At 41.7% G+C, this 72,089-nt stretch overlaps 1 protein-coding gene across 1 annotated transcript; it reads right to left on the minus strand.

Annotated features, from left to right (window-relative positions):
* Window positions 1–28,143: 28,143 nt before the first annotated feature.
* PRL (prolactin) lies at window positions 28,144–35,973 on the minus strand. The gene is made up of 5 exons (XM_063129780.1): window positions 35,925–35,973; window positions 34,672–34,853; window positions 33,509–33,616; window positions 28,925–29,104; window positions 28,144–28,448 (listed from the first exon to the last, which is right to left on the minus strand). The coding sequence occupies exons 1-5, from the start codon at window positions 35,950–35,952 to the stop codon at window positions 28,257–28,259; spliced, it is 690 nt and encodes a 229-aa protein (XP_062985850.1). The 5' UTR covers window positions 35,953–35,973; the 3' UTR covers window positions 28,144–28,256.
* Window positions 35,974–72,089: the final 36,116 nt, after the last annotated feature.

Consider the following 72,089-nt stretch of genomic DNA (forward strand, 5'->3'; position numbering starts at 1 on the left):
CCCTTCTGTTTCATGATAGCAGCAGGACGAGCCTTACCTACATAATGAATCCAGCATGTGGTGGGAACATGGGGAAGGAGCAGCCTAGGTGAACGTCTTATTTGTCAGAAATAAATTATTCAGAATGCAGTTTCAAAATAGAGATTGCAGGGAGAGATAACGGCGTTGGGGATTCCCCACCCCCACCCCTTCGCAGCCGGTTCAGACTACAGAGACATGGAGCAATGCTTTTCAGGAATTCACTTAAGTGGAATCAGCTTTGAATAATGCAGCCAAGAAGTAATATTGCTGCCATCCAGCTCGTGTCTGTGGAACAGCATCCTTGGTATCTTTTTACATTAGCAGTAGCATGCACACACATAGGCGCAAATATGATACTGTGTGCAGAAGCGTATGTGTGTAGAATGCTGTTTTACAGGAAATTTCTTCAGAGCTAACAGAGAGGAGCATTTGTTGGCTCAAGATTAATATTTGTTGATCCTGCTGTTGTTTCCATGAAATAGTTGACCGCATCAGCATCCGGCTACCACTGGATCATGTGATTCCTCATGCGATGCTGGGTTTGTTGCAGTTCGGAAAAGAGAGCTTTTGTGACTCTGCAGTCCTGGACAGTTACAGTCAACAATGCAGAAATCATAATCTAAAATGACAGAAATAAAGTTGTATTGTTAGTGGCTTGATTTATGATGATTTCATTTTAACTCTCCATTTTTGGGGGTGGGGAGGGGGGCACTCCTGCTCTTTACTTCCTGCAGGATTCGAGCCATGCTATTTGGAAGGAGCGATTTTGTCTTCTCTCAGAGCGATGACGCTGCACCACTTTCGGCATATCCTGCTTCCCCCATTTACCTGGATGGCTGCTGTTGCTGCTGCTGCTGCTGGGGTTGCTACTGCCTGCCTGCATTTCAACCTGGCTTGTACTATGGGAGAATCACTCGCCGGCACGCTAATGAAAAGGCACGATGAAATCTGGGCAGTGCATTCTGTTGTTGCTGCTGGAAAAGAAGACATGTGTGACGCGAGGTTTATTTTTCTTTTCCCCCTCCCCCCTCCCCACAGAAGGTGAAAATGTGAGTTAAGAGTTTGGGGAGCAAACGTTTAAAGAAATACTACGCCAGGTAATCCGGTGTATATTGGAAGGGCGTCGACAGCAATCCAGTACATATGGAAAGGGTATCAACAGGAAGAATCCAACCACTGCTGCTCGAAGGGATTATTCTGAGGAAAGCCAAGGTGATGCAGTGCTTCACCTCAGAGGAGAGCTGTGCTGGAGACGGAGGAATAAAGCGTCTGATATGTGTGCCTGTCAGAGCATAGCCATGGGAGGAAAAGAGTGGAAGGGAGCAAATGACAAGGAAGAAGAAAGGCTGCATGCCGTTTGATGGTCTGATTCTGTGTCTGCTCATTTCAGCAATGATGATGGCATAATTTTCGGAACCGTGACTGGATGGAAGGACTCTAAATTGTAGTCTGAACACTCCCTAATGTGGTTACAGAGGAAACGAAAGGTGTACGTGGCTGAAAAGACACAAACACCTTGTGGGGGAAAAGAGAAGTGTACAGTATGAATGTATGTCTGTGTTTCACATATGTGCATTGAGATAGAAAGCTTTCTGACTCAGGAATGCATAGGAAATCTGTCAGGCTGCTGGATCAAGCTTGGTTATGCTGTATATTTTCAGTTACCTCCTATATACATGTTTTTCTGGAATAAGCAGCTGCCTTGTTTGAAATAGACACATTTGCCGGCAAGATTCTGGAAAGTGTCTTCCTCCCCCCTCCCACCGCCCCCTTAACACCTTGAAGCATTGACTCTTCTATATGGTCTGGGGAGGAACTGTGGGGTTTTTGTTTTCTTCATTTTAAATGCCTTATAAACACAGCTGTACTTAGTCTGGGGCGGGGTGAGGGGTGGAATCTATTCTGTAAATAGAAGTGTGGTCAGTCTAATCAAAATAAATTATCCCAGATGACTTTTGCAGCCCAGCTGACAACTCCTCATTTTCAGATGCCTCGATCCAAGATGAAATTAGCCATGCATTTACATTTTTAATGCATTTCAAAGTCATCCAGTAATTTTTTTAAAAGGGGAATGTTCTGACATGCTCATTGGTGACTTTTATTTCTGATATTGCATGTGGGCAGGGGCGGGGTGGTGGGAATAGAGTTCTCCCTCTCTCTCCTTTTTTTAAGAACAGCTGGATGTTATACAGACAGGCATATTTAATATGGTGAACACTGCTGGGTGGTCAGATCTGAGTAATGGGCCAAATTAATTGAAAGAAAACACACATTGCAGATAAATACAGGAAGCCTGACAGATTTTTTTAGCAGCTGCCTATTTGGCATGTACATACATGCACACGTGTGTGTTTAAATCCAGAGACCATACATTCTTCGTAATGTGTAACCAGGGGGATTTCTCAGTAGTCGTAGTGAGCTATCCTGAAATGATTTGTTACCAAAGACAGTTGTTGATGAAATGCCATTTCCTGTTTGTTTTAAAGCGGGGAAAGTGGAATTAGAGAAAATGCATTTTGTTCTGCGGGAAAGCTGCACCTCTTTGACAGATATTATGGTTCCAGCTCAGTCTCAGACATTTTAAAAGGAGAGAGATGGGGGTGGGGAAAGGAAGAGAGAGGGAGAGACTCTTCTTACTCATTACAAAGCTGCAGAGACCAGCAAAATGTCAGCAGCTTGTAATTAGCAGTTCATGGTTACGTCAGTGACCATCTCTTTCCAAGAATAACTGTGATGCATGCCACAAAGTGAAGAAGATAGTCATAACCTAGTTATCAAGCCAGGTTCAAACAAGGGCAAATGGATTAATGAATATGCTGTGATCATAAATCAGAAATGGACAGATTACATGTTATGGCGCTTGCTGAGTTTTGCATAGTTGAGGGCTGAATTGACAAGTTGTCTGTGGAAGCGGTGGTGGAGGGAGAGATTTACAGAGCAAAGTCGATGAATCTTTTTTTTAAAAAAAAAGACAGACCGGTTGCTTCTAGCAAATGCCTTTACGTTTTTCAGGCTCCATTTAGCATACACAGCTGGCTGACATGAACACATCATAACTGCAAATAAAATGGCGAGTATAGATGTGATGTTTTCATGAAAGGAAAATGCAAAGGCTGCAGTTTCTTACTGCTTTAGAGTTTTGTATTGTGCTTTTCTTTTGCCATACTCCTTGGGAGTAGTATGATATGGCACATAACTAGCCTTTTCTGTTTCAGAGTGGGCATGGGGTCAGATTTATTGGATCTTGTACAACGTCTTAAATCCAGAGCAAATCCTGCAAAGCTTTCTTGGGAACGTTTCAGGAGCTGAGACATACTCTGTTTTTGATCTGCATTTGTAGTCCTGCCGCACGCCAGCAGGCATGAGGACGTGGGAGGTGCCTAATCTGCAATTGGCCTTCTCCGGACGCCTTTTATGCAGTGCTTGCCTGGCTTTTATCTGCAAGCCTCTGCAACGTGCGGTTTGTGTTTCTCCCCTTCTGTTCTGTGCTGCCCAGATTGCTCAGAGCCTCTTCTGGTTTCCCAGATTCCCTGCAGAAGTCAGCCTCAGTTCAGCTCTTGTTTATTTAGTTCCTTAATAATATGCTTAAAATAGACTGCATTGTGCAAACATGTATATTTTGGGGCTGGGAAAATACGCATTTGTTTGGAGGAGAGGTCTCTGTGTTACATGAAAGCAATAGCTCTTTTGTGCCTCATGTGATGCAGTTTAAACATCCTTTAATTACTGGAAGGTCACAAAAGCTGACGTTCTGCCACCCCTGCATTTTGGATCTGGGCAACGTGTATCACACGCCTAGGTCCGGAATAGTGTCATTCTGTGCACCCAACGGGGTGGAAGGATTTCATTTGGTTTGTGTGTCGCAGCCCAAGCAGCTGGTCATTAATGCAGGACCCATCTCCAGAGTGAAACGTTGGTGGACGTGAATGGCTGCCTGATTAATGCAGCCCCTGGCAGGGTCCTCCATCCAGCAGCCAGGCTTGCAGCAGAATAATGCAGCCCGATTTGATTGCGCTCTAACAGGGTAGTATGTCATTGTGTTGCCAAGCAATTGAGGTTATTATGGGGCAGGGCTGACAGACAGGACAGTGGGGTTACTAGACCGTGGCATTTTTAGAAATACAGGCCTGACCTACTTAGAGTTATTCTGGCTGGCTGGCTGGCAGCTGCATGGTGCATGGAGCATCCTGATAGGCTGTTGCTGTTGCTAGGGGGAATTAGCATGAATTTTTCCACATGCAGTCTCTGTGATTGAATGATAAAAGCTGACTGGAATTAAAGAGATTCAGTTCAGCATTATGTAGATTTATCTCCCTCATTTCTCTTTCTGGAAACATAGAAAAGGAGCAAAAGACTACTTATTCTTTGACCCATTTTTCTCTCTCTATCCAGAGGAAGGCAGAATCTTGTACCATTTTAGTCCCTGAAATGATATTACAAAAAGGAAAGAGCTATTTAAGATCACAAAATGTTTAGTGCAGGACAACTGCTTTCTCCTCTCCTTTGCACAGCACTATTTTAAGACAGGCATTTCCTCAATCGCTCTTGCTTTAAAGGAGAATAGAAGTGCCATTTGTGGTGTGGGTGTGGGTGTCTTTCCCTCTATGCAGACACAGTTTTTTGGCTTTTAAGAAACAAAACGAATAGGTGGAATGCTGAGTTTTGAAGGAAGCTATACATACCAGCTTTCCTTACATGATACAATCCTGGGTATTTTTGGTGGTGCTCTCTTTATTCATACATTGAATTCCCTCTAATGCACAAAGACACATACAGGGATTTCTGCAACATTGCAAATAGAGCTGAGCTTATATGGGAGATTGCTTGACTACAAGCATACCTCTATTTTAGATACTTACTCTATAGCCTCTAATCCATTTGAAAAGATTTCCATTGTCCCTGGATTGTTCACTTTGGAAGAAACATGTTTTCAGGAGAGGGAACACATGTATGTATATGTGGAAATGCAAATGGTTCATATGTGGAAGGTTCATTTTTTAACAGCTCACCCCCTTACAGCTAATCTATGTCTGATGTTGGGATATGTTAAAGATTTATTATTGTTAATGACAAGAGTTATAAAAGGGTTGTGGCACAAAATTGGTAAATGAAGAGGAGACAATAATTGCTTTATGCACTCAAATTATACATTTTGAAAATTAAAAGGGCTGCCTTTTGGTCTGTTTTCAATGCCCCTTGTCTTTCTGTTTAGATAACTCCTATTTCTCTCTAAATGACTTCAGTGGTGTTGCAATGAAAAATAAAAATTGCATTAAAAAAGCAATATTGTATCCTCCCTTTAAGAAGCATTAGAGAAATTTGAATTTAATATATCTTTTGTAACAAGTAGCAGCTGGAAACAAAGGTAAGATTCATAATTACTTCCAATCAATCTTGGTTAAGTAGTGTTTAATTTGGCCTTGCAGAGGGCTTAGAAATGTCACCAAAAACTCAGAAGTGACAAAAAGTCAGGAGGAAGGAAAACACATACACACACCAAAAACCTGAGCTCATTTTTGCAGCCTCAAGCTCCTATGTGGCTGGGGAACATGAGAGACTTTGGGAGAGCCATCTTTGGAAACTAAGGTTGAAGGAAGAGTCAAGTTCTTGACTGGAGAGTACATGAAGGTGTGTCAAGGGTTTTCCCTGGAGTGGAGTGACCAGTGTCTTGTTGGGCTCAGAGTCCTCTTCGGGGTGATTCTGAGCCCAGAACCATGACTTGAGCCATGGAAAATGTGGCTTCCTCTGAGCATAACTATCATTAACTTGCTGTTTAAGCCAAGGTACTTTAAATGCGGAAATGTGTACTTCTGATCTTTGTCAAATTCTTGGAAGATACCAGAAAGCTTCTGACTGAGCAATCTGCTACAAGGTATTTGTTGCAAGTTTCCCTCAAGTTATTAATATTTATTAATTAAAATTTGTAGTTACTGCCTTTAAGCTCTAAGACTTTTAAAATGGAGTTGAGAACAAATATTTTAAAAAGTAACAAAAATGTATAATAGAGCATTAAAAACCTCCGAAAGAATAAAACCTTTTATTCTTTATTCTCCGAAAGAATAAAAGAATAAAAACCCTTAAAAGCCAACAAATGCTGAGCAGAAGAAAAATGTCTTTAATTTGGAGAGTCTTTTCTAACATTCTAGTTCTGTAATAGGGGCCACAGAAAAGGCCCTGTCCCATGTTCTTAACAACCTAGCCTCTTTCAGCGCTGGGACATGCAGGTGAAGATTGAAACTATGGGCAAATGTATGGTAGAGGTGGTCTTTCGGATAGCCTAGCCATCAGTTGTTTAGGGTTTTATAGATAAAAACCAGTAATATGAGTTGGGCCTGGAAACAGTTTGGAAGCCAGTGCAACTGACGTAGGACCAGTCTAATCTTGTTACAAATGCCAGAAAGCAACCTGGCTGCATCATTTTTGCACCAGCTGCAATTTCTGAACACTCTTGAAGGGGCAGACTCATGTAGAACATGCGACAATAGTCCCACATAACTCAGCCTGCAGTGTGCCAGAATTAAAAAAAGACAGCAAATAGTATAATGGTGTTAACAGTACTGTTACAGTTAACAGTAAAAGTTGCTTCAAATGATTTTGCCAGGTAAGCCACTGAAATGATATAAGCCAGATGCTCCCTCTACATCTCCCAAACCTAATGGAACAAAAATCTTAGCCAATTTGGGGAAACATTCCTTTCCAATCCCCATTAGATGATGAGTCACAACCAGTAAAAGGGAAGGATGCTTTCTTGTGATTAATTAGATCTCAGTTTTCTTTGTCCAGACTGAACCTTAGTGATATTTGCAGACATATGAATAAGATGTAGCAAACTGTAATGAAATTTAACTATGGGCCATGGCCAGGATACACTGAGACAAGAGAAGACTGACACTTCTTTCTTCTGCTAGGACTGCTTGTATCTGTCATCCATATCATTTCAACTAGGTTTGCCCGGGCCTCTTTTATTGAGAATTTGCTACTTATTCTTCCTGGAATTCTCCTTGGGTGGAAGAACACAATGCTAGTGGGCAGTGATTCATCTCCTAGGCCTAAATGTGACTGGATGTGGGGGGAAACAGAAGCAAATCATGACACTGTTCAGGCCACGGAGGTTTGTCAGACAGGGAAGGAGAAATGGTGTCCAGGATTAATCATTATATTCGGAGCAAAAACGTATATGCTTATGTACCTTAATGGCCTTTTTACGTCCCTGAGGTAGCTAATTGTGAAACAAACTGGAGGAACTGAAGGCTTGGAAGCCACAATAAAACTTATACTGTACTCCAGTGTATGTAATAATAACAACCAATAAACTTAGTTACACCATAGTGTTGGAGCAGTAACTTACTTTCAGTGCTGCAAATCACAGCAGATAGAAAAGGGAGGAAAAAGTGATGAATACTAGGGGATTTCTTTCTGCCTCCCATATTTTAAGCAAAAGAGCACACACTCATAGAAATGTAGTTTTTATGGAATTTATTTGGCCCTTGCTGATTCAGTTGCAGCATACAGCTCTCGTGTATTTTTATGATGGATGCAAGGAGAACTGGAAGTGTGTTTTTCTTCCTGTCTTTATTTGAATGGTTTCAAATAAGAATAAATTTATTGGGGAACCTGAATTTTGCATTGGAATTGTAGCTGCTGTTCTGTAGACTGGAAAGTTGATTTAAGAAGTTGTGATATTGATCATTTTGCAATTTTGCTCACTGAAAGGCACTTGCTGAAAACATGTAAACTGAAAAAAAAACTTGAAGGCTTTCAACATCCACTATTCTTTCAACATCCAGTATACATATATACTTATAAGCTCCTCATTCTTTCAACATCCAGTATACATGTGCACCTTATAAGCTCCTTTTTCTCTTTATAGAGCTTTTCATAACTACAGTAATATTTTTCATGCCATGGAAATATTGAAAGGCTTCACTTATATTTGCATGACAAGAAAAATATTACTGTAGTTATGAAAAGCTCTGTAAAGAGAATGAGGAGCTTATAAGGACCAGGGACCATACAGGGAAAACACCTTTCACATTGAAACATGCTATTATTTATTTTGATTAATATCTTCTGGCAGCCTTTTTTAAATCTTAGTAGGAAAGTGAGAGGACAGGGCCAGTGCAAAAGAGTATTGATATATGAAATTGTTGGTGATTATAGTACTCCTAGTCAATAATTTAGTCAGTAAGTCCTTATACTGTAATCAGATGCTCAGAATTTCATAGGAGTGACTTTAAAAAAGCAAATACTCGTAAAGCAAAACCCAAACATGTGTAAAGTGAAATAGATCTGCCCAACCCCACACATCCCATCACCAAAGCAATAGTGTAGTACAAATCAGTGACTCCACTCAGCATGGGGATCAAATGATACCAGGTTTTCCTGGGACATATCTCCAAAAGTACTTGGAGTCTAAAGGTGTTTAAAATGTTTTCTCCACCTCTTAAAAGTGCTGAAAAATATGACGAATGGCAGCAGCTCCATTAAGAAGTTACATACCATGTGAATTGGCCTGTGCCATTGCTGTCAATTCCTGAGCATGCTGAAAGTATTTCAGTACCCTTCATAATAATGGAACATAATATCTAGATTAGACCTATCCCATAGGATTGGCCTCTTCAGCATTATCATCTTTGCATCTATGATTTAATGATCCTATGAAATCCAGGATGGCTTTTCTAGTCCTACTCTCCCCAGAATGTGCCTCATCGAGAACCAGAATAGTCACTGGAATAGCTTAGGCCCACTATCACAGGAAAACCTATGGCCTATTGACTCTTGTAGAGGCTTTCTTCTAACCTAGGAGATGTGAAATAATTAAAGCAATTTACTCGTGCTCTGCAGAAGTGTTTTTTAAACATGTTGCTAGTCTGATTGGATGCCATTTTTAAAGAGTGCTGCATGTACAGTTTTCAGTCACAGAATTAAAATTCTGTGATTTTTCTAATGCTTAAAAAAGGGAAATAACTTCTCAGGATTCAAAGACCTATATGCTTTAAAGTTTCTAGAATTGACTTTCTTAGAACCACAAGGATACTAAGTAATGCCCTGGATGACTGCTTAGAAGATGCCACTGGTGCAGAATGAGAAGTCTTGCCTCTTTGGACATTTTACAGCAATTTTTAGGATCTATTATTATTGTTATCCATTAACTAAAAAAATTGTATTGATATAAATAAGAATATGCTGTCACTACATCACAGGAAAGTCACCCCATACACTGGACTGTCTAGCACAGTATTGTCTACACCAGCCACCCCCAAGCTGGTGCCCTCCAGATGTGTTGGACTACAGCTCCCACCATCTTCAGCCAGCATGGCCATTGACATTTCTGGTCAGGGATAATAGGAATTATAGTCCAACAGATTTGGAGCCTGCTAAGAAGCCTTTGCTAAAGTACAATAAATATTCTAGCAAAGCTGATGATGCAGGAGTGACCAAAAGGACTGCCAGACAAGCAGGAGATTGGGATTAACAACCATAAAATCATATATATATATATATATATATATATATATATATATATATATACACTCCTAAAGTCCTTCCATGAATAACAAAAGACCATTGATACTGAAGGTCACTGAGAAGAGATGGTGCTTTGAAAAGACCGGTTATGTTAAAGTTGACAGACGTATAAAAGCAATTGAATTATAATAAAATTCTGCAAACTAGGGCCTCACATAAAAGGAATTCCATTCAAGGGGGTTTCCATTTAGGCACTTGTCTGTGCACATGTACAGATGAAGTGCTTTATGTAGATGAGAGCTGAGGCACAGCTTGAAGCAAATGTTGCCATAACACACCCCACCCCACCTCATACACACATTGAGATATGTACTATGTCCCCCCCCCCCAGTTTCTATCACCATGTGTTGCCACAAGAACTGACAACTTTCCCCTCAGCTAGACAAGAGTATTCCCAGAATGCTTGCTTTGTTTCCTCTGGAGTAGCACATGCTAGAGGGATCCAACCATGTGTTCAGGCATCCAGAACCATCTCCAATATTCTTGTGCCCACTCAAGGGGGGCGGGAATAGGTGAGAACACTAGTATTATGTGATGTAGTTTGGTAGCAAGGGGAGGGGGAGAATGGAACCCAATGGAAGGCAGGTGGGGGCTGGAAAGGGATGGGAGTAAAAAGGGAATGGGACAGTGACCTGGATCTTCCTTGCACCCTCTTTCAAAACCCATCTCAACTGAAAATCCACAGGCCTTTTGCTAATCAATATACAACCCCCTTGCTAACAAAATGGAGGGGAAGATTGGTCTTGAATGACAGGTGCCCTATACCATCTCTTTCTCCCCCCCTCCCAACACCAGTTCTTTACACTGTATCCTTCAAGCTATTCCCTTTTTTTAAAAAGTTATTTCTTCCAAACAGGTTTAGATATGAATTTCTCCAAAAGGGACCGGGGGACAGGGACACAGATCCACTTTTCATTTGGCACAGTTCCAACAAGAGAAAGCCCATTCTGTATTTAAATGTTTCCAATTTTAATGTTTAGAAAATCATGCTTATATTCATCTTGAGTTGTTAGGGCCATCAAAGCAGTCTCTTTCTGCTCCCTCCCCCTCTGCTCTCTGTAAAGTCTTGAACAATGCAGGATGTGTTGAGGCAAAACTGTTTCAAATTAAGCTGAATGTCAGTCTTTAAGAGTTTCCAAGGCTAATTCAAAGGACTGTCCTGGAGCTTGGTTTCAAAGTGATGAAAAATTGGAATCCCTTGCTTGAATAAATTATTCTGTCCTGAATTTCAGCTTGTTGAAAGCTGAAATATGTTCAACTCTGAGTAGACTTGGGTTGTATCTTGTAAAATGGACAAGGGTTGTGCCTTTTGCTGCTTCCTTGTGGGATAATGGAGATGGTTAGAATTAACACCATCAGGGGTTTTGCATTCCACTGACATGTTTAGAGTTCTTAAACTTGCTTGGATTTTTCCCAGTATTTCTTCAAGTCAAATAATCTCCAGTCATTGGGACCTAGACTTACTCATGTTTAGAACTGACCCACTGCAATCAATGGGACTTATGTTAGTCAAGTTAAGTCCCATTGATTTCAATAAGTCTATTCTAAGTATGACTAAGTCTTGATCCAACCTTGAGAGCCAGTTTGCATATTTTCCTTCCTGCATCTCTACATAATAGGGGTGGGTAACTTCTGGACATCCAGATGTTTAGGCCTATAGCTCCAGTCATTCTTCACCAATGGCTGTACTGGCTAAGCCAAAATACCTGGAGGCCCACAACGTACCCATCCCTGCTATATAGTGTTCAGTGTCATGCCTCTAGCCCAGCCTTACCCAGCCTGTTGCCTTTTAGATATTTTGGACTACAGCTCCCATCATTCCTGACAATTGGCCAACCTGGCTGGGGCTGATGGGAGTTGAAGACAAAAAATATTTGGAGGACACCAGGCTGGGGAAGGCTGCTCTAGCATTTCTTTCTGTGGTATTGTTGACTAGAAACATGATGAAGAAAAAGTACAGTATCACCCTTTATGAAATCACCAATCTGTATGGTGGAGGGCAGCATTCAGATTGGTGACCTAGCTCTTTTTATAATTCCCAAATCAGCTCAGAGTCTGCTCTCACCTTTCTTTCTGTCAGACCCAGCTACAGAGCTGACAGCCAAAACATATAGCAAGATCTATTTTTGTTCTCTTCTGTTTCAAGCTAATAATCTACTGTGTGTGTCGAGGTATTTCTAGATTTGGAGAAGCAAATTCTTAAAGACGTCCTGCTTAATTTTGTCTCAGGTACAATGTTATTGCAACAATTATGCTGATTTATATTTTTTCTTTGACTAAAGAATAATTGTCCATATATATATATATAGGTGTTGGCCTGAAAATATGCCATTGTTATGATAAAGATTAAAAAAGGATTAAGGATGAGTGATGGATTCTTCTGGAGACTTTAAGTAAATTTATGTACGCACACAGAACATTAATTGTTCAGGGTCAGCTCTCCTGCTCAAGACAAATACCTGCACATTTTCATCTGGCACACTTATTTATCAAATCCTGAAGCTTCTGCTGCTTTTAAACCCATAGCAAAGCTTCTGTTGCACTCAAGTTTACCTTTCTTTTTACATATATCTCCCTGTGGCCATGTCTTGATACTTTCACTCATAAACAGGCATATGGCCTTACATAAAAATGTAATGGCCATTGTACCCAAAATGAAGGAAGGTATATATTTTCTTTGGCCTGGTAAAGAATGCATAAGCTTTCCAATAGTTCTGGGGAAAATATTTAAAATTTCTAGATACCTTTTAAGCCAGTGAGGAGACAAATGGGCTGTTCACACAACACAACAGCTCACAGGCTGTGATGTGTACAGAGCATGTGTGGTCTCCACTTTAAATATACCCACACCCTAAGGTATTGTCATGTGCAAACCTGGCAAGCATGGGTTATGCGAGGGTTAAACAACCCTCACATAACCCATGGTCTGTTTTAGAATCTGGTCATTGCATAAGGAAGGGGTGTGTAGACAGTGGTATCTAAATCTAGATAGAGCGAGTCTCCAGCTATGGCTGCCAAAGGATAAGCTATGCTAACACTATAATTGTCCAGTTATAATTGTCCAGTTATCTCCGTGTGTTTTTTTAAAAATGTTCTTAAGATTACAAAGAAAATGGCCTCAGTTGACATTGATGGGTCTAAGTAAGGAAGATGGGCCTTTTCTGCGGTATATCTGAAAAGAAAATGGTTTACAGTTTGATCTGTTGTCTTTGGCTTTTCAAAAAGGTTTTGAGCTTTGAAAAATTTAGTCTTTAAAATATAGGATATGATCCATCCTACTGCAGCACAGACAGTACCTGCTTGTGGGAGGGATAGGCACAGAGCTCAATCGACCCCTATTGACCCCTTTCCCACCCCCTCTCTCAGTGTGTACTTGGGCCATTAGCAAGTATGGAAGTTTCATTCATATCTTCCTATTCTCATCTAGCTCTCCCTCTTGGAAGTTACATCTGAATGAGATACGGCAGGGGCAGGATTGGGATAGGGAGCTGTTGGGAGATCTCCCCTGATCTAGGACAAGGGAGAGACAGCAGATGTCTATGAAGACCTCTGCAGATTCTTACATGTACAGACGCTTGGCCTCCACTAAAGGCCTCATGCATCTTTCCATCCTTCAATGGAGTTAGTTATAGAAAGAAAAGAATACCATCATCCAAACATGGGAAGTTAGAAATGGGCTACCCATCATTAACTAGCCATGAGACAGTTATCTTCCTAAATACCAAAGCAAATTCACTGTAGAAAAATTGTTGTTATTAGTGTTGCCTAGAGAGGGATTTTCTGTGAAATAGCTCTGTTGCAATTAATGTTGCTTATTTCACAACAGTAAACATGCATTTATGTAGCTGAGCAAGAGAGACTCAGCAAAAGTCTACTAGTATCTGAAAATTAAATCTTTAGTCAGACACAAAACCTTTTCCCGATCAGCTATTAAAGAAAAGCTATCCGATTCTTAATTATAGGCACAATTAAGGAATGAGATGATTCTTAGTTTTCCACTGCTAAATGTAAAATAACTGAAGTGGTTCTAAATAGACTTTGGAAACAGCCAGTGAAAGGCTGTAGATATATATGTTTATCATGGTAAGAGATGCACTTATGGGTCCAATAGTCATTATGTGCTGTCTGGTTCCCCCTTTTCTCACCCTTGGGATTTTGAGATGTTCAGACATGTATGTTATAGCATACCGTTTTCATTTTCATCATGCTTTTACATCTGCTACACATACCAAACGTGGTATTTTCCTTTCTGCATTTATAATTGGGAAATGCTGTTTTTTTCACAGGCATCTATAGTTTCCCCTAATACAAGAAAAGGAACATAAAATGAAAAAATGTGTGGTTTCTAACTGAAGGATTTCATTTAGCTTTGGGGAAGTGGCCTTTGGTGATTCTTTAGATAAAATTCTGGTTGTTCAAGGTGATATTTCTCCCTGTAGTGGAAAGTGTACAGTTCATAGACTATGCCTAATTAGATTCTGGTACTACCTTTTAAATTAATTGTTGACTGGCTGGACTACTCTCTTATTTTCCGTGTTTACCTATAAAAGAAAAGTATTTCACAATGAACTCATTGTCAAGTACTGATAAATGGCATTGGCATCTTTCCATGAAATACAGCAAATTTTTCATTGTGACTGAGAAAGTTATTTCAAAAACACTTTTGAACATACTCAGAAATTAAAAAACTGTCAAATGACCAGGACCTAGTGTCTGCCAATTAATCAATTAATTCAGTGATTCAAATTATAGTTAATGATAATCATGCATTCTGATAGGTTGACACTAACCATAAATGGCAAAGAATGTTGTGCAGTCTCTTCTTATATGTTACATTAGCTACTGCCTGGCAAGAAGAGTCTTTGGCTCTAAAAGTTAATAAAGCATCTCAGGTAAGTGGGGCATGGTCTGCCTTGCCTGCCATTTATAAAAGCCCTACATTTCCTCCCCCCCCCCTTACTACAGTATTACTACATTTCACTGACACTAGTGGGCTAGGACTTCCATGGAAGACCTTACTGTGACATTAGGGGTCATGAAGAACTTCACATGTACATCCCTCCCTGCTCTGTAGCTACTAGTGGTAAATACTCCACATGTTGTCCATTAGTTATCCAACTGCTGCCTGACAACATTGAACTTGAACTCTATGTAGGTTGTCTGTTTACTATGCTGTCCAAAATGCCCATTTCCTCCAGCTTTGCTGAAAGGCAGAAGCCAATATGCTCTGGCAGCAGTCACATTGACCATCTCACACTGCTAGATGGGGATGGAATTCAGTATGTGCGGAGTGTTTTTTGATGGTAGTCACACATTCAAGGGATAATGGGATTTGACCTTACATTTATTTACAGGGTTGTTTTTTTATCCCAGTCCCCAGGGAAAATGTCTTCTGGAGTGCCTTACATATACATGTATGCCGCCTTAATATCTTAATGATATAGGGCAGGATATAAATGTTTCAAATAAATAAATAAAATAAAATAATCAGTAAAACAAGACTTCTGATCCTGGTTTAGTATCAAACCAGTTTTCCTCGCCTCACTGTGGTTTGTGCTTGCCGGCAAACCAGGTTCAATTCCTTTCTTTCTGGTCTTGGTTTGCAGGCAAGCCAAAGTATGGCTGTTTGGACATTGGTGCTAAAGAAGGATTGGAAGACTGGTAGGCTAGGGGAGGATGGAGGGGGAGAATGTGGCACATGAATCCGATGCCCATGGGGTTCCTTTCCATATGAATACAGCCAGTATCTCTTCCTTTCCTTATTGCTTGCAACTTGGAGTAGTAAATGAAGTCATATGTTTGGGCAAAGGTCACACACTCTTCTATTTAGGTTCTTGCATTCCTTTAAATGTGCGTTTGAATGGCACATTTATATTAATTACTTCAAATCCAGCTAATCTCTAAATGCAATTATAATTTTGCCAAGTTTTTAGGATGTTTAAGGATGCATCTGAAACTCCTGTCAGCGCCTGCCTTCTTAGAAAAATATGGCTTGTACATCTAAAAGAGATTTGCATAACCAAGTCTGCTAATTAACTATTCTGTCATATTTTTCAGTCTGTGTTTTTTTTTAAAAAAAATGAAAATTTTGGATGACTTTTTTGTCTAACATATGAAAACTGCAGGAACGGAGCAAGTTATCATTTGAGCTAATCTCATGGTGTTCTTTTATCCCCTTAAGGAAAGAATAAGGCTAGAGGAACACATAAGTATTCTGCCCTTTTGTGATGTATAAAGCTAATTTTTGGTAGAAATCTGATAAAGGGGTAAATATGTGTGATCATGAGCTTCAATAAAGCATAGCTGGTGTTATTGCTGAAAAGCCTAATTCTAATAATGGAAGCCACAGTATGAATAAAAAGGAGGCATGTGTATTTTCATATTATTGTGAACATGCCACATCAGATGGTTTGAATAGCTTTAACTGGATGACTGTGCCTGCAAAATAATTCTAGTGTTAATCCTTAAAATAGTAAAGTTCTAGTTCATTCCTTTCTCTTCACACAGCATGTGTTTAATCTGCGTCTTGGAATACATTACATTTCCTGGTTCTTGATGTCAAATGTTTCCAATACTTCTTTACAGTCCTGTCAGATGCATCCGTTCTATCACCTTGAGTTCAGTTGCATCAATGGACTCATCTTCCAGGTCATCTCTAGGGTAAACAGATGCAAAGGAAGTCGGGACTCCCGTAGCTTTAATAGTTGTGTAGAAGAGGAAATTTCAGCTGGTATAGCTTTTACCACCTTTATAACAAGCTGCATCTGCTGAAATTCCTTGTTCTACTGTTATTAAAAGTTCAGGAGCATTGCATCCCCTCCATGTGCCCCAAACATATGCTTCTGTTTGAGGTGATTCTGCAAGTCTAAATGAGAAAAGAGAGTTACATCTGAGAATTCCAGATACTCTCGAAGGAGGTGGGGGTAGGTGGCAAATTCTGCGACGGGTCCCACCAAGCTGAATGCAGTCTACCAGTTATGTAAACTGGCCTGCCAAATTTATTTATTTTATTTATTTATTAAATTTATATACCGTCCCATAGCCAAAGCTCTCTAGGCGGTTTACAACGTTAAAAAGAGCAGACATTAAAAAAGTATACAAAATGTAGAACCATCAAAAAATATAAAAACAACAGTATAAAACAGTATCCGTTTTAAACACAAATGGTTGATACACACATCTTTTTGTAGTCTAAGAAAAGCAGCAAACAAAACAGTTTAATGTTGTGTACATAGTTGATGAGGTATATTTAGCTTGGTGACTTATTTATTTATTTATTTAATTTATATACCGCCCCATAGCCGAAGCTCTCTGGGAGGTTTACTTGTGCTAACCTGTTCTAAAGAGAGATGTCAGAAATTGCAACCTTTCCCCTAATCCCAGAATGTGCTGCCTCAGTTATGAGTTTTAAGTAGGCAACCTATGATTCAGGGCAGGAATTCCAACTTTTGGTGGCCTATGGGTAGATCTGAGAAGTTTCAGAAACTGTTGTGGTGGCATCACCACAAAATGGTTGTAATGGGGATGGGTTAGTTATAAAATGGCTGCCACAGGACATGGCTTGTCATAAAGGACAGGCAAGTTGCCCACAAAACTAAGTAGAAGACTGAGGTTGGGACTGAGCCCCAAATGACAAAGCACACATTTGACCCCTCAAATGTGTTGTTTGTGTTATTGCACAACGAATAACCAATTCCACAGAAGCAAAACCGGATTATTAGTAACACACACATGCGCTTACACCCTTTCTTATCCAGAATTATTAGCCAAATACACAGTCACACTGTCCCAGGATAACCTACTCCAACATAAGGCTTTCAGGATCACTCCCTATTCTCTCGCTCTCTCATACGCACACACACACACCATTCATCCATAATCTAAACATGCCCACATATACACACATCTTTTCCTTTTCATCTATTCCCCAGCTCTCCCTAACCTCACTGTCTTCCCCAGCCCCTTGGCTCTTCTTCCAATATCCCAAAGCCTGCTAGGCAGCAGTGACAGTGGGGTCCCTCTCCCCCCACTCCACTTTTCTCACGACAGCTGGGCACATGGAAGAATAAAGTGTTACCTAAGAATGCCTCTGAACTGATGTGGGAACCAGAACCATTTGGAGGAATGAAGATGGCAGTGGCTGGAGAGCAGCACTTCGCTTTGATGTGATCCTAGCCAGCCAGATTTTTTTTTTTAAAGGAATGATATAATTAGGGACACACACAGGGCTTTGCAATTGCTGGGGGGTGGGGCAGTTTGTAAATGCCTTGGTGTCCAGAGGTACCACATTGGGAAAGGCAAGTTTTCTCCTAGCTTGTGCTGTATTGTTTCTAGTTCCAATAGTCCAGTAGTCACATCAGCGCACACAAATGTTCAGAGATAATTAATATTTTTCCCCATCATTCTGGAAAACATTAGGACTGCTCATAACAGTTCCTTCCATGTGTATACCCAGCACACTGCATAGAGAGTGTGTGCGTAGACTAGAAGCCCTGTATGCACATAGGCTCTCCAGTGAGCATGGTTGCATTTACCCCTCCGCATGTACAGGGCACGCATGGAGGATGTGCAAGGCAACAGCCTTATAGTTGCAGGGTATAAGGTTACAGCATTTCTCCTCACCCCAATAATTCTCTATATATTGTACATTGGGGGGGGAAGCAACAACACTGTTCTGTGTCTTAGATGCAATCCAGTGCCATCATGATTATCCTGACTGAATTCAGCAGGTGTCTGGCTTTGTCAGTCAACATGCAATATCATAGCTGTAGTTGTAGACATTGTGGCATTGTCCAGAAGGTGAAGTGGCATTCCGGAACTTTCACTTCTGTGCGACTGTACTAGAGTTGCTTCAGAAATACTATGCAAAGTTTAATAGTTTTGTTTATCAATAATTTGAATAGGAAAGTATTCAGATATGTGGTTCCCCTAATGGGCTCTCTTAAAATGCTCTTTCCCAGATGCTTCAGCCAAGCCATTCCTTTCTTCCCAGTGTAGAAAGAATATATCTACAACCAGATTCCAGAAATGGCGATTAATTTTTATTTCAAACATATCTGATTTTTTGTGAGAGAAAACACATAATATGTTGGATCTTCCAGTTTAAGTGAATTCGTTTACCCACTGTTAAGGCTCTCCACACACTTCATTTCCATGTTTGTTGACAATGTGCTTGGTTGAACTGGCACTTTCATATTTCAGTGCACCAAAGGCCCCTTAAAGAAGATAGTTGCAAGTGCGAGAAAAGATATGTTGCTTGCTCCCTAATGGCTTATTACCATCACATTTGCAATTCAGATCAGCTTTAAATTGACTGAAAATTTTGAACACATAGCAGGCAGTTTAAACTAATGATTGTCTGGAGGTTCATATCTGACATGAACTAAGGTTCTGTTCAAAACAAATAGCAAATAATTCCTCCCATAGAGTCAAAATGTCACAATTTAAAAGTGTACATTGTTTCCAGATTGTGTCAGTTCTAAAAGAAAATCCCATACACAGCAAATGTTTGCCATTACAACATCCTGGCTAATACTATTTTTTCTTGATTTAAAAAAGAAATGTATATTCACATCTCAGTAGTCTGAGTGAAAATCCTTTAACACCCCCCCCTCAAATATCCTAATTGTAAAATAAAAGGCCCTTGGGGCAGTGGTAGGCCTGAGTTGCCTAGCAACCCTCAGCAGGTAGCAGAGATACAGCTGCAGCTGTCCTGATTCTTTCCTAAGAATCTCCTTATAGCTGTTTGTGTTAATCTTTAACCAGGCTTCTAAATGCAGGATTTTCATCTTTAGTTGGTAGCTTTCAGGAGGAGACTGCTCACATTTTGTTCCTATGGTGTCTAGAATTCGGGGCAATTGTTCAATGTTAGAAGAATTATGAATTCAAGATGGATTAGAATTGAATGCAGCGTTTAATCTTAGTCTGCATAGTATACTATGATGGTTTCTTGAAAATGTTTCCCTGTTAAAAACAATGGTTGCTGCTGACACAGAGCTATGAAAGCTGCTTTCCCTTCCAGCTTCAGAACTGCAGCATTTTTATTTTTATTTTTACATTATCCAGTAATGATTGCTTAAAGAAGCCATTTAGGATTTGGTTTTATTTAACACAAGAATTTCAGTATTTCGGTTTAATTATACTAAACATCACTTTTTAAAAGCTAGTCGATTTCCCCCCCAGGGGATATATTTTACATATGACTGAGAAAGGATTTACCATGTAAATATGCTTATCTAACTGCCTGATAATTGTGGATTGTAGGAATTTGTGAAAATATCCCTAGAACAATTGCTATTACTATGATTCTGGACTTAGTAGCTTACATTTTAATGATGCTGTCAACTCAGCATCCATCTTGTGCACTCTGTACTTACAGTGAGCTACTGAAATAAGAGAATGTTCTATGAAGCCAGATAGGGCTTTTCATTCAACTGCTGTATTCTACCACCATGTCCCTATAATGAGGGACACACTGAACTCTGAAGAAGGTTGTCATCATTAATGTAAGCCTCTCAAAATGTAGGATACCAATTGCATAGTGTCTAGAAAAGACAAATGCATATTGGGCAACAGACATATAAATCTACATATAAATAGGAAGACATTTGCAGGGTGTGTAACCACATTGTTGACTTTTCCCTCATCTTACTAGAGTGCCATGGGGGATCAGAAACCACATTATTCCTGGTTCTCCTATATCAAACTAAAAAACAAACAAAAAACAGATAGGCTGATGGTATGGATTCTGAGCATTTATTATTATTATTATAATTTATTTATATAGCACCATCAATGCACACCTGCCAGTGCTTGAAGAAGTGTAACGGCTGATAATTTCTTTCTGGGTATCATTTAAAAGGCTAATCTTGACTTTTAAAGCTGTAAATGGCCTGGGCTGAGGGTAATTCAAGGACTTCCTGGTATCATAAGAATATGCCCCACCAATGAGAACTTTTCTGCAGGTCTTGCTTATCATGCCCCTATCTTCTGAGAGGAGGTGAATAGTAATATGGAGCAATTGGTTCAGCTGCGGGACCTTGCCCTTGGAAATTGTTACCTATTTCAATCCATCTAGTGCCTTTCTTCACTGATTTTAGGCAACACTTGAACTTTGTACTCTTTTGCATTTAACAGAATCTGATTTTATTGCTGTTGTTGCTCTTTTATTTATGGCTTTTATTCTGTTTTTAAAATTCTGTTTTAATTTTGTTATCAGGCTATTGTGTTTATTATTTTTAAAAGTTACCTGCCTCGAAAGCCCTTTACTAAGTGGCATGGTAAAAATATTTTAATTAATGAAATAGATAACACTGCTGTTAGTAGCCTTTGAATACCTGGGAATAAGCTCTATTGAACTCAGTAGGACTTCTGAGTAAACGTGTATAGAATCTAGCTATACATTAAATAAATTGGGAATTCTTTCTTATGAGAGAACAGCAACAGGCAGGGGCAGTTCTACCATTAGGCAGAATGAGGCAGATGCTGAGAGGCAAGGAGTAGCAATGAAGTGTCAGAGGACAGAGCTCTGTATACTATGCAGCCTGCTCCGCACCTCCTAACCTAGCCTGCTGAACTCAGATGCAGCGGAAGATGAACATAAAAAGAGCCATGCTGGATCAGACCAAGGGTTTATCTAGACCAGCGCTCTGTTCACACAGTGGCCAAGCAGCTGTTGACTAGGGAACCACAAGCAGGATATGATGAGCACCCTGCCACCCATGTTCCCCAACAAGTAGTGTAATGCTGTCCTGTCATCAGTATTGAGGTAAGATTAGATTGCTAGTCTGGTTGGCTTTTGTACATGGAATGGGTGGGGGCACCATCTTGTCCTGGCACCATCCCTGTCAACAGGACTGCAGGATGTTTGAGTATTCTTGGCTCATTTTGGATCCTCCAGCATGGTTAAACATCACAGAATATCTAAGCAAGGCACACTATATTATGTTATATAAGCTAATTGTTCATCAGGGAGCCAATGCACAATGTTGGGGATTTTCAACTATTGTGGCTTTTTCTTTATTCTCTTAAGTGTTTGCATTTCAGGATGTCTACGTCTTGTCCCAGGGGTATTCTCATAGCAGTTGCTCTTTCATTTGAAGATTAACGTACCTGTATATTTTGCTTGCATTTGCAGTTAAACTCAAGTAAGCAGAAAAGTGTTTCAAGCTTCTTATAGCTGTGATATATTTAAAAAAGAATTATAGATTAGTATTGCATCACATAATAGTCACCATAGTGTTAAGTGTTCTCACTACCCTTACAACTGAGAAAATGCATGGACAGCATTACAGGATTTGCAATGCAATCCTGTATATGTCTACTCAGATGTAAGTTCCACTAAGTTCAGTAGGGTTACTTCCAAGTCAGTGGGTTATAGGATTTCAGCTTTAGTTTTCATTGGATGGGAGAACAATTGTGACTTACGTTCTTTTAGTAATATTTGTTTTATTTAAAATATGCATAATAGATGCTCTTAATTTAAAGAGAGCATAATGGAAGCAAATAGGCTCTAGCCATTAGATCATCTTTAACTGCCTGTGCTCTAAATTGGCATGAACAGGAACCAGCTGGTTTTCTGTCAACCTCCCTGCCCCAGTAAAATACAGTTTTGACAGTTAAAACTTATAAGCATTTATTGCTCAAAGCAGCTTACAAAGGTAAAACTAACAAAATCAACATCAATCTAAAACATATCAAATTGCATATTATCATTCAAGTAAAAAAATAATATAGCAACTTTCAAAAACAACATTAATGTCAGAGTTATTTATTTATTGCATTTTTATACCATCCAATAGCTGAAGCTCCCTGCGTGGTTCACAAAAGTTAAAACCATTCAAAGTATAAAACTAACAGTATTAAAAACATGATATAAAATACAATATAAAAGCACAACCAGAATAAAATCAGCAGCAGTGCAGAAATACAAATTTAAAACAGCAAAGTTAAAATTGAATTTATAGACTGTTAAAATGCTGAGAGAACAAAAAGGTCTTCACCTGGCGTCTGAAAGAATATAGTGTAGATGCCAGGTAAACCTCCTTAGGGAGCTCATTCCACAGCCGGGGTGCCACAGCAGAGAAGGCCTTCTCCTGGTAGCCATCTACCTCACTTCTTTTGGCAGGGGCTCACGGAGAATGACCCCTGAAGATGACCTTAGGGTCTGGGCAGGTACATATGGGAGGAGGCATTCCTTCAGATAGCCTGGCCCCAAACCATTTAGGACTTTAAATGTTAATACCAGCACATTGAATCGGGTCTGAACCTGGACTGGGAGCCAGTGAAGTTGGAAAAGGACTGGCGTGATGTGGTCTCGTTGGCCAGTCTCATTGGCCAGATGACTAATTACTAGAAGTCTTTCTAAAAAAGTAGATTTTTAGCACCTGCCTAAATGCTGAAAAAGAAGGCTGTCGTCATATCTTTTCAAGGGGTGTATTCCAAAGCTTCAGGGTCCGGTCTCCTAAACCTGCCTCTACTGGTGATGAAACGGAGAACAAGGCTGAAGCCAAAGTCAGGGCTTTGACAGGTTCATGTGGAAGAAGGCAGTTCTTGACGTGTTCTGGGATAGACAAATCACATGACACCAGTATTATACAGCTCAAACTAGTCTGTGGATTATTCAGTAGTACAAAAAAAGTAGTGCAAAAGAACTGTAATGCACTTATATCTTTTTTGTGATAAATACCACAAGAAAATTGCCAATAATATAGTAACAAAAACTAGTATTTCTTTAAATGTGCAGTCTTTCATGTACCTTAAAACCAAATAAAACATTTGAACACATCTAAATATCAACAGTACTAAATCCCAACACATTGCCTTCTCAATCCTCTCCCAAGGCTCAGTTAATGGCAGTAAGAGCTTTAGAGAGCAATCCTAAGGTCCATATACAGTGTCAGGAATGGGGGAGGACACTATAGGATATTTCAGATTCCTGGATCTGAGGTTGGAGTCAGTACTCAGACCCAGTGGTCTGAGCTCCCCTCCCCCATCATCATGCATTCGGCATGGAGAGAACCATGCCAGTTGCCTCTATGAGGTTACAAGTTCAATCTTGGAGGGAAGGGAAATGGGATGTGCTGATGGGTGAGGATGGGAGAAGACTGGGGAGGCCACCTTATGACATATCCAGCAGCTGCCCCAGCCCCCTTCCTTCCCTGTCCCTGACACCTCAGCTAGACAGGAAGAAATGCAAAACGGCAGAGTGTGGGGAGCACAGAGGTGAAGGTCACTTCTGTGCTGCTCATGCTCTGCGTAGGATTCCCATCAGCTTCTGAGTTTGGAGGCTGACGGGAATCGCGATATGATTGTGCCCCTGATCTACAATATGTGGGTAATTTTCTATTTTTGGCCTTCATTCCTGCCCACCACTGGAGTATGGTCCCCAGGGATGAGAAATTTGCTGCCAAATCTCACCTGTGGCAAAATTCAACAGCATCTCTAATAGAAATCTAGGAACCAGCTATTCCACAAGTATTCCATAGATGCTGGTGGTGCTATTTGTATTTATGGTTTGATTGTAGTGCTATTTATCATTATTACAAATAATGCTATTTTACTCTATCCCTAGGAGAGGGGTGCCCATATTATTGGGAAGGAATATTTGCAGTAGGTAGAGATAAAAATGGGTGGATCTTTGTCAGAATGAAGGCATCCTGGAAGCAATTCTCCGCAAGACAGAAGTTCTTCCCACTGGCTGTTTTTTCCAGAGCCCTCTTTTTTTGTGGCAAAATCAGCATAAACATGCACACAAGTGTGAATATGTATGGGAGGTGTCAGGGTGAGCATTAATTTCAAATGGCTTTTCCTTAACTAGAATTCATGCTGTACAATATCAGCAAGACAATGTTTAGAAGACTCCCATGTCGTAGTAATGTTGCTCATACATTGGTTCGCTAACAACTGGAAGTGCATTTCCTTAGCATTTGTTTTGAATGATCAGGTCTGCTTGCCTAAAAGAGTGCTTGAGAATTCAGAGCTGCAGAACTTTGGAATGTTGTAATTTATCTTCATGGACAGAGATGAACTCGGGAGACAATAATGAGACTGTAATTATTTTATATGTCAAGTCAATACCAAAGAGCAAGTTACTGCTTGTTATTGGCAAAGTTACAGCCAACATCAATAGTTGTGTTGTGGCATGTCTTTAGGGAAGTGTGCATGGTATTGGCTATCTCATTGAGTGGAGTGTACTAGCTTTTTCTTTAATACCTTGACCACACTGAGAATTCAGTGTGATGCTTTGAACTCATTGCTTGCTATAGCAAAATTTGTGACTGGTTTTTAGATAAGAGGTTTTAAGATGACATGTGGCCCACCCAGCCAGCTGCCTGTTGACACAAGTTGCATAGTCCTCAGAGACGAAAGGCATGACTTGTTATCTAACACTGGCTAAAAATAAGTACTTCTGAACTTTTTTTTTTCCCCACATCAGTTTGTTTCAGTACATTGACTTTGGAGGATTTTCTGATAAAAAGAAAAGGAGACTTACTCCTCACAATTTCACAAAAATTGTTTGAAGCATTTGCTGAATGCTTTCTCTAGAACCATTCATCAGAAAAAGTTTCTCAGCAAACTCAGAATTCACCCTGTATTCTCTCTGTGCTCATGCAGTACTCCAGAAACAAGTCTTTTTGATAGTCCTCCATTTCAATATTACAAAGAATAAATTCTCACATTAAAAATGCCTTATTTTATCCTTTTGATACAGCAGGGAACAACATCACCAGACTCACAGAAACTAAATGTTACCAACTCTGTTTTTAAAGAAGGCTTCCTGCATTGCTTGGTTGCCAATAAGTATAGCATAAGTGATGAGGAAGGATCTCTGTTACTCACTGGTTCAGTTACAGGTACCATAGGCAGGCAAATTAATTAAGCAGCCATCACAGTGCGTAATGGCATATGCCACTTTAAAATGATGATGCATGTACACTTCAAAACCATTCAACGGATAGAACTGAGATGATTAAGCACCTAGACTTTTAGTCTAAGCTACCTTAAGTCCTTTTGTCTGCACAAATAGGTCAGAGATTTCCCAAGAACAGAACTGCTCCCTCTTAAGATTATCAGGACTTCCAGCTTCTAGTCAGGATAGAAACACCATACGAATACACTCATAGTATTTATTGATCATTTGGCACTTCTGAAAGCAGAAGGATGTGCAAAGGTTGCATAAATGGAAAGCCTGACAAACTGTTTGGAATTTAAGAGAGGGTGCAGATTAAGGGTTGGCCAAACATTTGGACTAGGTTTTAAGTTTATCAGAGGTTGGTAATCTAGGTTTAGGCAAAAAGACTTTACAGTGGTCTCATTAAGAATAATTGAAAGCGCTTGCATATTTTAAGCTTCTTCAGTGCAGGCACTAAATTTAGCTGTTTGCACAGCTCGTAGTAAAATGGTTTCTGGCATATGACTGAGGTTGCTTTGTATGCAGTTCTGCAATAAAATGGCACATACTTGCCTTAGTTGCTGGAGTAGGGTGGGGTGGCAGAGGTACAAGAGCAACCTTATTGGAGTCCAGGCTTAGAGGCATGGGCTCCATTCAATGCATCTTCTGCCCACCCCATATCCATTCATTGTGGCATCCAGAGGGATTGCTGAAGTGAAATCTGCATGGCTAGTGTTAGCCAGCTTTTCTAGGAGTCTTTCTGGAGACTTTGCGAAGAAAAATGTTCCAGCCACCAACTAGTAAAAGTAACTGGACAGTCCATGTGTTCTCAACATCCAGATTCAGGCAAAGGATCACTGTCAGCCTTAGATATCTTTTACCTGATGTAAAAGGTCAATATGGTGTTCCCTAGGTCATACACACCTGTTCAGGTAAGAGGTGGATACTAGCAGGAGGAAACTCTGCAATATGCTGCCTGATGAGGTTTAGCTGCCTCCTGGTATTGACTAGTCCTGTTGTCACAAAATATGAATGTAACACTTGTTGGTAAGAATTCATTGTATTTCATAGGAATCTTATTCATTATAATCTGTGTATGGTAACTGTAAGTATAGAGTGATTAGTTATGTGCACTATTAGCAAGATTTAAGTGCAAAAATGTGTTCCTGGAACTGGGAGAAAGAAGCTTGCAACAAGTGGGTTGGACCTTCACAAAGGTGCTTCTGAAGTAAGCTGTAAGCCTGGCTGTGTTATGGAAAGGCCCTTCTGATATCGTGAGTAGGAGCAATGACTGAATCCAAAATATCAAAAGTAAAGGAACTAGAGATATTGCTAGGTAGAATGTAGTGAGATTTTGACATGGTTGACCAGAGAGATCCTGAGAGAATGAGAAGCCTATTGAACATGATTACCTAAGCTCTGCCAACCATGCCTGCCAGATAGGTAACTCTAAAATCTTAATGATGACTGCTTTGTTGGTTGAGAAGAATAGAACTTTAATTTTACTCAGAAATATGCTAGCTGCTATTTCTATACTTATAAGCATCCTAATTCCATTGTATATTGTACTGTGTTTTGCTTGTTTCATTGTTGCAAAGTTATGCTATTCTCTAATACCATTTGAGCAATAAATAGATATTTTGTGGTACCATTTTTTAAATTATTTGCCTTGAGGGGTATTTCAGGGACCTCAACCCATATAAATTAATTATTAAAGCTCAGAACACTCTGCTGAGATTTGCTCATCTGTTGCTGCATCCATACATCTGTCCATACAGCTGCTGTTTTCTCCCTAGGTCAGAGACACCTGTTCAGGTAAGAGAAGCAACCTAGTTGGATGGAGCGGGAATAGTATACTTGTCTCACTGTGTCAGATGCCAATTCCATTTGGAATATTTTGACCACTTCTTTGGAGAGTGAGTTTGTGTCAGCTAATTCTTTGCTAGATTGTTGATTAATGTCTTTTCCCAACAAAAGAATAATCTAGATTTTATACTTGGCTCTATGTCTAATAAACTGGTTTAAGACAAACAATTTTGTGTATTGCCACTATAATTAGGGTTCACCATCAATTAAAATTAATAATCTACCTTTCAACTGATTTAGGCTAAAATCCTATACCCACTTATCCAGGAGTAAACTCAATTGAACTCAGTGGGGCTTACTTCTGAGTAGACATGAGAATTATACTGTTAATTGCATTTAAATACATTTGCATTTAGTTGTAGATTTAATTGTATGACGTGTGTAATGAAGTTAGATACTGCCTATTATTTTCAAGGAAGTAAAAACAGGACTGTCAGGAGCAGCCAGATACAGGGGTTGCACAAAGCCCAGGATCTGTAGCTTTAACTGATGATCCCATCAGCTGAATAAATGTCTCATGGGGTTTCCTTGGCTGAGTGGAGCATGACTTACATACAAGCCCCATGATCTCTATCTGTAAGCATTAAGGATTGGTACCAAAAAGAGTAGGCACTCCAAAAGCGTTAAACCAATCTCAATTTTGCACAAACACATTTTAATATATTAGTATATTTTATTGCTTTATTTGAACATCACTTTGATGCCAGTAAAGGAGACAGTAAAGCACTCAAAATAGAAAAGATTGGTTTATCATAGAGTTTCAGATACTGGAACAACTGTTCGCATCCAAAAACATAGGAAAATGTGCATAATAGGTCTATAAATCTTGGATCACTGGATGTGATTTTCAATAAAATGTACCCTGTGCAGTGAAAAGCAAGGAAGCTAAAAGCAGGTCATCTTGAAGAAGTTTAGTGCTACCATTTTTATGAAGTAAGGCCAAAGTTGCTCAACAGTTACTATCATGGATGAGGCGGCATTTCAAGAGTTTCAGGTAGTTGTCAATTTTGTGGGAGTCCCTACGCAAACAGTGCAACAGATTGTAGAAAGCAAAGAGACGAGAATCTTCATCAGCAAGTTGAAGCGATGGGAGCCCCGACCATCTAGAATAGACTTCATTGCCTAAGTCACCCGGGTGAACCTAATGAAGAGAGAAAGAAATATACTTAACCAACTTCACAAACATGAGAGAATGTCTATATCATACCAGTGTTTAGAGAATTGTAACATTAACACTGATGATTCATCAAGTATCAGTTTAAAATCCTGGCTTGGATCTACCAATCAAACCCCATTCAATCTTTCCTTCTTTAATGGATTCTCTGTGGTAAGAAAAATGATGGAAGATGCGGGGAAACACAGGATGGTTACAAATGGAAGTTAGCTGTAACATTCTGTGAATGAGGCAGGGTGATTTCACAATGAAAGCCTTGTCTGGAAGCATCCAGAATTACTCTTTGTAGGCATCATTTGCCAAATCTTGATCAGGGAGGGTTTGCTGGCCCTTTTGCTTCATTTTTACCTTCTTAAAAGATGCCCTGGAGCCTTTTATTCCGTAACATCTGTCTCATTGTGTGATTCTGAAGAATACTATGTAGCTGGGACTTTTCTACTTACCCGTCCAACTATTTTCTCCATCCCCTCCAGAAGCCGCTTGTTTTGCTCCTCAATCTCCACAGCTTTCCAGAGAATGGTATCAGGAGCTTCCTTGATTCTTTGCACCTCAGAGACCAGATGGAGCAGAGGGTCATTCCAGGAACGGAGTATGCTGAGGACTAGATTTAGCAGGTCCTCATGCTGCTCATTAGCAACAAAACAACGTAGTTAAATAGTGCCATACATTATTTACACAGGATGCAGTTAAACATACATAAGTGATGGCTTAAGTTTCTTTTTTATAGTCATGTGTCCGTCCATCTTCCAGATAGAGCTGGAGACTGTTGTGAAATTAATTAACCAAAGTTTGGAAGGCATTTCTTTTTAAAACAACAACAACTAAGTAACATAATCCCTTAAATAGACACTATCAATAAATTCTCTTTGCAATCCTATGTGCTGGTAGAGAGAGATCACTCTGTTTAGCCTTGTTGAATGGAATGCCATTTAATCTGATGATTAGCTTGAGCATTAATGAGACATTTTTAGAAATATGGGATCTAGAAAATATTTGAACACACAATGGAAGATGCAATCTGTGGTAGGCCACTTAATACCTTATCCAAAGCATTTCTAATGTCTACATATAGCACGGCAAACATGCCCAGGCATAGATCTGATTCCCCTTTGAAGTGTTTTGCTTCTGGGGAGATTTCTTTTCTTTTGAAACTTTGCCACTGCTTGGGGTGAGCTGGAAGATCAAAGGGCTTTTTGCTTTCCTGGGATCCTCCTAGCCATTCTGCTGCCCTTGAGACCTCTCTAATGTTGACACCAACACTTTTCACTTTGCTTACTGTGGCAAAATACACTTACCCTACGGCACAATCCTTCCCTGCTTTTTATATGAGAAGAACGGCAGTGCTACTAAGTCCACATGCTCAGACATCACCCATCCAGCCAATACAAACAGGGAGATGTCTGTGTCGCATATTTTGTTTCCTGAGGAGGCAGATTATTCAGTGGATGAATGGCATTCAGGATTAAAACAATTGCCTGTGTATCAATAGAAATTCATTGCCAAGTGCTACTTCAGCAATTAAAAATACTTTCAGAGTTTTCCCAACAATTCTTTTTTCCTCTACAAGTGTATGGACTAGAAACTTAGGTTCTTTTAATAACTTGTTAGTAATTTTAGAAGCTGGCAATTTGATGAAAACTGTATGACATAATATATGCCTGGGATAGAATTCTAGACTTGTGCCTTTCAGTACCATCTTCCCCCTTATTGTGCGATATGCCATCGTCTCCTAGCACAACGTTCACTTTTTTCCTTGGAAAAGACGGTGATGTTGTCACCAATCTTGCACCAGAACTTCCTGTTTTTGTGGAAGGAAATACTGTTTTCAAATGTATATGAGTTACGATTGCATAATACAAGCAGACCTTTAAAAACACACACCAATAGCCTTTGTTAAAAGAATTTCTATGGATTCCTGATTTATTTATGAGGGCTTGATTCTGAAATAACTCCCCCTGAGCCATCTAAGCAGGAGAGAATCTCCATTTATTTATTTATTTATTTATCTATCTATTTATTTTTTAATTTATTTATTACATTTTTATACCACCCAATAGCCAAAGCGCTCTGGGCGGTTCACAAAAATTAAAACCATAATAAAACAACCAACAGGTTAAAAACACAAATACAAAATACAGTATCAAAAGCACAACCAGAATAAAATCATGCAGTAAAATTTATATAAGATTAAAATACAGAGTTAGAACAGTAAAATTTAAATTTAAGTTAAAATTAAGTGTTAAAATACTGAGAGAATAAAAAGGTCTTCAGTTGGCGATGAAAAGAGTACAGTGTAGGCGCCAGACAGATCTCCCTGGGGAGTTCATTCCACAGCTGGGGTGCCACAGCGGAGAAAGCCCTCCTCCTTACATTTATATACCACCCCATAGCTCAAGCTCTCTGGGCGGTTTTAGGGAAACCTGCCATCTAGCCCTGGCTATATGATTGCTTTGTCACAATTATGGATGCTCTGATGTGCTGAGTCAAGCAGGCAAGTTATTGTTATTGCTCTAGAAAGATGGCGATTGACTGACTTTCCAAAGTCAGAGAGAACTGAAATGTGTTACAACTATCAGAGGGAGAGAGGATCATCATCATATAGTCTTAATTCCAATTCAGTGCTCAGAATGCAATCGTTTATGTAGCCAAAACAACACAACCTATGCACAAGACAGTTGCATCAGCAAATTTGGAGGAACCCTTGTACAGAAGATCATTAGGAGGGAGGAAATGGGGAAGGAACCATTCAGTGGTCACAAAATGCTGACTTTTGACTATTAGGGGGAAACCGAAAAATCTAAGAAAGGGGGAATGAAATGGAGTGACTCATACAAACACATATATTCAAGAGTTAGGCACGAATATGTTCATTCTACCCCAAAGGTAACAGCAAAGAGATAAAAGAATTCCTGCTTTTTCTAAGCTAGTTCCTATTTAGTTTGAAATGCTTTACAAATAAGTCTGCTAATGCAAATTCCAAAGCAAAGGCAGTTCATTGTCCCCATCAGGCAGGTTGGAAACGGCAGTGGCTGGGCCAGAGTCACTTATGGCAGCCCGGCAGTGTAGTTCACAATGAATACTGCAGGTTTCTGTTTGTCTGATAGCATTCTCTCTTACAGCCTGTAAGGGTTAGTCTAAATCAGGTGCGCACAACCTATGGGCCACATGCAGCCCCCAGACACCGACTGCACTCAACACACCTCCGAATCTGCCACCCCACCCTGGCAGGTTGGCATCACTGCTTTTGTGATGCTAATGGAAGTGTAAAAGCTTGGGGGTAGGAGAGGTGGAGAAGGAAGCAGCTAAAACCTCCATCTACACACACACACATAGTTAGTTCTTTTATTCTTTATTAACATTATTGATCTAAAGTATATTTTACTGATAGACATTTATGCTCAGTAAACATGTATTCTTGACAGTTTGGGTTTTGTTCTATAGAGTCCTGTGTTTCTGATGCTATGGCAGGCATTTAACGTAGTTCTAGTCTATTCAGACAATAATTACACATTTACTGAGTTTACTTTTAAAAGTTTTAAGGTATAATGATAATATTATGAGCGGGATTAGTGGCAGTTGGAGAAAAGGAGAACAAAGACAGTTAATGAGAGGTCAGGGAAGTGGGAGCTGAGTTAGGATTGAGAGATAGTGACCTGATTTGCTAAAATCAGCCATTCTAACATGCCAATACTACATCTCCCAGCATGTCTTTGGCAGCCTGCAGGTGCCCACGTGTTCTGAGACATTCTCTTGTTGCCAATGCTGCTCCTCAATAAAGCGTTGAGGAGTAGCATTTAGTATATTTAGAGGGCACTGGGTTGGAAAAGGCTGTTGGGAGGCAATCAGGATCAAGACCATATGAAGGGGCAGGAGTATTTAACTACACACACACACTCACCATAGTCCCAACAAATACTACCCCTCATTTGGGGACTGTCCCCCTGACTACAAAGTATGGAGGGAGAGTTGATATTGCACTTGCAGCAGAAAAGTTTTGGTTAAAAATTGCTAAAAGTAATGATTAGATACTTCCATGCCTAGAAGCACCCTTGCTGTTCCGGATGCACACTGAAATTTGTTCCATTCAATCCCAGCAGTGCAACTGAGGCAAGGAAGATGGAGGACATCAGCAGTGATATAGGGCAGGGATAGGCAGGAGGTAGATTGGGAACTACTGATAGATCTCTGGATGATTTCCAACTCCCCCCCCCCTTTTTTTAGCTATAACCATCTTAAGGCCTATGTTAGGCTGTTAGAATGTCTAAGTTGTATTAACTTGGGTATAGACATGAGGTGCAGCAGGTAAGTGGGTCTGCTCCCTGAGTAACTGCCTGACTTCAATTGGTGGACCTCTGAGATCTGAGTAAAAAAACAAAGCAGATACTGTGAGCCAGACGTCTGCCTTCCCTTTTTATGGGAAACTAGGGGTTGAAAAGGGCCCTTTCTGGGGGGGGGGGGAGAAGACCCCCATTTTTTTGCACTAAGCCAAACTTCCCCAGCCCAGCATCCTCCAGATGTGTTGGCCTGCATCTCCCATCATCCCTAGACAGTCTGAGACTGTATGGGGGTGATGGGAATTGTAGGCCAACACATCTAGAGGGCACCAGGTTGGGGAAGGCTGCATTAAGCCATGCATCATTATGGCCTTAGTAGGCAGGCATGGTTGGGCTTTTTGCAGCTACTAAGCAAGAAAATATGTGTGTGGGGGGGGCATTGTTTCCACTAACAGCTCATTCATGTAAGTCAGAGCTTATTTCCTCTGGGTCTTTTTTATGTTTTTGTTCATATCTCCCTCATTATGTCTTCTTTCTGCCATTGGAAGGGGAGTAACAGTACCAAAACACCTAAACCATTTGTGTTCTATAACTGAATTCCTTCTAAAGGTTTCCACCATGTTGCCTGTCACCATTTTGGGTCTTTCTCTTTGTGTCTGTCTCTGTTTGGACTGACACCTATAGGCGGTCTTCTCTATGCCAGGTCAGGTGCTACTTCCTTGCCCTCCCCACATATTCATGGGCACAACTCACGTGAATCTGCTGCGCTTGCTCTTTGTCTTCCGGAGTGGTTAGGGAAGAGGTATGGCAGCTGTTAACGGCTTTTGCAATAAATCCGCGGCCCTGAGCATAACGTTCATCCTGAAGAGAAGTAAAGATTACTGTTAATACAGTAGGTAACCAGAACGGTCTGAGAAGGAGGAGGAGGAGGGAAAATCACAAGTTGCTTCTTCTTTCCATTTGTTGCTTGTGTGACATGAGTTATTCAGGGAATTAATTTTGTATCAGAGGCTTATTACATGTACCTCTATGACTGATTCACATGTCATTTGCTTTAAACTGTACTTTGGAAAGAATCATGTTTCACCCTAATTTGCTTATAAATATGAAGTGCTCAGTTTTATAAAGCGGTTTATTGTCCATGATCCCAGCAAATAGTGTGGGATGAAACTTTTCTCTTTGCCAAACTCCAAAACAACTCAATTGCTGGTGTCTTTCTGTTACTTTTTTCCTACAAAGCATTCCATTCAGAAAACTCTTTTTTATTTTGTTTTGCTCTCTTTTTTACTTTGTTACTTTAAATGTCTTCTATGTATAGACGGCAGTGTTTGCCTTCACGCGCTCCATCTGTCATTGTTATGATTCTTAAAGGGATGGAGGGCTTTTGTCAGATAAGGGACTACTTCAGTACACTGAGACCTGAAAATCTCCCTCTCTCCCACTGCCTAAATCTATGACTTAAGTGTAGAAAAGTCTTTTTAGTATTGTTAGAGGTGTGTGCACGTGTTTGTCTCTGGATCTGATTCATGCTGAGATGTATGTTCAATTGTTATTCTGGAGATGCTTCTTCTTGTCCCGTCCCCCCTTTTCAACTTGAAGATTCAAATAAAATGTCTTGCTGAACATTCCTTCTAGAAATCTGCCTAGGAATGTGTGTAGCTTTCTCCTCAATATTACATTCAATGCAGTCTTAGGCAATTGGGCTTTCCAGATGAATAACAATAAATTACTTAGTACTTGTGCTATTCCGTATCCTGAAACTGAAGCAGAAGAAAATGGCCACCACTGTGTCTCTATTTTGCCCAAATATTTACTCTACTTTGCATTCCTGTAGGGCTTGTTATTTCTTTACATCCTCTTTCAGTTGGAGCACATTCTACAGAAAGGTACATTCTGTGAAGGGCTTGAGTACTTACAAATTCGTTGAACATTTCAGCAGAAAGGGAGTGGATGTAGTGTGAAAGTTTGACAGCACGGTCAAAAAGATCCCCGAGGGAGACCTGGCAACCGTCAGTTCCACCGGGACAGATTGGCGAAGAGGTAACACACTTTCTTGACAAGAACATATTAGTCATTAGCAGGATGGCCAGCAGTACACCTGTTCAGGTAGAAAAAGCAGGTGTCCAAAAAGCAAAGCAATACCAAAGAAGGGGAAAACAGTATTCTGCATTCTTTTATTTTAAAGTTTGACTTCATTAAATAATCATATGTGAGGAAATCAACTTTTTCACCATGTAAATATAGATATATAATTATATTTGCATAAACGTAAGAGTGTGGAAAAATAGGTTGAGCCCTTTTCCTTTCTTGCTTTTCCCAAGGGTGGTTTCCTTCTCTGTGAACATATGGTGTTTAAATTAAATTTGAGGGAGGGTGGCTAGTCCACTCTCAAGATTTTGATTGTCTTGGGATTCCATCTGCAAATTTTCAGCAGCTGTGCTGTTTAAACTCTTCTACATGTGTAACTCTTAAGTGCCTACAAAAATGTAATGTGCCTTAATTCTTTCAAAAGTGCTTCTGAATGCCTTGAGAGAGCAATTTTGCAAAACCTTCTCATGTGTAAGGGTTCCCCCTTCATATAAAAACCTTTGAAGTGAATACCTGATGAGGACACGTTGGTTAAAATTGTCCCATATCCTTCATATATACAAGAGAAGTGCACAGATAACTGGCTTATGAACTAAATGTATTCATTTTATATTTTCTTAAACTGCATTTAAGTAAAGACCCTGTACAATAAGTAATAGTTTAGACTAGATGTGACAATAGCCTGGGTCCATTCTTGAGAGAAACTGTAGTTCAGGGGTAGAGCACATGCAGAAGGTCTTAGATTCAATCCCTGGCATCTCCAGGTAGAACAATCTGGTACAGGTGATAAGAAAGACCTCTTCCTGAGACCCTGGACAGCAATAGCTAGTCAGATTACACAATACTGGATTAGATGGACAAATAGTTAAACCTGGTATTAGCTAGCTTCCTATGTTTTGAATACTGTAACATCTTATTACATGAGTTATAACAGAATTTACAACCCACACTCTCTATAGAGTGGATTTTCAGCATGCTGCATTCTGGCCTATTCTATTCAGTGGTTCTTATTATTCAATTAATTTTTTTCTCTTAGTTTAAATGAGAAAAAGTCCCATGGAACAAGTAACAAAGGACATACCTTTCAAAGAAGCCTTCTTGTTGGTCATGGTAGAAACTATCTCTGGAGACTTGCTTTTTCAAACAGAAGATGGAAGTTCCCATCCTTGTCACCTTTAGGTTCTATCTTTATATACACTTTGGTGCCCATCCTGCATAAATGTAGCAGGTTTTGCTCACCCTTTGCTGGTCACCTTGCTCGTCACTGAGATTAAAGTTCATAATTACAAACATCAAATGGACCTTATTATCCTATTCATGTTCAACAAGAGTTTGTGGATCCTGATTAATTAAGTTTGTTACAAGAACCAGTAGACAACTTCTGCTTTAAAAAATCCTGTAAATTATAACTGATCTGGATCTTCCTCAATTCACCTCATTTTAAAAATGTGATTATAACCATCTATCAGAAGACTGGAGGAGAAAATTAGATACTGTTAATTTAGTAATATCTGTGAAGGAGAAAACCAAAAGATGTTCTCTTAAAATGTCTTTAAAGTATAGTATGTTTTACATTGGCCAGTGTAGTTTAAGGTTTTAATAAAGAAAGGGAAAGAAAACAGAACTTGAATTTCACAGTATGTTTTGATTTTTATTGGATAACCATTCCACATCTTGGTGGGCCAAACTTTGAGAGAAGTTTATTGTACTGTGAGATTAACAGGTCAGCAGAAAAGTTTCTCTCTTCATAGTGTTTAAAAATATTTAAGAGAAAATAATATTTAGGAAAATTATATTATTATTATTATTATTATTATTATTGATGTGTGATAGCTGAAATACCTGAAGGAAATGAGAACTAAGGAATCATCTGTACCCAGATATTTCCTGGTGTACTTGTGTTAGAAAACTAGCAGTCCTATTGATCTAACTCTCAGGGCTCATCTACACCAAGCAGGATATTCCACTATGAAAGCAGTATATAGAAGGCAGGAGCCACACTACTAGCCAGCATGACCACATCACGTCAGCCGTTCTACAATTTCATTGGCTGCCAGTCCAGGTCTGGGCCCGATTCAAAGTGCTGGTACTAAGCACTTAAACTAAAGCCCTAAATGGTTTGGGGCCAGGTTATTTGAAGGAACGCCTCCTCCCATATGTGCCTGCCCGGACCTTAAGATCATCCACAGGGGTCCTTCTCCGTGAGCCCCTGCCAAAGGAAGTGAGGCAGGTGGCTACTAGGAGGAGGGCTTTCTCTGCTGTGGCACCCCGGCTGTGGAACGAGCTCCCCAGAGAGGTTCACTTGGTGCCTACATTGTTTTTCTTTCGTCATCAGCTGAAGACCTTTTTATTTCCTCATTATTTTAACACCTAATTTAACTTAAATTTAAACTCTGCTGTTTTAATCTCATATTTTAACCTTTATCAATTTTTGCTGTGTGGTTTTATCCTGGTTGTGCTTTTTATATTGTATTTTATATTTGTGTTTTTAGATTGTTGGTTGTTTTTATGCTCTTTATGGTTTTAATTTTTGTGAACCTCCCAGAGAGCATTGGCTATTGGGCGGTATAAAAATGTAATAAATAAATAAATAAATAAATAATAGCGGTATTGAAATTCACTGACAACTGTTTGGGCCCATGACACAAGCCGTATAGTATACTGCTTTCATAGTGCTATATCCTGCTTGGTGTAGATGTGTCATGGGCCCCAACAGTTGTCAGTGCACTTCAGTGCCACTATAAACCAGTAGTGTAGATCCTGTAGTGCACTTCAATACCGCTATAAACCAATAGTGTGGCTCCTGCCCTGCTTTCATAGTGGAATATCCTGCTTGGTGTCAATGAGCCCAGTGTCTGGATTTTTGTGCAGATTCTGGCCATACCTGTGATACTAAGCTTAGTGAGGCTTCTACCACTAGATCATGCTGTCTCAATGGAACTGAACAGAGGGGAAGTATTGAATTCAAATCATGTGGTCTCCCCTCTCCTCCCATGTAATGCAGCCCATAACAATCACAGCAAAGATTCAGGAAGCACAATATCCCTGGGTAAACAATGCGATTTCCCTTAATGTAGAGATGCTCTAAGGCAGAAATGGTAAAGATAGGAACCCAGTTTATGGAAAGGGTGATGCCTTTTTCATCAGATCTGTGTGCTGAGAAGGCTACAGTCTTTTGTCCCACAATCATACCTTGAAACGATCATTCATACCTTTGAACTTTTAGTCTCTATTACTGTGATGATCTCTGCAGGAGTTGCCCTTGAAGTCTGTTGCAAAACTGCAGCTGGTGCACAGGCGGGCAATCTCCCTCTTGATGGGGAGGGGAAGTGTCACCAGGACCTCAGAACACCAATGCTACTGGTCTTAGACATTTTCATACCAGAAGCAAACACACAAAATGACATCTCTATTTGCTCTTGCTCTATTTTCTAAAAATACCAAACTGATACCAAAGCCATGACCAGGAGTACAGAATGTTGTGGACTGCAACTCCCATCAGCCCTAGCAAGCCTAACCAAAGTGAGACATGATTGGAGTTGTAGGTCAAAACATCTGGAGGGTCAAAAGTAGGCCTCCTGTCCTCTAGGCTTTGGCACCTGTTTGATGAAAGCCCTTGGTCTTTTTAAAATAGAGTGAAAAATCATTTTAATATCATACCAGATGTGCTGGTAAACACTGTGTTTGGATTGTAACCACCTTGTGAAACCTACTGATTTTTATTTTACTTCCAGCTGCTGTTAAAGGCACAACAGCAGGCCAAAGCATTTGGGATGGATAATTCCCCAAGCCCTAGGAATACTGCCTTGGAATATGACCCCATTTAATGAATTGTGTTGTATGTTGCTCTAATATCTGGACATTTTTGCATTTAGTTGCCAGATGTGATACTTTTATTTAGGTGTAGAAGTCCTTTCTCGCTCCCCTTCCTGCATCCTTCATGTACAGGTACCAATACTTATGGAAGAGCTTTGGAAATTAAATGAATAAGGAATCATTTTAATGAATTTTCTAAACCTCAGATAAATTAATGAATATTCTCACCAAAACCTATTCAATGGGCATACATGGAACCCTGAGAACTTAGTTTTTTCATAACTATTTGTGTAATGGAGGAGTTGACGGTGAAAGTAAAAGCTTTTGGGACAATGAAATGATGCTTTTAGGTCAAAACCTAGAATAGAAGGTGATGATGGAAGCTAAATCTCTGGTAGGATTGTGAATGAACAAGGGCCTGTTGACCCAAAATATGATAGAACCAATAAGACATGTTAAACTTGTGCTGTGTCCAACTATGACAGTGTTTCAGTTGTGAGCTTGTTTACTGTACGTTGGGTCTATAAGTTGGATCTTTTATCATTTATGTCCTCAGAAACAGTTCACCTTCATGGAAATTCTTGCCAAAGGACAGATCACCTACACCTTTGTCTCTTTTATTCAATGTTGGTTTATTTACTTTGCCAATAAGTCTAACTTCTCAAATAGCTTAAAAATAGAAAATAAATTTGAACTGGGTGAAGAACAGGAACTGGTCTTAAAAGAAGCCGAAGTATAACCTATAAGAAATATAACTAGAATTTGAACTGGTATATCGTATATAGACCTTTTGTCTGCTTTTATCTAAAGCAACTCCAGCTGTGTCATGTCTGCTTCTTCCATTCTAATTGCTCACCATAATCTCTGAGATTTGGGACTTCCATAAAAAAGGAATGGGGGTGGGGCGGGCACGCATAGTAGCTTGATTTCTTCTCTCTCTGTCTCTGTCTCTCTCTCTGTCTCTCTCTCTCTCTTTGTGTGTGTGTGTGTGTGTGTGTGTGTGTGTGTGTGTGTGTGTTCACACACTGGTAAATAATATAAGTAGCTCCCCCCCCTATATAAAGGATCTTGATATGTAAAAGTATATTTTCAAAATGATTGTTTATTCTCTGTCTGTCCCTTCTGCAACAAACACTACACAGAGGCCAATGTTATAACTGAGGCCTTAGCTAGACCAGGCTATTTCTCAGCGCGAACCCTGGGATCATCCCTGTGCGTCCAGATGATGCACAGGGGATGCTGGGATCAGGGAGGGATCATCCCTCCCTTGCCTTGGGATACAGCCCTCCCCTTTGGGCCTGGTTTTTCCACAGTCTCGGGCTGAGCCCGAGACCGCACAGCGTGTGGTCCGTTTCTGTGGGTTTACTCGGCTTCGCGCGATTACTCACACAGAGCCGGGAGCCGTGCATGGGGCGCAAGGCTCCTCAGGAGCACTATGCCCATTGGGGGTAGGGTGTGTGTGTGTGTGTGTGGAAAGTAGTTAAAATTAAAAAAACTTTACCTTTGCGCATGAGCATTCGTGCGCTCCGTCCCCTTTAAAAAAAATGGCAGGCGCAACGCCTCTCTTATGTGTAAACGGGGGTGAGATCTTGCATTAATCACAACGTGAGGTCTCCCCTCCTCTCCCACAGACTTTCAGGTAGGTCTAGCTAAGGCCTCAGATAGAAACGTAAGGGAAAACAGTGTTGCGCTAGCTTTCATTTTATTTTTTTAAGGTAGAAACGTATTGTGAGATTTTCTGTTTACATACATTCTTGCGTACTTAACCGTGCACCATGGGCTACACTGCAGGCCGAACAGGTAAATTAGAAAGGTAAAAAGTAAAATCTGGAAAAAAATACTGTTACATGGTAACAGTAACATTGAAAGCAATCTGCCTGTCTGAGGTTGGTCTTTATGGAACACAAATGAGAGTCTAGAGGCAGGGATTGCAACCCAGTGTTTCCTTGTGGTTGTCAAAGTGGACATAGATGCATAGAATCCCACAAATTGCAGCAGCTTCTGTATTTACTACAAAGCCATGGTGAGGCTGCTAACCCTTTTTGCAGCAAATGGTTAGTGAGCATGTTTAGACTGTGGTTATGTGGTCACCATGATTAGGAATGGTTCACACGATACGCTAAATCATGTTTCACATGACACGCTAAGCCATTATGTTTTGCTCAAAACGTTTAACCAGCATGGCTTGGCATGTTGTCTGAAGAGGTTTGATGTGGTTTAGTTTTGTTTTTATCCTTTGGTTAGTTGTGCCTATGCTCTGTAACTCCCTTCCAAGGGAAGCCTGTCTCTCCTCCTCTCTAATGCCTTCCAGCAAGATGGCAAAAAGCTTCCTTTATAGCACCAAACGTAGTGCCCTCAAATGTGTTGAACTACAACCCCCAAAGCATGGGCAGGGATGGTAGTTGTCGTGCAAAACATCTGGAGGGTGCCCAGTTTGGGAAGAAAGTTGTCTTAGAACCTCTAATTGCCATTTAAGGCAATATCTCTACATTCACACTGAAGGAGACAGAGGAATAATAGAATCTACAATGTCCTTTTAGCAAAAGCATGACCCAGAGCTAGCTACTGTTTTAAAGGTCAATTATATTAAAGGGATTGCTGCTTAACAGTTTTGAATTTAAAAATTCATTAAATAATCGGTGTCATCTTCTTCAGCTACTGCTCTAATGAATGTATTTGCATTTCATCAAACCAGGGGTTGATCACCTTCACAACCTTCTTAATACATGCCATGTTTCCTCTGCTGAGAATTTGGATAAGCAGGTTTTCAATGTTAACTCATGATACTATAAAGGAAATGCAATAGCACCCCCCAGAATTATTCCCAATAAAAGGTAGAAACCCTGGTTATGATTTTGGATTGAGTTTACTGGGTATGTATGGACTGGTGGAAAGCCACCATTAAGCATATGTGTTTGTGTCTCCTTTAAGTATCAGTCGGCTGTCTGGAATTGATTTTCCCCCATGCAGCCTCTTCGATCCCTAAGGATTCTACTCCTCACCACCTCAAACCCTTACAAAGAACTCAGACCATTAACTATGTTTACTTTGGAAATCTTGTTTAAACCCCCTTTCTTATCACAGTGCAACCTTTATTATATGTATCACCATACTCACATGAAATATCTTTTCAGAAAGCTCACTGAAAATGTATGAAAACATTTTCCAAACCCTTGGAAAATGTTTCTCAAAACAACCCCTCAGCAAATTCTCATTTTTAAATTTTGTGTAGTAGTGAGTTCATGTACTCTTTTATAGGCAAAAGGGGTCAATCCTAATCTTCCTTTCCTAAGTGAAAAAGTGCAAGACTTTTTGTAGCATTTGTGCAGTAAATAGGGCTACCACCCAATTAAAGAAATCTAACAGATCGGTCCTGTGTTAGGGTGAGTGAAATCCATGGCTGAGCCACTGTTATATCCAGAGTTCTGCTGCTGCTCGATGGCCAAAGAGGGAGGCAAGACATGGTTATTTCCTTCCTCCTCGCATTCTTCGAAAATGGAGGGAATGTGCTAAGTCAGCTCTTGGGATAGATTCGGTTTTGGATCCATTTGGGGGCATGTTGAGAGTATAGGATCCTATTGGATCCTTGGCTACCTCGAGCACATCCTCAAACTGTCCTGATGCCATAGCAGCCATAGTGAAAATCTTCTGAAGAGGCCTTGTTGATTTTCCCATGACCAAGAGTGTGTCATCAAGCAATGACACATAAGTGGCCCTTCTTAATATTGGCACCCATCCTCTGAAACGCTCTCCCACGTGAGGTCCGAGGGGCAGAAACGGGGGGAAATTTAAATGCCTCTTGAAGATGCACTGTTTACTCAGGCTGTCCCTGATGCATAATTGCACAGCTCAGTTTTATTATTTCTGTAATGTTTTTAATGTATTTATTCTTTTATATTGGCTTTTATGCTGCACTTTATGTATTTCTTAAGCTAACCACTTAGAGATGTTATGATATTGTGCAGTATATGCTTTAAATAAATAACTAATAAATAGTGTTGGAGTTTTTCACTGCTATCCAGGGAGGACCGCCATGGGTGGATCTCTTGCTCTGTGGGTGGAATAGGAAGTCTGCTACACCCAATGGGCCCTTGATCAGCCTTCTAGGAAGCATCGGATTGTTCCCTTAGGGTGCAATCCTATGCATATTTAGACCCCCCCCAAAAAAAAGTCTAAATATGCTGGGAAGTGCAGGACGTTTTTCTGTTTAAACATGCATAGGATTGCACCCATGGGGCATGTCTAGATCTCCTGGCTTTGATATGGTGATCGTGGGATTCTCCCCCTCTGTCTACATGTGGCGTGCAACGTCCTGGGAGGACGTTGTGCCCGCCATTTTGTGTTTTTTTTTAATCTCAAATGAGCGCAGGAGTGCTCCTGTGAAAAGGTACGTTTAAAAAAATATTTCTGTTCCCCCCACTCCATTCCTGATGGGCACAGAGCTCCTAAAATATGTTACTTTCAGTACAAGAGGTCATTCAGGCGAGCATTTTATCACATGCTTGCTACTGCCCACTTACAAATGTGTGCGTGTCCTTTAGATGTTGTTGTCAGCCTCCCGCATTCTTCCCACTCCTTCGCTCATTTTTCCACCACAAAATAGAACCTTTCTAATCCAACTTTTTAAAAAATAATAGAATGTGCCGCCATCTCCTGTTGTGTGCAGGAAAAGTGGTGCAATTAAAATGGACCCTGAATGGGCCACGTGGGGTCTTTATTTACTTCCTCTTTCCCCTCTGGGCAGTAGAGGAAGTAATGAGGGACAAACATGTTAGCGGAGAAACAGCGGTAAGGAAACGTGATCCCCCCCCCCGGTGTGATGTCGTTCCAAGTAGTTATAAAACATGCACTATTTTAAGAGTCACACAAGAAAGAATGCTTCTTCTAATATGATGCTTCCTACAACACATGTACATGGCTTGAAAATAAAGTTTGCTTTTAGGCTTTAAAACTATTATGTTTACTCAAAAGCAAATATATGTGGATAAAAGTATTTAATTTAATCAATTATAATTATACAATTCATGGAATAAGGGTGCGTCCTATACATGTTTAAACAGAAAAAAGTCATCCTAGTCCCAGCATCAACATGTTTAAAATTGAATAATTGATTAGATAATTCAATTACATTATTTATTTTGGATCAACTTGAAGGCTTGCAGCATTTAGAGAAGAAATAAAGAACCATGCTGGATCAGACCAAGGGTCCATCTAGTCCAGCATTCTGTTCACACTGTGGCCAGTCAGCTGCTGACCAGGAACCTGCAAGCAGCACATGAGTGCAACAGCACCTTCCCATCCAAGTTCCCCAGCAACTGGTGTACATAGGCATACTACCTCTGATACTGGAGGTAGCAAATTGTCATCAGGATGAGAGAGCTTCAGCTGTGGGGCGGTATATAAATGTAATAAAAATAAATAAATAAATAAATAAATAGCCATTGATTGCCTTCTCCAGGAATTTGTCTAACCCCTTTTAAAGTCATCCAAATTGGTGGCCATCAACACGTCTTCTGGTAGTGAATTTCATAGTTTAACTATATACTGGGTGAAGAAGTACTTCCTTTGTCTGTCTTGAATCTCCCACCAATCAGCTTTGAGGGATGACACTAGGTTCATCCCTGGGAACAGAGTATCTTGGCAAAATACCATATCTGGCCTGTGGAATTCTGTGGAGAATTCTTTCTCCTGGAAGAATTCCACCTGAAGGAATCCCTGCTGTTACCCCCAATCTGATACTGAAGAAAGCAGTGGGGATTCCCCAGCGCACTGCTCCCACTCTCGCTATTATCACTGATCAGAGATAATAGCTGGAATTTGGGTGGCAGGGGACTCAGCTGGTGCTCGAGTCTGTTCGGGTGGTGTGCACTGCTCCAAGCTGGGAACTTGGCACATGATAGAAGTGGCTGCTCTTCCCAGGTCCAGGTGAGTCTATTCATGTGGTGTACACCACCCATCAGGGAATGATGCATGCTACATGAAGCCAGGGACTCCAGCCTGTGGAGGTTCCCCCTCATGGGTTTCCTCCAGAGGCATGGGGAGGATTCTGAGTCCCTGTCTCTATGCTGAAAGAGAAACAGAAGTCTATGCCTCTCTCAGCATGGAGAAAAGCAAAATGGGTGGGGGATGGAGTGATGATGTCAGTGGGGGTGGACACACCCAATGATGACATCCAGCCCACTGAGGGCCACATCGGGGTAATTTGGCCCTCCTCTAAAACTAGTTTCTCACCCCTGCCATACACAATATGCTTAGGGTGACCATGAGCTCCATCACACCTACTTCCCCCCCACACTGTTTTGAGTCCACGGTTTCCCCCTCCATTTCCTTAGCGAGTCTATCGCTGGGCCTAATCTGGCCTATGCGTTGTTGCGCTATTTCAGCTCATGTATCTTTTCACTTGTATCGCTACTGAGCCAGCCAAATCTCCTGCCCCACCCACTACGTTCTCCTCCTTTCCCCAACAGAGATAGATAGATAGATAGACAGACAGACAGACAGACAGACGGACAGATGTGCAAATATAATAGTACAGCAGCCTGAAACTGCACAATTATGGTAAAACAACACACTATTCTTTCCCTTAAGATCATATTAAACAATATAAGTAAAGAGAAAGTCTTACAATTAGTTTTTGGAGAGGTTTGGGGTCAGTGTTGGCATGACAATGGGAAGCTGACATTGTTCTGGTCCGGAAACCTAGACATGCCTACTCAGAAGTAAGAACCGTAGAGTTGAATGGGATCAAGTCCCGGGCAGGGGCGGTGGTGGCCTTTCTCGCCTTCTATCAGGTTGTTTGGGGCCCTTCTCTCCCTTCCCCTTCACAGTTGAGCGGAGAACCGCCCCACCCTCCTCTTTCATCAGCGAGGCCACCCTTCGACACACGCGCCCGCAACAAAAAATGGGATGATCTGATATTTATTTATTTTATTTATTTATTTATTATATTTTTATACCGCCCAATAGCCGAAGCTCTCTGGGCGGTTCACAAAAATTAAAACCATCATAAAACAACCAACAAGTTAAAAACACAAATACAAAATACAATATAAAAAGCACAACCAGGATAAAACCACGCAGCAAAATTGATATAAGGTTAAAATACAGAGTTAAAACAGTATAATTTAAATTTAAGTTAAAATTAAATGTTAAAATACTGAGTGAATAAAAAGGTATAGATATAGTGCAAGGACAGCAATACACAGGAGGAACTGGACTTTCCCCGCTCCAAAATAAGATGGAAAAGGGAGGAGAAGAGGCGAGATGAGCACAGGACAGGGACATTATGCCTGGTATGTGTTTTTGCAGGGATGCCGCAAAAACACACCAGGCATGGCGAGAATGTGATAAATCGCTGGTGTGATGGAGCTCCATATGAAAAGGAGGACAGGACTCCTGTGCATGCAGCCCCGGGTGAAATTCTCTCTTCATCACAGCTGTTAAAGCTGCAGCAGCACTGCGCTCTTGACCAGTTACAAAACAGGGCAGGGCTCTTGCAGCTTTAACTGTTGTGATGAAGAGGGAATTTCACCAGGTGCTGCATGCATACAAATGATACCTGCTGAAATTCCCTTTTCTATACGATTGTTAAAGATACAGGAGCCCTATCCTCCTCTTCATACTAGTGGTGTGTGTGTTTGGCATTCTCATACCCCTAAAAATATACCTTCTGCAAAGATGACAGTGGAAGTCACTTTATGAGCTAACAATCAGCCTTCCAGGTAGTAGTCTCCCTGCCCCCACCCCCAGCCACCCACTCAATCAAAGCACATGTTAGAAATGTTTTAAGTTTTGCAAACTAAGTCTATTATGTGTGACTTCTGTAAAAAGTTAAAGTCATATGACCTGTTGGTGTAGAAGATTAGCATGGAAGGTAGAGCAACTTTTTGAAAATATGAGGGCGAATTTAAACAAGCAGCCCCCGCCCCTCTTCTTTAGTTCTCCATTGAGACAGCACGATAGTGTGACATAAAACTGTGTGATGTAAGCACCTGCATGTTTGAATTACCCAATCTAAGAGAAGGAGTGGACACAAATTCACTGAAATCAGTGGAATTAGGCATGTCTGTTGGATTATATCCATGGAGGATAAATGAAGCCTGTCTGCTCCTCATGATTTCTCTCTGCCTCTTTCCCCCTCCTGACAGAGGAACTGCCTTCTCGAGGCCCAGCCAAAAGGCAGAGAGGCCCTGAATGATTGAACTTTTCTTACCACTGTTTTGAGCTATGAGACAGGCAGTGTGTTTAAAAATAGACCTATAGTCCTCCTTCCTGTGTAGCCCTTTTCACAGCAATTTGTTCTGAAGGATGAAGTCATGCTTCGAGCTTGCTGGTGACTAGATGGGTTGTTTCCAACAGAGCGTGCAACAGCCCATACTGCAAGCTAAGAAGAAATTGTTAAGGGTTTCCAAGTCATCTACCCAAAGGCTAAACGGACAAATGAATGAACAAATAATAAATAAATCTCTTTTAGAAATGGGAAACATGAAAGGAAGGTTTATAGATTTCTAGATTTAAAGCATCTGGAGAATGGGCTTTTGCATAGAGTTTGCTTTTTGACCGGTCAAGATTTTTGGGGGGGAAATCCTGAATTTTGCAAATGATTGTTCTGTGCTACTTGCTTTGTGGCCTGTAGGAATTAAAACATATGGCAAAATATGTATCTGTATAGTATTTGTTAGATACTTTAAGAAAGGGGTGCAGCTTGAGAAAACCTCTTTTTAAAACGATCCACTCTGTTGTTAACTAATAGGAGGACTGTGTAATTTTTGTTATGTTTTGACAGTTGGCAACCTTTGATTTCCTCATTCCAGAAAATTGTTTAGGCTGAGAAAGGCTGAGAAAAGAGCTTTCAGGACTCCGTTGGTTCATAGTCGGTTTGAGAGAGGCTAACCATCCCTTTCCATCAGGCCAAGCCCATATATAGCGATTGCTTTTAATCTATATATTGCTCTGGTGAACGAGACAGATCAAAGGCCCCTCTTAAACATGTTTGGGGGGGGGGGAAATGCACATCCGCATTGCGGAAAAGGAGGGCTGTATGGAAATCAATAATATCGCATTCAAGCAGCCTCTGTGACTTTGACTTCAAAGTGACTTCAGCGTGTGTTCTCAATTTCAAAAGAAAATGGGGTCTGGAAGAGAAAAATGAGGAAAGGGTGCAATGTCTCTCTTTCCTTAATCCTGTTTGTAACCCAGCTAGTTCTAGAATGTTCCTTTATGGTTTGTGCAGGATACCCCCACCCTGCTGTGCCGTGTCTTGGGGGCAGGTCTGTTAATTGCCTGCACCTGTGACTATTGCTGAAGAATAGGAGTTGCAAACAGCCGACCACTTCCCAGCTTTTGGAATGCAAATGATTCACACTTTTATGAGAGGAGGTGGGAGGCAAAGAACAAGCGCGAAAAGGGCACCCAACCTTGAAAGGTATCTTCAGCTGTTTTCTTTCCTTTTCCTTTTTCCGCTTCTTGAATGAGACTTAGGCTGACTTTGGATACAACCCATACAATGGAGAAAATGATAATTAAAGCTGGGGAAAAAAAATAACAGCGAGCAACTTCCTCAATATATTTACGTTTCTTTGCCATGTTCATGATGTTGTGATCTTTCCCAATATTTCTTTATTAATTACATTCCTTCTTGGAAGCAGCATACAGGGGGATTCCCATTCAGGCACCAGCCAGATGCAGGCCCAAATCAAATAACATAGTGGGTGGGTTGGCATGATCACGGAGGGAAAATAAGCCACAGTGGCTTATTCCCCCTCCTCGTGCACGCTAATCTTGCATAATTAGCATAATTATGCATAATTAGCATAATTACCCTCGGCGGGTGTGGGTTGTTGGCTTCTGAACCTGGTGCGAGGCTGAAGTGTTTTACAAACTACCCTGAAACCCTAGAACAAGCCATGGGTTTCAGGGGTGGGTGTGTTGAAAACCTCCTCATGCACCCACATTGGCAGAGTTCAGACATCACAACAACCCCTACATGGTGAGGTATGCTAATTAGGTGGCTTGCAACTAGCAAGAAGGAAAAATAAGCTACCATGGTTTATTTTACTTCCTTGATCATGTGGACCCAGTCAGTGGCATACTTTTGTGCTTAAATAAGTCTATCCTGGTCGTATGAAAAGTTGGGCATGCAGATACAATTTAAAGGCCCGAAGGCTAAACCCTCCTCCTTCTCTCGCTGTTACCATCACAGTCCCTAACTCCCTAGCCAGACTGGAGCCCATCTAGGAAGAAGCTGCAAGTGGTTATGCAGTGAATCCAGGGCTCATAGGGACACAGTGTGGGCACTTTCTGTATTAGAAAAGGGTGCTGACATCATCTGCCACCCCCCTCAGAATGTTCTGCTTCCTGTGAGTTTAGCTGCAATCCACACAGTAACTGGAGGAAATGAATTTTCCCAGCAATAATATATTGTTTCTTCTTGTAATGTAAAGTATTTTGATCTTGAATGGGTAATTAAGAGTCATTAGTTTTACAAAATACCTGCTCTTAGTAGATGAAAACTCCTAGATCTGGTTTGTTGATAGGGATCAACGCAGTTGCCTGCAATGTTGGACTCTCCTGTGTGTGTGTGTGGGGGGCTTACAGGGGGCATCATGATGCCAAACCTGACCACTATACCACTGGCTGTAAAGCCAATGGGGCATTTCAGTACCCTCCTCACAACCCCTGTGTTCCTTTGGCTTTGGCATTCCCACTTCCGCTGCACTTTCCAGGTGAACTTTAAGGTGCAGACCTTCTGCCACCATGATGTGTGGTTTTGGCCCTCGATGCACTTAGCTTTGGCAAGGGTGATGCCTTGCATGCGTTCGGACTGAGGTTCTCAGGGCCTGTCCCAGATGCTGTGGTTGACCCTCAGGGACTATGTAGTCATCATTAAACTGCTTCAGCAACCACCAATTTTGCTTTGAGGAAGTCGCAGTTTATCAGCACCCAAATCGATAATCTGACTGTGATTAAACTGTGTTTCAGAAACTGCAATTACTTTCTTTGCTTTGCTGTGGAGAGGGCTAGTATTTATGCAGTGGGCTTGCATTCCGGTTTGCAACTGAGGCCTTAGCTAGACCTAAGGTTTATCCCAGGATCGTCTCTGCCTGCTCCCGGGATATCCTGTGTGTCATTTACATGAACAGGGATAACTCCAGGACAAACCCAGGATAAACCTTAGGTCTAGCTAAGGCCTGAGTCACACACTGAAAAATAAAGCGGAACAAAACAAAACCATGTCCAGCATGTGCCTTGTGTTCTCTTGGCCCTCCTTCCTCTCTGTCCTACAGACTAGCTGATGATAGATGGCTCTATGGTGGAATCAGCTTCAGACTGTAGGCTGCAGACATCAGAGCAGCTGAAGAACAAGTCCCAGGAACATAGGGACTAGAGCTTGACTGGGGCTAAGATGGAGGCCATGGTATCAGCAAGCCAGGATCTGGAACTGGATAAACTGCCCTCTCCTTCCTAATGTGATAAATTAGGCCAGAAGTAAATGGATAGATTGGCCTTGCCCAACCTGGTGCCCGGCAGATGTTTTGGACTTTAACATATACCAGTCCCAGCCAAATGGTCAATGTTTGGGAATGTTCAGAGTTGTAATTCAAAACATCTGGAAGGCACCAGGTTGGGGAAAAGCTGAGTTAGACAGTCCATTCTTTTTAGATGATGGTGTCAAGTCAAGTTTACCAGGAGTGGCTCTTCAGCCCTATTGTGTAACACCTTTTTCTTAACTGCCATCTCTTCACAGACGAAAAAGGTCATGCAAACAGGCTTTTGGAATGCTGTAGGAAGACAACACACTAGCTCTCATTAAGGGACCGAGATACCTTGACAAAGCAAAAGCCTTGCAATAAGCAGTAGTGAAGGCAGGCAGGAACAAACCAGGTCTGGGGTTTCAGAAAGACATTGTGATTGGAGTTTTGGAGCCCCCTCCCAACACCATGCCATTCACTTTCAGCTCTGCCAATGAGTGAGGGAAAGGAAACAAGAAATGAATGGGCAAGCCCTGTCCTCTTTATTCCATATGTACAAATTAAAACCTTTTCTGAGTCAACCTCCTCCAGGTGGCAAGGCTAATGGAAGCCAGCCACCGGAGCGGTGCTGTCCCAGCTGCTGGAGCTATCAGGTGATCACAGGTAGTCTGCAGGCAGAGGCCCCTTTGGCTTCCAAACTGGGCTTTGCATGACTCGCGCGAAGGAAACCAGCCCCATGTGGGTAATTTATAAGGCTGAAATGAAATAAAACCTGAGGCTTATTTGTGATTTATTTTACTCAACTGAAATGATCGGTCACATAAGTCTAAAGAAAGACCCAAGGCTAAAGCTAGGTTATGAAACACGGCTAAGGATCGTATTCTGCACGGCATAAAATGCAACGATGGTGTCCCAATAATCCCAAATCTTTTACGCTGGAGGCTAGTGGCAGCTGTGTGCACAATGTCCTTATCATAGTTGTATAAGTGGAAATATGCTTTAAATACAGTGTTAGAATTCACGCTTGGAAATGGGGCATTCTTCTATTGCATATTAAAAAGAAAATGCTGGAAGAACATTCATAGGGCACCATGTAGGCAAAAACACAGTGGGTACAGCCAATGTCCATGGATTTTAGTAGAGAATTAAGCACATCCTTAACTTTCCTACTGAAATCAATAGGATTGCCTTTGTTGGCTCCTGCCCAATGTATATGGCTTGCTCAATGATTTAATAGTCCTTAGGGGAATGATCTGATGGCCCTCTGACCTTGGAGATGGGAATTGGAACTCCAACCTCCCTCCCACTCCCCTTCACATCAGGCATGGTAAGAACCCTGCTGGCTGCCTCTTTGAGGCCTGGAATGCCACCTCAGAGAGGGAGACCAAAGAGGCATTTTGGTGGGTGGAGAAAGCAGGAGATCAGAGTGGCCAGGGTATGACCTACCCTAAGACCTCCCAGTCTCCTTCCCTTCCAACTGAGATGCCCCTGCTAGATGGGGGGGGGGAAGCGCATCTAACAAAGATGGCCTCTGCTGCTCCTCTTACCCTTCATAGGATGACTTTAAGCATCTGACTTTGCATCGTAGATGCCTTCCTCTAGGAGACCGACCACAAAAAAGTGTTTCTTAGCAAATACTTCTTTAGTTGCAAGATCTAGCTTCGTATACATTCTACTCAGAATTTGTATGACACCATATTCCCTGTTAAATATCTGATTCTAATATCATCTTGGTGGTGGTGGTCATGGGGCCGTTTCTCTGAAAACTGCCCATGTGCATACTGCATCATCATAAATAACAACAATACATCTTAAACAAGCCACAATGGGCTGCAGTGGTTGTGTGAACCAGGTCAGAGAGTCAGTGGCTTTACAAGACCAGTTGGTGCCTTATTGGCCGCTAGGGTAATCTGATCACTGCTGCATTGGTAGCTATATAATCCTCTGCCCATCTACAGTGTTGGAATTTCAGTCCAGTAATTCCCCTTTCCAACAAGGTGCCAATGAAACTCAGGTGAGGACCTTCGTTTCACTGCCAGAGTCCTCTTAGACTTACAGGGTGACTATGATGCCCAATTAGGGCATGTCTACATCAGCCCTATATCCCAGGGTCATCAAATGACACACAGGGGATCCCGGGAGCAACCTGGGATGACCAGGGACTTTCCTTGGGATATCTGGGATCGTGGAAAACCCCATTTTTCTGCTGTCCCATGACCATCTGGAGGAGTGTGCGCCATGTGGCCACTACTCCCATGTTGTCCATTCCTCCCCGTGAGGAATGGCGCGGCCATCACACTGGGGGAGGATCGCGGAAGCAGGTAAGTCCACAATCTTCCCCCTCCCTCTACACCCTGTGGTGTAGACATGCCCTAATTTTTCAACACTGCAGCAATCAAGGATGCTGTTGTTATCCACGTGCCCAATTTACCATGCCATGTTGCCCCTTGTCTGTTGAACCCATGTTATCAGGTCGGTAGCCCTGGGTAATCACCTTGCCAGGCAAATCCCCTTTCATGATCAATGAATGTGTGGATAATTGTGTAGTGAGCACTTAACAACTGGGGGTGGTGGTGGTGGTGATCCAGCTGTAATCTACAGCATTATTTGATAAGCGCTTGGCTTTTGCATATTTAACTATCAGGAGTAAAAGGGCAGCATGGGTGACGTGGATGGTCTTGTTTTTCTCAGTAATGACAAGCGTAGAATTTGAATTTAATGCATGCTGCTGGGTGTGCCCAAGATCAACTTGCTGCGTGTTTTGCAAGTAGCTAGCCTGACTGAAGATGTAAGCCTATGCGGCAGGGTCTTGCTATTTACTGTTTTACTCTGTACAGCACCATGTACATTGATGGTGCTATATAAATAATAATAATAATAATAATAATAATAATAATAATAATGATGCCCTGCTCCTTCGTATATACATAAAAACACCTCTCGCTTTGTCCAAAGTGATTTACATGATACAAATAGCTTTCATTACAGCAGAGGACTTTCACAGCCTCCACTCTGCTCCTTCCTCTCTAGTCCCACTATTGTTTTCAGAAGAGTTAAAAGTGGAATATACATGAGAGGAAGAAGTGCAGCTGCTGGGCAAGATACCTCTTGTGTGGATTTAAGTTTGTTTTAATTGGTACTTAAAGCAGAAAAAAAGGGTGGGGGTTAGAAAAGAGGGTGGGGGATTGATTGACACATGACATGTGCTTTCTGGCAATGAACAAAATGCCTCAGAGCAGCTTCAACTAAACTCAGAGAAAGACTCGGCTTGGTTCAGCTGGAAACGGCTTTCTGGGTTATTGTTAAGGCTTGAATTGCAGTCACTGCTGTGCTACACGATGCTACTGGAATCCTGTGGGACGTGATTCCTTCACCACCTGCCTCTGTCTGTCCCCGCCCCCACTTGCAAATATGTTATCAATTTAAAGTTAAAGAGGGTTGTGCATAGCTTCGGTTGAGCCGTAGCAGGAGAAAAATAACTGAATGTACTGTTAACTTTCCTGTGGAAAGAGGCCTTGGAAATGTCTAGTAGTTTCTTTGTCGTTACCCAGTGGACACGATGTTGCCTTGATTCTAAACTGCTTCCCACTTCACAGAATTTGTTTTGGGAATGTCACTCACATGATGGAAATTGCAACGTGAGGAGGATTTTATACCCATGTCTACTTGTAAGTCAGACACAAATAAGAGGATATACTCCTGGCTTTTGCCTAATAAGCCTCAAACTGCAATAAACTACTTAGTCTCTAAGTACCGAATGAACTTTGGTACGTGGGTCACGTTGGTGCTACACAGTAACATGGCTGTTCTTCTACACTTTGATTCTGTCAACAGGGTGATACATGACACAACCTCCCAGTTTTCCCATGTCCAATTGTAACTTAGGGCCTTGCTAGATGAGGCCTTAGCGCTATTTTCTAAAGCAGCCTTCCTCAGCCTAGGTATTTTGGACATTAGCCCCAGTCAGCAGGGTCACTGGTCAGGAATGCTGGGAGTTATAGCTCAAAACATTGGGAGGACACCAGATTGGTGGAGACTCCCGTGTCGCCCTCCGCCATCCCTCCCCCCCTCCCGTGTCGCCCTCCGCCATCCCCCTCTCCTGCCGGTCTGGCCTTCCCCCCATGTCCCCCCCTGGGATCCCTTTGAGGCCCAGTTTCCCTGCTGTGTGTCCAGATGACGCACAGGGGAATCCGGGGTCAAGGCGCACTGAAGCCTCCCTTAGCGCGCCATAAGCGAAGTCACTTATGGCGCGCCTTTTCCGCAGCCCCGGCCTGAGGCCAGGGCTGCGGAATGTCTAGCAAGGTCCGTGGCTTTTTGCGGCTACTCGCTTACTCGCGAGTAGCTGGGAAAAGCCACGGACTGGGCACAGCGCTCATACGAGCGCTGTGCCCATCGGGCCAGGGGGGGATCCCAGGGGGGGGACATGGGGGGAAGGCCAGACCGGCAGGAGAGGGGGATGGCGGAGGGCGACACGGGAGGGGGGGAGGGATGGCGGAGGGCGACACGGGAGTCTCCACCAATCTGGTGTCCTCCCAATGTTTTGAGCTATAACTCCCAGCATTCCTGACCAGTGACCCTGCTGACTGGGGCTAATGTCCAAAATACCTAGGCTGAGGAAGGCTGCTTTAGAAAATAGCATCCTTTGTAGCATTTGTTTGTCAAAGACAAAAACTGTGTGGTGGCAGTAAGACAAATACAGGCATGAAAAATTGGCCTAAACATACTTGAGTGAATGTTACCTTCAGGCAGCCACATTGGCCATTAATATTTTTTGCTCCATTTGTGTCTAAAATGGAGGCTGACTCTACTTTTGACCACCAAAGGTGAGCTTGGAACTTAACCTGCCGCCTCCCTTCTTGTCCTTGGTCACTTCAAGTACTTGCAGCCTAATGATACTCAAAGTGATCCAGGCTGTAGAGAAAGGTGCTTGCAGAGATGGAGTGCAGGGAGCTAACATGGTGTAGGGGAAGGTGAGCTACTCCCCCCTCCATCTGCACAGGGCCAGCTCTCCTATGAAGCAGGATGAGGCACCTGCATCAGGTGGTAGAATGGAAGGAGCAGTGAGTTGTGCCACTCCCCCCTGCCCTCACCAGGGCAGTCCCCTGCCTCCAGCGGTGTTCTGGAGAGCTCCGCCAGCTGCTCTCCCACTGTGGCATTCGCTGCAGCAAGAGAGGGCTCTCTGGAGCAGCCTCCCACCCTCTGTTTCCCACACCGCACGCTCCCCTTACTCCTGGGATTTGAGAAAGCTCTTGCGAAAGCTCTATAACTACTTCTTCCAGCTTCTTCCATATTGACCCCCCCAAAGATAAGGGGGGGGTCAATATGGTGGCAGCAGCAGGGGGGAGGGGTATGGCGAGAGAGCGTGTGCGTCTGCACATAATTTTTGTTATAAAATGTAAACCCATATCATTTCCCCCTAGTTTTAGACAAGTCATAAACGAGCATTGCTGCCCAGCTGTGTGGTTCTTGTCATGCCCCCAAGGAGAGTCCAAAACTTCAGGCTGCTGTATTGATCCACATCAAGAAAGAAGTTCTATGAGTTTTCATTACCTCCAGGAGCAGGTCATTTGTAATGTTAATAGATCTTAATTGCCCATTCAAGAACAAATCATCCCCAAATACTTTGCATTGCAACAGGGAAGAATATATTGCTTCTGGGAAATTTCAGTCTCTCCCCCCACCCCCAACCACTGTGAAGATTGTAGTTAAACTCAGAGGGAAGTGGGAAATCTGGGGGGGTGGCGGCGGCAGATGACATCAGCATCCCTGCAAATAAAAAAGGAGCTAGAGCTGCATCCCGGGGAGACCTGGGTTCACTGTACCGCTGTTGCTGCCCCACATTGCACCTTGATTTGCCCTCAGTTCTCCCTATTCTGAACTGTGGATTTCCATGATTGGTGGGACCTAATAAAGGGAGGAGCACGGGCTCATTAGTTCACATTATTACACTGCAATAAGGAGGATTACTCATTATTATTATTATTATTATTATTATTATTATTATTATTATTATTATTATTGCATTTATATCCCACATTTTTTTCCTCCAATGAACCCAAGGTGGCATACATCCTCCTCCTCTCCATTTTATCCTCACAACAACAACCCTGTGAGGAAGGTTGGGCTGAGAGTTTGTGACAGGCCCAAAGTCACCCAGTGGGTTTCCATGGCCAAGTGGGGACTAGAAGCTGGATCTCCAACACCTTAGCCAGTACACGACACAACACACCAGCGTTCCTTCCAGATGTTTTGGACATAAACTCCCATCAGCCCCAACCAGCATGGCCAATGGTCAGGAATGCCGGAATCTGTAATCTAACACATCTGGAGGACCTGAGGTTGGGAAAGGCTGATCTGCAACAAACGTAGCATGATGGTTAATGCCGCCTTGCAGCCGCAACGGCATATTTCTGTGAGACTTTCAGAAGGTACAAAGTGCCGTGGTTTAATTATGATAAACTGACTGTAGGTCATGAGTTCCGACTGAGCAGAGTCGCCATACATTGGCTTTTCTGTTTTGGGGTTTGTTTTGCTCGGAAATATTTTGTCATCATCACTCTCGTGTACTTTAATAAGCCCAAGGAGAGAAAACGAGAACATGCCTGATTATAAATAAAAATAAAAGAGAGCCAGACAAAGGGGTTTCAGAAAAGGAACAGGTGCTTAAAATTCCTTTAAACAATGCACCGTGGGACAAACAGGATGCCCTCGGAACTGCTGGAATAAACTGGACAAACTGTTGACATGAGGGAAGACAAGCCCAGGTGCACTCTGAGTAGTGTATCCTGCTTCTTCTTTTTAAAAGGTTTTTCCCTCTTTAAGTTTTCCTTACATTTACAAAAGAATGCTAACAAACGTATCATAAATTCAAGATTCCAAATGGATGAAGATAAGGTATTATCATACCCACAGATCATCAATTTGAACATTTATTATGCAGAATAAAAGCAATGAACTAATAAACTCTACAGCGTTCAAGACTTTGAATCTATTTAAGGCTCCCCGTGCAGTTTTGATCTGGACCGTGTGTGAAATTGAAAAGGGTGTTATTTATTTTCTGAGCCTTATCTGATATAGTCCAAGATGGCAGAAGTAAACATGGCTCATTTTCGCAAGACAATTATTACTATTTTTTAAATTTATGAAAGTTTTTTTTTTGTACAGTTAAATAGCTATTGTCTTATTAATCTGTAATAAAGTCAGGACAAAGGCAAACCTGTAGCATTAGACACATAGCATTAGAGAAACACACAGAGAAAATGCCCTCAGTTTACCAATTATTAAACAGAGCATCAACGTACTTTTTAATTTAATATTTAAAATCCATTCAAAATCAATAGACACTTTAGAAAATGCAAGTTGTTGAAAGATTCATGGTGCACATAATGTGGAAATTTACCTACAAGAAGGTCTGGAGCAGTAAGATGATAAGTAATGTTCAAAGAACCATTCTGACTAATAATTCCCCCGCGGAGCAAACATTTGAATAGGAATCATTCTAAGCATCATTTGGTGAAACCCATTATTTTAATGTAAAATATGTGACTTTCTATAGAAATATGGAGATGTGGAGCTGCAAGCTTTTTATTCGGTGGGGGACGACTACGACTGTGTTTTAATAATGCCCATTGTTAAAGAAACCCACAGAAATGGCAGGCAATTAATTTCAAGGCTGATTTCCCCTCCATCCCCCTATCTTTCTTCTATTTTGCCAATAAACATGTTTGAGCCAGGTGTTAATTACAAGCACCAATAAAGCCACAGAGCTGTTCTTGTTCTCTTGGGGGAAATGACTGGACTCAGCACTTTGCTGTTATGTTCATTTAACTTATTTACTGCACTTACGTTTCCCCATCTGGTTTTCTGTGTTCTGAAAAGGGTTGGGGTCGGTGGGGGGGGGTGTTACTTCATTGTCTAGGATATTTCAACCATAGTGAGGAATTTACTTGAGAGCTACCTGTGGGAAGTGTCTTGGTGTGGTTGTAAATAAATGCCTACCCCATGCATCTGGCTTTTTATCTTGAGACGTGACTGCTTCTTGCAAAATCATCCTGAACAACATTCTGCAGTGTTGTGTTTGGCATGCAAAAACACAGCGGAACAGCTGTGTACGTTCCCGATGTTTAAATTGCATTTCTTGCTTATATCTCACTCTTTGTTTAGAAAGTTTGGAGTGGCTTACAAAGGGTTCCCAAAGCCCCTTCCTTCCTGGAACCTTAATGGATCTCAACCAGGCAATGGTCAGGTCCACGTCTATGTGACTTTGCCTTATAAGAAAGCATTGGGCATTTCTGCAGAAACTTGGGATTTGGAATTGGGTTCACAGCATTCTGAGACAATCCCAGCTTTCTCCTCTCTTTTTTTTAAAAAAATAACTTCAGTCCTCATTATATAGACACACCAGCCCTTTGAGGCATTCAAAAGAGGGGTTAACTCAAGGTGTGAGGAGAATGAGCACTCCAGTCCCACCCCCTCATCATGTTTGTTACCCTGTACTACCAGGTGACAATCTGAAGAGGAGAGCCTCCTTTATCCATGGAGGTTCCTGATACAGGCCAGAACATCCTGGCTCATGTGGAGAGTCCCCCCCTCACCCAGATAGAGGAGGCTCTTCTCTTCAGACTGTTTTCTCCATGAGTTGAGTGAAGCAAATGAGGGAGAGGTGTGTGGCTGGAGTGAACCTTCTCCTCACTCCTTGATTTTAACCCCTTCCTGAACTTCTGAATAGGGCTACTGCTGATTTATAAATTTGTCACACCACCGTCGAGCACCTTCTGTCTTGGATACCTGCTTGTCAGATCTCATGGAAGGGCAGGACCAAAAGCAGGACCTCTGAGGCTGACCTCAACTGACAGGCAGGTTCATGTAAGAATGGAAGCAGTGATTCTGCACTTGGCCCTTTGCTTCACTTTATCTGTAGTGGATGTTCTTCCCCGGGAGTACTTTTGAAATGACGAATCCTATAGAGTCAGTACATGTAACCTACCATTGTTCACATCAGAACTGGTCTGGTCATCCGTGTGTAGTTTGGAAGGTGCAGTCCTATGAGCAAAGCTCAGTTGCTAACCATTTTATAAATCCAGATGGATAGCAAAGCGTAGCGTTCACTTTCGGTGTGCATGCTGCCACATCAATAATTCCAAAACCAGTCCCGTGAAGGCAATTGTTACATGGAAACCTGTCCTCACAGACATTTTTTTAAAAAATTGCAAATAGTAAGAGCAATGACATGATTGGCATTGAACAAAACATATCTTTGCTTGGAGATTAGAAATAAAATAAAATGACAGCACCGGCATACAGACAAGGTATATTTAGAAGACAAGGTGTGCTTAAAAGACTTAGCATTGATTTCACTGGATTTTCTAAAGTGAGCGATGGAAAAGATTGTTTCTCCCTGGTGAATTTGATCCGAACAATTCAAAACATGGTAGATAAGGTAAGAAGGTAAAAAAATAGCTGCTGTTATGTGCTTTTTGGGGTATTCATCAAGAAACTTCACATGCTTTATTGTATGAACTCAAAAAGCAATTTTTAGAAAAATCTTCGCTGGGTGAATAAATGACAAAAGTCAACAGAGCACAGTAAATATGATGACAGTGCTGGTGCTTAGTATATAAGACCAACAAACAATGATTGAAGCTTGAAGTAGAAGCTGGTTTATCTGCGAGAATGATGGCAAGGGAAATAAATGACTTGTGGAATGTATTCTGTGTTATAGATAAAGTGAAGCAGAGAATCAAAGATAGACGCTGGCACCACTGTGCCATTTGATAGACTAAATCCGGAGGATGACTTTGGCAAAGTATTTGGATTTGTCTTTAGAAGCACAAAAGTACAGAAAGCTGCAACAATACGGAGTTCTGCCACAGGCTGTCAGTGATTGACAGGGAGGTGGTATTATTTACATTTATATACTGCTCTTAACCGAAGCTCTCTGGGTGGTTTACAGAGATGAAAAGGCTGAACATTAAAAATCAATATACAAAATTTTAAACCATAAAACAGCTAACATTTAAAACAATTTTTAAACTCTCTGCCAGGCCAAAGACAGTTCTGGAGTCAGTTAAAACGCAACATATGCTGTTAAATGCCTTGGCGAAAAGAAAAGTCTTTACCTGGCGCTGAAAAGATAACAATGTTGGCACCAGGTTGACCTCATCAGGGATAACGTTCCATAATTGGGGGCCACCACAGAGAAGGCCTCCTCCCTTGTTGCCATCCTCTGAGCTTCCCTCAGAGTAGGCACCCGGAGGAGGACCTTAGATGTTGAGCGTAGTGTACGGGTAGGTTCATGTTGGGAGAGGCGTTCCATCAGGATATACATTCTTTTCATATATCTGGCAGTCTGCTCTACTGTGGGATGAAAGGATACTGTATGAGAGATCATTTATACATGATGATTGCCGTATGTAATCCACCAAATCATTTGCTTCGTCTAGCTATTCCACGTGGTCAGCACCATGTTTCATACATGTGCCACATCGTCATGCCAGTGTGATGCGCATGGTTCATAGATTGCTGGTATGGATGCGGCACAAAGGGAAGTACTGTTTAAATGTGCTACGGGCTATGCGAATAGCCTACACACGCAAACACCTTTCTTATTCATCGAAATCTTTTGTGCTACCTATAGAATATTATCAAGATCATCATTAGCAATATTATTTAACAAATAAGACAAGAAGAAAGTTATATCAAAGTACTGCAAAGCAGTGTTGATTGGCCACTTGGGCACTTCTCTGCTGTTAGCCACCTGGACATGCCCAAACCATGGAAGAGATACAGTCTGAGATTGAGATGGGGATCTAGTTATTCTGTAATTTGGCAGTTTGGCTCCAGGCACTTATTTGTACAAAACCAAAACTTGCAGAAAACCTTACTGCATTGAAATCCTTTCACATTGCACATCCAGTAGAGGAAGGGTAATATATCTCTGTAAGTGATAGCTCTGCTCCCCTTTCTGTTGTGAAACAAGGAAATCCTGCAGCATTTGTGAGAAAATAGGTTAAGAGCATTTTTAGCGCGATGGGAAAAGGGTAAAATCCCAGCTGATTGAAAAACACCTATGGAATCTGGCACGGAAAATGAGTGGAACTTTTGAATAAGGCAGTTGATGTTTTTCAGGATGTGGTGGGGATCTTACATCAGTGTCATAGTTCCAGAGATTGCTCTGTGTGACACACATACTTGGCACTCTCCGGGTCTACATAGCACGGACAAGGGAGCTATGTTTAGACTCCACAATCCTGTTCAGATAGAACAAGCCTCTTTCTCCCTGGCCTCTTGGGCCATCTCTTGCTGCTTTGTTTCATTAGGAACACTTTGGAAAATCATCTCTTTTATAAAGGATCCTTTTAGGCTGCAGTGTACATGCACTTTCCTGGGACTAAGACTCACAGGGCCTACTTCTGAGGAGTCATGGATTACACTGTCAATCCCACAAAGTCATAGTCCCACTTTCAGCTGGGATGCAAGTTCTCACTGCTTGTGTAACTGAAGCCACCTTCTCTTATGAGTTATGGGATAATTTTGGTGCACATGTAATGAAACTGGCCTCAAGACTTCCATTTCTATAGTGCCTGACAATCTACCAGGACAGACTAATAATTCCCTCCCTTCATGCCAGTACTTTGAAAGAAACCATAAAGAAAAAGAGAGCTAGATTGTCTTACAAGCTTGAACACTCTGGCCACCGTACAAACTGCTGTGGCAGATAAATAACTTCCTTCTGAACCATGTCCCATCTGACCTTAATATAAACATTATACTTACCGAATGAGTGGGCTAGCATGCAAAACTATCACAGAATTCCAGAGGTGAAAAGTAGGAGACTCCACCCACCACCCACCTTTGACACAGATTGCAAATGAGCAAAGACTTCACATGAAAACTCCACACCTCACACAGTGAGTCTAACATTCAGATCAGGACTTTATGTATGCTAGCATCAAGGTTACCAGTAAGATGGAAAAGATACAGAAGTCTATATCAAATACAAGATGCAACAATAAAATTATTGATCATCATTTATGACAAATGAGTATGAATCATGCAATAATATGTCAAATGGCCAAGCAAATATTTTGAGGGTTTTCCCCACTAACATCATTACCAAGTGGCTTATCTGTGTCTGATGCAATTGGTTTCAATGTCTCGTTGACCTCAATGGGGCTTGAGCATGCCTTACTTTTCCTAGAGTGCTCTGTAATGCAGAAAATTATCATTAGAAAGCAACTCATACCCATATTAATTAAATATAGACCCTGTTCAGACAACACACGAAGCCATGGTATGATGTAGCATGTCCTGTGAACCATTCCTAAGCATGGTGGCTACATAACCATGGTTTAAACATACTCACTAACCATTTGCAGCAAAAGGACTAGTGGCTTAACCATGGCTTAGCATGTTGTCTGAACAGACCCATAAGGATAGGTTCCCACGTCAGTGTTCATCATTTGATGATTGCAACATCAAGCAATTATTTCCATGTGTGAAACAACCCAACGTAAACCATGAAACAGAATTTTCACGACACTTGGCATCACTCTAGATATCAGGTACTTTTCAATGGAGGCAATTGACACATTCAGTTGAAAGCCAAACTAGAAATTATGAGAAATGAATGGCAGTTGCTGCTACTCTCTCCTAGTAGAATGTATCTGTATCTTGATTTCATGACATTCTGCACTCCCCTAATTGCCACCAGCAGTGGAGATGGAGCAGGACATCATGACATGGGTAAGTTCTGGATATTAATGGCAGGAGAGATTGGGAGATTTTGTGGCATTGTTGGTGACAGCCACATGTTTAGATTTTTTCTTTTTTGCATTCTTTTGATATACATACATGGATTTGTATAGATCAATGGCAATGAATAAATATAAAATGTATATATATATATATATATATATATATATATATATATGAAAATACTTGCTAGCATTTATATGTAAACTTCAACAAAGGTTGACTAAGGCAGGATCTACACTACTGCTTTATAATGGTTTATAACAGTATTGATAACTTCTGGGACCCATGATACATTCCATATAATGTTTTCAAAGTGTTATATCCTGCTTGGTGTAGATTTGGCCCCGATATCCAAATAAGTATCCATTTGGTAGCATCTATATGCCACCTGTTCAAATTAAAAGCCAACCATTCGTTAATTTCCATGAAGCAGGTAAATAATTTAAAACAGTGTGTGTTAAAGACTGTTCCAGTGCAAAGTTTATTCATATCATAGACTCCTCCCCAAAAGAAGAAACTACTGGACATTACTAGTTTGGTTCTAAAGATTGGTTTTCTGTTCTAGGTTACCATCATGAAATGTAACATTCTGCCAACATTGCCAGAACGTGTGAATGCTGTTACAGAAAATAGGCTGGTACAAATGTCAGAAATGGGGTGCCAACCTTCTTAAAAAAGAAAAAGTAGTTGTCTTTGCTCACATTAGATTTGACATGAGTCTGGATTTTACAAACCCTGCAAGTCACATTGTTGGCCTAGTTGTTGGTCATTGCTTTACATGATAACATCCAATGACTTTGCCTTTAGTGGGTTTTATGATTAAACACAGAGTTCAAGAATCTACCACACTAAAGCATTGCATGCTCTAATGAACTAATGGTCTGTATAAAGCTATCTTAGTAAACCAAGAGGAGAGGAATGTGTGGTGTTTATTTAATTGACTCTCAGCCACAAAGGAAACTCACTGCATTTATGGGCAATCGTTCCAAAATGGAATGTAGGATCTGACATTTATGCACTACTAGGGCTTGCCAGCTTGTTTAGGTTTTCTGTAAAGAGTTGTTTTAAATCAATTCTACCCCTAGGTTTTCTATATGATGTTTATAAGATATGAGCTAAAAATATACAACTTTCAGGTTCACGGCTGCCATGCTTGACCCAGACCAGGATGCCTCTTCAGATAAAGATTTCAAGGCTGTGGAGTCCAGCAAGCCTTTAGATCCTCCTGACACCCTAGCACCTCCAGAGAAGCTTCACCAGGTCCTGCAGCAATGGTGGACTCTGGGGAACCCCTGGACAGGACCCCTGAGAACCATAGATCCCCTGTAGTCTCTGAGGAGGAGACTGACCACCAGTGCCAGAAGGTGGAGGCACAGGCCACAACCCAGAGGTGAAGGATGCACCTCAAGAACCACAGCAACCAGGCTTCTCATTAGGACTTGTAAGCAGAGCCCTCTTCATAGTGAGAATGTCTTACCCAAGTGTCTGATGGGACACAGCTGAGTCCTGGGGGGGGGGGCTCTAGAAGTTCCAGCATTTAAGCCATCAGTCTAGTGCCTTGGACCCTTGCATCATGATTGCTGACCTTTAGCCTCCTGCTAGCTCTGCTTTTTGGACTATGAATATGGTGGATTGCTTTCCTGTGTTTTGACCTTGGCTACACCTCAGACCTTTCTCTTAGAACTCTCCTTTGTGACTGGTAATGCTGTACTCTTGACCTTTGCTTGCTTACTGACTTCTGTTTTGAACCGCCCTCTTGCTGGACTGATACAGCTGTGCTTCAACTTTTACCTGCTGTTGGGTTCACCTCATCATTAGGTCCAGGGTTTAGCCTGGCCCAGCTGTAGCAGGATCACAACATAGATTTAAGAGCCCACACTTCAGTCGGGAAATATCTCAGTATGGTCTCTCACCTATTTCATTGCTACACTAACAGTCTTCCTATTATACAGAGTAATCACACAGCACAGAAGAAGAACGAGCATGCGGACTGAACATGGGAGGAATCTGTTAATTATAGAGATAAAATTGTGAAAAGGGTGCAGACAATGTCCTGAGGATGATTAACTTATCCATTACCATTGATACATTTCAGCTGCGATGGAGACGCTGCCATCAGTAATAACTGGTGTACTTGTAAGCGGTATGGATGCTGTTGTACGTGTGTATGTATACATGTATTACATTGTAATGATCTGTTTGCCACAACAGTTATGAAGAGATTTTGCTGCATGAAAAATTAGGCACCTCAATTTTCAGTTGCGTTGGAAAAATATTCATAGCTTATTTATAATGAATGTCATTTCAATGGTAATTGGGCATTGGACATAGATTCCATCAGAACTCTTTATTCATCATCCAAGTCATTTTCAAAGTCACTCGTCAAAGAGAAAAGGTGGGGCATAGCAAAGTTGTGACAAGGGAGGGAGGAGGTATTGATTGAAGGTAAGGTCTAACTTGTGTTTGATTCTGTAGCACAGACGCTTTGGCCCTCTTCCCATGTGGGAGAAGGGGTGGTGGTTACAGTAACTATGGAGAGGAGTGGGGCAGAGAAACCACCACATGGGGGCCCATCACATGACTGGGAATCATGCGGCACCATGTGGTTCCCATGCTCCCCTTCCGTAGTTACCTGACAATCCTCCCCGTGGTTTAACTGTGCATCCTAGCATCCTCACCAGTGCAGATGGGCTTTCAGCATCTGCCCCATCCATTGCATCGTGACAGAAACTATTTTATTTTATTTATTTACAATATTTATATACCACTCCCCATTCAGAATTTTGGAGCAGTGGACAAGATAAAACAAAATAAGAACATAAGAAGAGCCCTGATGCTGGATCAGACCCAGAGTCCATCTAGTCCAGCACTCTGTTTGCACAGTGGTCAACCAGCCATCAGCCAGGGATGAACAAGCAGGACATGGTGCAACAGCACCCTCCCACCCATGTTCCCCAGCAACTGGTGCACACAGGCTTATTGCCTTGAATACTGGAGATAGCACACAACCATCAGGGCTAGTAGCCATTGATAGCCTTCGCCTCCAGGAATTTATCCAATCCCCTTTTAAAGCCATCCAGATTGGTGGCCATCACTACATCTTGTGGTAGTGAGTTCCATAATTTAACTATGCGCTGTGTGAAGAAGTACTTCCTTTTATTTGTCCTGGATCTCCCACCAATCAGTTTCATGGCATGACGCCGGGTTCTAGTATTTTGAGAGAGGGAGAAAAATGTCTCCCTATCCACATTCTCCATACCATGCATAATTTTACTTGTGAGGAGACGGGATGAAAATGGGACGCCCGGCCACACCTCCCGCAGTCTTAGGATCATCCCGGGACCGCGGGAATAACCAGGATTAAAGGGTAGGGCAATATCCTGGGGAAAGGGAAGGATCCCCTGTGTGTCATGTGGACGCACAGGGACGATCCCCGGGATATCGCCCCGTCTAGACATGCCCATGGGATGTCTTGCTTCCCCCACTGCGATCGTCCAAACTCAATCTCTATCTCTGTGTCCACATTGGACAAGCTCTGTGTCAAGCTGAGAGAGGAACTATGCTGCAGCTATTATCACTGAAGTCAGAAAGGTCCTTCAGTGATGGCTTGTATGTGCGCCACAGATAGGCAGTGCTTTAGAATGGACTCAGGTCACGCATTCGGCTGCAATGTGCAGCACAAGCCACTGCATGTTTGCTTGGAAGCCAGTCCTGCTAGCCGAGAACTTTGGCTATTGGGCGGAGTAGAAACGTAGGTAAGTAAACGTACTTTGGCTATTGGGCAGAGTAGAAATGTAGGACATTCAGTAGAGCTTACTTGGTGGGAAAGCATGCATGTGTTTGCCACCTATGTGTAGTGGTACATTTTGAAATGCAGGCGCTCACCATGACAGTCCCCATAGCCACGCCCCCAAGGAGGGTCCAAAAATTGAGGCCACTGTGTTGATCCCTATCAACAAATCAATTGTATCAGTTTTCATCTTCCCCAGGAACAGATCTTTTGTGAAGTTAATGTGTTTAAATGGCCCAGTCAACACTCAAATACTTTACATTAAGACAGAGAAGAGTGTATTGTTATGGAAAAATTCATTTACCCCCAGCACTTGTGAGGATTGCATCTAAGCTCAGAGGGAAGAGGGTGGTCTGAGGGGGTTGGAGGAAGCAGATGACCCCTGAGCCCCTGCTAATCAAAATGTACCAGCTCTGCGCCCCTGCAAGCGCTCTGAGTGATGGACATACAAGTGTGAACCTGCCTCAATGTTACTGAATTGAATTGATTCTACAACCTATGGCAGGACATGATTTTGTAGCTGGTATCATGCCCCTCCGTTTCTCCTTAGCAAGCCTGAAGTTTACTAGGTTGCAATTACAAGGCTGTCTTGGCTGGTGAACTTCAACAATGCCCTCACGCACCCGTCTTTTAGGAGAAGTGAATTTTGGTGGTGCTTATTCAAACATAATGAAAATGCAGTGACCTGTCACAGGATTTCAGGGAGAAAAAATGTTAACAGAATTGAAAAACAGAGCCCATTATTACCTCAACGTAAAATTCTGCACCTGTGAATGAGTGTCACAGTATTTCTCCCCCTCCCCTTGCGGTATCACCCCTTTCGTTCATTTTTACGGTCTCTCTCTCTCTCTCTTTTTAAAAAGACACTTTTGGGAAATGTTGCCACCACCTGTGATAAACTAGGGCCAACGTCAAAAATCAGAAAGTAAGCAGCAATGTGGATATCAACTGCTTCCTCTCCACCCTGTGAAGACTGGAAAATGAGGTGTGTGTGTGTGTGTGTGTGTGTGTGTGTGTGTGTGTGTGAGTGAGTGAGAGAGAGAGAGAGAGAGAGAGAGAGAGAGGTGTTTGTATGTCGGTATGTATGTGCAAAGGAAGACCCACAAATCAAGGAAATCAGAACCATGCCGTGTAAAATTGTTACAGCTGTTTCTGTTTTTATTGGCTGTTTCTTTTGGATTCATATTCTCCAGCAACTTCATGCGACTGGGAAAGCATGCAGCATAACTTTGCTCTGTGTGTAGAGAAATCCTGGGGCTAGGAGTGGAGAGGAAGAGGGTGTGGTGACCAGGAAGGTTTGTGGGAGACACATCAAAGCGCAGCCTCTTAATGGATTACAGTAACCCAGGAAATTGAGTTCAGATGAATTTAATAAAAGCCTAATAGATCAGAGACATAGGATTTGTGATATCAGGCCAGGCCACCATTCCATGTAATTCAGCAGTAGCTGATGGGGAGACCCGGTGCTTTCTTCAGTGGAAAGGGACACCTCCTTTCTCTACCGCTAAAGAGAAGCCGTAGCTCTTTGATCTACCAGTCCCTCCTTAAAATTCTTCAAAGGAATCTAGACACACAGCATCCCACACATACTTCCCTGTGCAAACAAAAACATACTATATACACTAATTAAAGTACGTCTCTCACTTGGCTCAGGGAGAAGATGGGAGGTTGTTATTACTGTGGCTATTTTTTGAGCATTTGTGCTTGTAGTTTGTGGTAATGGCAGCGAGGAAGGGGGAGCTCCACATACAGGAGATGGAATGCACCAAGGTAGCTGGCCTTTAGGCATGTAGAGAAAGGAGGATGAGGCAGGGGAGGACAGATGTTTTAATCTTACTCACAAGGAGATAAAGCACAGTTCCTGTTTTTACTAGACAGCAATCAGGGCAAGCCGTGGTGAGGGAAGGACAAGAGGGTTTTGAGTGCTCTGTGTTCATTCCTGTCCAAACATTTTTTTGTTTCTAACGAGAGGAAAGTGGGAAGGAAATGTGAGGAAATGGTAATGCAATTTTTAGTATCCCAGTTTCTTTTTGAAGAAAAGGGGCCACCTAGCATTGTCAATATGTTACTTTCCATGTGCAAGGTGATCCCAAGAGAAGGAAATGAGTGCCATCACAGTCCATGATGGTGGGGTGGTGTCAGGTTCCTCAGTGACATGCCTGACCCAGGCTAGGATGGCTTTGCAGATGAATATTAGGGACTGTGAATCCAATAAACTTGTGGGTCCTCCTGATACCCCTAGCACTTCCAGGGAAGCTACCCTGTGACCTATCCTGGTGGACTCTGAGAACCTCTCAACAGAGTCCTTGAGGGGCATAAGTTCCCTGTAGAGTCTGAGGTCAAGCAATTGGACCGGCCTAGAGTGTGCCAGTGCCAGAAGGTGGAGGTACAGGCCACCACCCAGAGGCAAAGCAAGCACCACAAAAACTGCAGCAGTTGGACTTCTCACGAGTAAAAGACTACTTGTGAGCAGAGCTTTCCTCATGAGGAAGACTTCTTACACAACCTGCTGATGGGATACAGCTGAGTCCTGGGTGGGGCTCTGAAAGTTTTAGCATTTAAGCTGTCACTTTAAGATCTACTAGAACCAGACTTTACACCAGTTTCTAGTGCCTGGAATCATTGTTTCTCTGACCTTGCTCTGTGCTGCTAACCTTTGGACTCCTCCTTGACTCTGCTTCTTGAACTGTGTGTGTGACTGCTTACATGTTTTGGACCTTGGCTGTGTTTCAGACCTCTCTCTTGTAACTCTCCTTATTGCCTGGTAATACTGAGCCCTTGCCCTTGGCTGTTTACTGACTGCTCCTGCCTTGAAGTGCCCTCTTGTTGGATTCATGCTAATGTGCTTGACCTCTTGCCTGTTGACTGACTTGCCATTGGATTTGCCCCAGGGCTGAGCCTGACCCAGTCAAAGCAAGATAGGTGGTCATTTTATTACTCTTTCAGGTGTCCAGGTGAGGTGTATAAGGAAGCAGGTATCCCAGAAGGATTGTTTTTTTAAAAAAACAGATTCCATGAAGCTTGGAAGGTAGGAAAGCTTAATTTTTTTCTTCCCAAATCACCATGGTCCCTTATATGTGCTAGGACGAGGAACGCTAAATCATGTTCAGGTTATATAAGGAAGAATAGCTACCTTCTTCAAAGTTGTTTCTCTTCAAGCTTGGTTCACAGGGGGGAAAATCTGGTTGCTGTCAAATGAAGTGCCAATCTGGAGGAGAAGGGGTAGAGGCCACTGCAAGGAGTGGTTGGGCTTTTGCCACTCTTGCCGAGCATCTTGGTAGCCTTTTCAATCAAGCCATGCAGAAGCCTTTATGCCAGGTTTGCACATCACAACAAGCTACCCTGAACAAGCCATGGGTTCTTAGGGTGGCTTGTGTGTGGTAAACAAGCCATGTTTGAGCCATTGTGCCAGGATTGAACAACATGATAAGCCACTCTGAAACAAACAAGGCTGACAAACTACCCTGGGTTGTCATGTTGTGTGAATTGGATCAGTGGGCAACTTTGCACGTCATAACAAGCCATCGTGAAAGTAAGCCATGGTGGGTGGGCTGCTCTAAACTGAGTCTTGGCTGAGCAAATACAAGGATGTATGTCATAGAGTAGTCAGTTTAGCAGGCAAATGGTCAAGCACAGTTTTATCAGACACATAGGGGTTTTTATTATTATTATTATTTTTTTTATTGGTCTGATGTGCAGCCAAGGTCAAAAGCCAGGAGATAAATTAAGTAAAAATACAGTCTGAAACAGAGTCACATAGAAGTCCAGAGGTCAGTAGCACAGAAATCCAAACACATGGCAAGGTCAAGGAGAAAACATGATACAGTGATTACTGCTGAAGTTCAGACATTATTTCCAGCAGCTTTCAAGTTATAAGTGAGAGCAGAGATAGTTAGAGCTGCTAGAGCCCCACCCAGTGCTCAGCTGCATCATTTTAGAGGCTTGTCAGATGTTCTCCTCATGAGGAGAGGAGAGCCTAACTCATGAGTTAGGATGATCAGGGGTCTGGAAACAAAGCCCTATGAAGAGAGACTGAAAGAACTGGGCATGTTTAGCCTGGAGAAGAGAAGATTGAGGGGAGACATGATAGCACTCTTCAAATACTTAAAAGGTTGTCATACAGAGGAGGGCCAGGATCTCTTCTCGATCCTTCCAGAGTGCAGGACACAGAATAATGGGCTCAAGTTAAAGGAAGCCAGATTCCAGCTGGACATCAGGAAAAACTTCCTGACTGTTAGAGCAGTACGACAATGGAATCAGTTACTTAGGGAGGTTGTGGGCTCTCCCACACTAGAGGCCTTCAAGAGGCAGCTGGACAACCATCTGTCAGGGATGCTTTAGGGTGGATTCCTGCATTGAGCAGGAGGTTGGACTCGATGGCCTTGTAGGCCCCTTCCAACTCAGCTATTCTATGATTCATGTTGCATCCATTTCCTGCATGTGGATTCCTGGTCGACAGCTAGTTGGCCACTGTGTAAAAAGAGTGCTGGACTAGATGGACCCTTGGTCTGATCCATCATGGCTCTTCTTATGTAGTACACTTCAGTAAGCAAATACTCCTTCATTTGGCTACCATCCTACCATGGATCTTAAGGCACAGGCATTCTTGGGCCACCGCCCAGCTCCCCATCTGCCTCAGAAGCTGAGGTCTATGTCCCTCTAGGAGGCACATCAAAAGGCATCATCCCTGAGGGTCCTGGACCATCTCGAGGTGTTTCTGAGGGCCAACTGGCTGAAAGTTCTGGCTCCTCCTCTGAAAGTGACTCATTGGTGGAATGACATCTGAGTACATGGCAGTGGGTTGGTTGTTCACTTGCTAACCCACGTTACTTTCAACAGATGATCAGGTGCTCTGCTGCTTGCCATGGCTTGTTCCCCCATAGTCCTGGCACCTTTCTCATAGCCCTTTGTGGTACAACCTCAGCTGCCGCCATTAGCAGAGTAGAGTTTATTTTGTAGCTTTTTCTCACTTGCAGGGAGATTCACGCAAATGTAACTTATTTTTTTCCACTGTTGGGGAAATTTGTTCATATTTAATGCTTTTTTTTAAAAAAAAACATTTAGGGAGATTTCTGCAAACTTGTTAAAGTGACTTTCCTGTGTTATTGCACAAATCTCCCTGAAAGTAAAATAAAAATGATAAAAAAGTTACATTTGGGAAAATCTCCCCAAAGCTAAAAATAAAATACACACAAATATCCCCAAAGGCGGAAAAATAATGATAAGTTTGTCTAGTGAATACCTTTCTTTTGCTCTTTTATTGTATGTGAGAATGATATATTAAAAAAGGCCACTGCCCAAATATGTTCTGAACAATTAAGGATTGGAGTTAACTTCAAGGCTTTCCAAAAAGAAAACTCTCTTTATAAGGCTAGAATAGTAAAACAACAAAAGAATACTTCGGATGGGTGCA

The sequence above is a fragment of the Elgaria multicarinata genome, chromosome 7 (assembly GCF_023053635.1).
Source record: "Elgaria multicarinata webbii isolate HBS135686 ecotype San Diego chromosome 7, rElgMul1.1.pri, whole genome shotgun sequence".
NCBI lineage: Eukaryota > Metazoa > Chordata > Lepidosauria > Squamata > Anguidae > Elgaria > Elgaria multicarinata.

Bases quoted from the DNA above. Each gene is read 5' to 3' on its own strand.
- PRL (XM_063129780.1), bottom strand. From the start codon at position 35,952: ATGACCAACAAGAAGGCTTCTTTGAAAG. The intron at 34,854-35,924 runs GTATGTCCTTTG...CTACCTGAACAG, and splicing joins CAAGAAGGCTTCTTTGAAAG to GTGTACTGCTGGCCATCCTG. The intron at 33,617-34,671 runs GTAAGTACTCAA...ACTTCTCTTCAG, and splicing joins CTGAAATGTTCAACGAATTT to GATGAACGTTATGCTCAGGG.